Source organism: Thermothelomyces heterothallicus (assembly GCF_042370625.1).
Source record: "Thermothelomyces heterothallicus CBS 202.75 unplaced genomic scaffold P884_scaffold_51, whole genome shotgun sequence".
NCBI lineage: Eukaryota > Fungi > Ascomycota > Sordariomycetes > Sordariales > Chaetomiaceae > Thermothelomyces > Thermothelomyces heterothallicus.
Genome location: NW_027192612.1, coordinates 1 through 69,261, shown reverse-complemented (window position 1 = coordinate 69,261; position 69,261 = coordinate 1). Strand labels below are relative to the sequence as shown.

General features: G+C 46.4%; 13 protein-coding genes across 13 annotated transcripts; 7 read left to right on the top strand and 6 right to left on the bottom strand.

The window, feature by feature from the left end:
* Window positions 1–27,962: 27,962 nt before the first annotated feature.
* On the top strand, window positions 27,963–29,234 carry P884DRAFT_109447 (ubiquitin-related domain-containing protein). The gene is made up of 2 exons (XM_069437073.1): window positions 27,963–28,887; window positions 28,958–29,234. The coding sequence occupies exons 1-2, from the start codon at window positions 28,314–28,316 to the stop codon at window positions 29,107–29,109; spliced, it is 726 nt and encodes a 241-aa protein (XP_069293155.1). The 5' UTR covers window positions 27,963–28,313; the 3' UTR covers window positions 29,110–29,234.
* Window positions 29,235–29,723: 489 nt separating this feature from the next.
* P884DRAFT_281426 (proteasome maturation factor UMP1) lies at window positions 29,724–30,355 on the bottom strand (the record flags this gene model as incomplete). The annotated part of the gene is made up of 2 exons (XM_069443546.1): window positions 29,724–30,185; window positions 30,353–30,355. The coding sequence occupies 2 exons, from the start codon at window positions 30,353–30,355 to the stop codon at window positions 29,724–29,726; spliced, it is 465 nt and encodes a 154-aa protein (XP_069293154.1).
* Window positions 30,356–30,779: 424 nt separating this feature from the next.
* P884DRAFT_265581 (P-loop containing nucleoside triphosphate hydrolase protein) lies at window positions 30,780–33,332 on the top strand. The gene has a single exon (XM_069441954.1). It carries the CDS (start codon window positions 30,869–30,871, stop codon window positions 32,921–32,923), a length of 2,055 nt encoding a protein of 684 aa, XP_069293153.1. The 5' UTR covers window positions 30,780–30,868; the 3' UTR covers window positions 32,924–33,332.
* On the top strand, window positions 33,108–34,611 carry P884DRAFT_321083 (ketopantoate reductase PanE/ApbA C terminal-domain-containing protein). Its single transcript, XM_069445399.1, has 2 exons — window positions 33,108–33,728; window positions 33,810–34,611. Exons 1-2 carry the CDS (start codon window positions 33,293–33,295, stop codon window positions 34,508–34,510), a joined length of 1,137 nt encoding a protein of 378 aa, XP_069293152.1. The 5' UTR covers window positions 33,108–33,292; the 3' UTR covers window positions 34,511–34,611.
* Window positions 34,612–35,027: 416 nt separating this feature from the next.
* Window positions 35,028–38,557, bottom strand: P884DRAFT_233363 (P-loop containing nucleoside triphosphate hydrolase protein). Its single transcript, XM_069439881.1, has 3 exons — window positions 38,041–38,557; window positions 36,718–37,950; window positions 35,028–36,655 (listed from the first exon to the last, which is right to left on the bottom strand). Exons 1-3 carry the CDS (start codon window positions 38,377–38,379, stop codon window positions 35,405–35,407), a joined length of 2,823 nt encoding a protein of 940 aa, XP_069293151.1. The 5' UTR covers window positions 38,380–38,557; the 3' UTR covers window positions 35,028–35,404.
* Window positions 38,558–40,073: 1,516 nt separating this feature from the next.
* P884DRAFT_281422 (uncharacterized protein) lies at window positions 40,074–40,670 on the top strand (the record flags this gene model as incomplete). Its single annotated transcript, XM_069443545.1, has 3 exons — window positions 40,074–40,131; window positions 40,161–40,249; window positions 40,335–40,670. 3 exons carry the CDS (start codon window positions 40,074–40,076, stop codon window positions 40,668–40,670), a joined length of 483 nt encoding a protein of 160 aa, XP_069293150.1.
* Window positions 40,671–40,968: 298 nt separating this feature from the next.
* On the top strand, window positions 40,969–42,803 carry P884DRAFT_303904 (uncharacterized protein; the record flags this gene model as incomplete). Its single annotated transcript, XM_069445063.1, has 2 exons — window positions 40,969–41,740; window positions 41,794–42,803. 2 exons carry the CDS (start codon window positions 40,969–40,971, stop codon window positions 42,801–42,803), a joined length of 1,782 nt encoding a protein of 593 aa, XP_069293149.1.
* Window positions 42,804–44,001: 1,198 nt separating this feature from the next.
* On the bottom strand, window positions 44,002–46,606 carry P884DRAFT_281420 (amino acid permease-domain-containing protein; the record flags this gene model as incomplete). Its single annotated transcript, XM_069443544.1, has 7 exons — window positions 44,002–44,287; window positions 44,477–44,866; window positions 44,997–45,265; window positions 45,399–45,658; window positions 45,745–45,840; window positions 45,947–46,186; window positions 46,285–46,606. 7 exons carry the CDS (start codon window positions 46,604–46,606, stop codon window positions 44,002–44,004), a joined length of 1,863 nt encoding a protein of 620 aa, XP_069293148.1.
* A 1,740-nt stretch (window positions 46,607–48,346) lies between these two features.
* On the bottom strand, window positions 48,347–50,011 carry P884DRAFT_273654 (uncharacterized protein; the record flags this gene model as incomplete). The annotated part of the gene is made up of 4 exons (XM_069442610.1): window positions 48,347–48,536; window positions 48,683–48,988; window positions 49,146–49,632; window positions 49,735–50,011. The coding sequence occupies 4 exons, from the start codon at window positions 50,009–50,011 to the stop codon at window positions 48,347–48,349; spliced, it is 1,260 nt and encodes a 419-aa protein (XP_069293147.1).
* Window positions 50,012–50,703: 692 nt separating this feature from the next.
* On the bottom strand, window positions 50,704–51,682 carry P884DRAFT_321074 (uncharacterized protein; the record flags this gene model as incomplete). Its single annotated transcript, XM_069445398.1, has 1 exon — window positions 50,704–51,682. One exon carries the CDS (start codon window positions 51,680–51,682, stop codon window positions 50,849–50,851), a length of 834 nt encoding a protein of 277 aa, XP_069293146.1. The 3' UTR covers window positions 50,704–50,848.
* Window positions 51,683–52,554: 872 nt separating this feature from the next.
* On the top strand, window positions 52,555–55,109 carry P884DRAFT_333140 (uncharacterized protein; the record flags this gene model as incomplete). Its single annotated transcript, XM_069445835.1, has 4 exons — window positions 52,555–52,823; window positions 52,913–52,983; window positions 54,301–54,485; window positions 54,668–55,109. Exons 1-4 carry the CDS (start codon window positions 52,658–52,660, stop codon window positions 55,107–55,109), a joined length of 864 nt encoding a protein of 287 aa, XP_069293145.1. The 5' UTR covers window positions 52,555–52,657.
* Window positions 55,110–55,964: 855 nt separating this feature from the next.
* On the top strand, window positions 55,965–56,938 carry P884DRAFT_281416 (uncharacterized protein; the record flags this gene model as incomplete). Its single annotated transcript, XM_069443543.1, has 2 exons — window positions 55,965–56,095; window positions 56,188–56,938. 2 exons carry the CDS (start codon window positions 55,965–55,967, stop codon window positions 56,936–56,938), a joined length of 882 nt encoding a protein of 293 aa, XP_069293144.1.
* Window positions 56,939–57,226: 288 nt separating this feature from the next.
* Window positions 57,227–58,096, bottom strand: P884DRAFT_281415 (transmembrane protein 6/97; the record flags this gene model as incomplete). The annotated part of the gene is made up of 3 exons (XM_069443542.1): window positions 57,227–57,315; window positions 57,462–57,872; window positions 58,021–58,096. The coding sequence occupies 3 exons, from the start codon at window positions 58,094–58,096 to the stop codon at window positions 57,227–57,229; spliced, it is 576 nt and encodes a 191-aa protein (XP_069293143.1).
* Between the last annotated feature and the right edge of the window lie 11,165 nt (window positions 58,097–69,261).

Genomic DNA, 69,261 nt, shown 5'->3' with positions numbered 1-69,261 from the left:
TCTTCCTTAGCCTCTAGGGTATAAATGTTAGCCTTTAGCTAGTTCTATTATACTAGTCTTTTAGTAAGAGTATATTTATACTTAATAATAAAGTAACCCTTCTATCTATATTAGATATATACTCTAGCTACCTATTATACTATATATACCTCCTAACTAACCTATTTTACCCTTAAGGCGTCTCTTCTATATCCCTTTAGTTAGTCCTTACTAAGACCCTTCTTCTATAGGTTAGTTTATACTAAGTTAATATTAGTTATTAGTATATCCCTATCTATATTCTTCTCTCTCTATAGCTTAGATATTACCTATTATCTTTATATTTATTAATATCTATTATCTAGGTAGAAAGCCTTAAGGTTTATTACGATTTTATAATATCTCTCTACTACTATTATATAATTATCCTAGGGAATTCCCTATCTAATAATTATATACTTAAGTCTTAGAGAGAGGTATTATTATAGTTTAATTAGATATATCTTATTATTCTAAAGGAGATTACCTACCTTCAAGGGTTTTACCTTAAACTAGATAATAAAGGTAGAAAATAGCTTATTATCTCTCTATTATAAGAACTCGAGCTCTAATAAGGTTACTATCTTCTTATAAGGGTTAGAAAAGATACTTTTAAAGTATTAGAGAAACTAAGCTAGGTTATATCTAATCTTTAGGCCTATAGATTCGTAATATATTATAACCTAGGTCTAAACCTACTATATTAGGTTTCCCTAGATAAAAACCTACTAGTTATAATTAGAACCAATAAAATCTCTATCTACTATAAGGATATATTTTATTATAAGAGCCACACTATAGGAGGCAACCAACCAGCCAGACCTACTATAAAGGCTAGAGCGATAGGCAAGGCTACAAAGCTACCTACTAGTCAACCCTCCAAAGCTCCTAGCCTTTGAAGGAGGGCTTATAACCTACTAACAGAAGGCTAGGGCTCTGGCCGACAAGTTCTTTCCGAAGCCGGAAGCAGACCTGTCAGATATTAACGACCCAGATCTGAACGACCACTAGGAGCCGAAGTTCGAAATAAGCCAGGAGGTTACGGTAGGCGATATCAGGGCAGTACTAGCTAGAGCGGCCCCGTAGAAGGCCCTAGGGGAGGACCTCCTCCCTATAGGCCTACCAAAGGCCTATAGGTAGCCGCTCTACCGGATACTAGCTAAACTAGCCTTGGAGAGCTTACGGCTTGGCTGTTTCCTAGCCCGGTTTAAAAGGGCTAAGACAGTAGTCCTCCGTAAGCCTGGTAAACCCCTATAGACCTACTTTACCCCAGGTAGCTATAGGCCTATAGCGCTCTTACTAATAGTAGGCAAGGTGCTAGAGGCTATAGTCGCCTAGAAGGTAATGGCTATCGTAAAGGCCTATAGGCTTCTCCTAGCCGAGCAGATGGGTAACTAGGAACATAGGTCTACCGAACTAGCTATTCGGCTAGTTACGGCCTAGGTTTAAGAGGCTTAGAGGTATAAGGCAGCTGCCTCCCTCCTATAGCTCGATATCTTAGGGGCTTTCGACACTATTAACTATACCCGGCTACTAGCTACCCTACAGAGCCAGGGCTTCCCAAAGTGGCTAATAGTCTAGGTTAGGGAGTAGCTATAGGATAGGGTAGCTATCCTTTACTTCGATAGCTAGGAAATAGAGGATATAGTAGTAAGGGCTAGGGTCCCCTAGGGGTTACCCCTCTCCCCTATACTATTTATCCTCTATATAGCCTCCCTCTACTAGGCCATTTGCTAGGCTAGCCCTATAGTTAGCTTGGTAGGTTTTATTAACGATACTAACCTTCTAGCCTTTAGGAGGGCTAAGGAGGCCTGTAATGATTAGCTATAGAGGGTTTAGGAGGCCTACCTATAATAGGCAAGGACCTAGGGTATAGCCTTTGCCCTAAAAAAGTACGAACTTATCTACTTTAACAGGGGCCGGAAATAGTAGTTATAGCTACTAGAGCTCCTATAGCCTAGAGGGAGTACTACTACTATAGCCCCTTCGAAGTCGGCTAGATTCCTAGGGGTCTAGCTAGATTAGAGGCTATAGTAGGGCCCCTACTATATAAAGGTAGCTAAGAAGCTAGAAACCTAGGAGTTTACCCTGACTAGGCTTGCTACAAAGACCTAGGGCCCTAGCCTACTATAGGCCTATAAGGTCTATACTAAGTATATCTATAGCACCCTAACTTATAGGGCCTTAAACTATTATAAGCTTACTAAGCTAGGGGGTAAGCTAGAAGGCCCTGCTAGGGAACTATTAAAGGCCTAGTATAGGGCCCTTCGGGTAGTTACTAGGGCCTATAAGGCTATCCCTATCTGGTACCTTGAAATGGAGGCCTAGGTACTACCCCTTGACCTCTATCTTAACAAGAGGCTAGCTAACTTCGAAGCTAAACTTAACTAGCTACTCCTATAGACTAGGGCAGGCCTAGGGGCCCCCCAGGTCCCTATAAGGGCTCTTATCTAATAGGCCTATAATAGGCTTAGCTAGAGGTTCCGGAAGAGAAGGACCGGGGCAAGGGGCTAGGAGCCGAAGCCTATAGCCCTAGAGGTAGCAAGGTCAATAGTCTGGTAGTAGGTTTAGAAGGGCTATGGAGGGGGTTAACCCCCCCTACAGACCCTATAGAGGAGGCTATAGGCTATGGAGCTAGCTATAGTAGCTAGCTAGAGCAACCGCTAAAGGGCCAATTAAGCCGGTAGGAGGATATGGCGTATATCGGACAAAGACCCCCTATAGCTAGTTTTTATAGGGGAAGGCTTACAAAGGCACTAGGGCCTAACAAAGGCCTAGAGCTCCCTACTAATACAGGCCTATATAGGGGCTATTAGCCTCTGTGACTTCCTTTTTAGGGTTTAAGTCCTAGGGGTTAGTACCCCCTACTATACCTATAGCCAAGGGAGGGAGACTGTGGAGCACCTGGTTATCTAGTGCCCGAACCTACTAAGAAGCCGAACGTAGGAATCCTAGGAGATACGGTCGTAAAGGGACCTAGACCTCGTTTTATAGGGTATAAGGGCCTATAACTATCGTTTGGCAAGGAGGGTTCTATAGTAGCTAATAGACCTAGGGAGGCTCCTAGAATACCACCTTATAAGGAGGCTAGACCAGGAGGGAAGGCCTCTTTAGGGCTGTTCTAGCTACTCCTCCTTTTCTTTATAGTGTATTAGTATTCCGGATTAGGCGTTAAAGGAGGGATAAAGGTTTTTTATCTAGCCTATTAGGTATAGTTTCCTTTATAAACAACTAGAGAGGCTCTAATATACTTATTAGTATAGTAGTATAGGACTAATAATAATAATAATATTTTATTATACTCTTCTAAACTATAAAAAGTTCCTTCTTATTATTAAAAGGTTCTATTAAGGGCCTAGGCTCTACCTAGGCTAATCGATAACAGGCTATACCCGGTTTTAGACCAGACCTATATACGTTCGTAGGGCATTTATAGGGCACGTACTTAGGACCCGGTTAGGCCCTAACCTAGCACCTAACTAGGCCCTAACCAGAACATATATACACCCTCTATATAAGGGGTAGGACCTCTTTTCGGGCCCTATATTTACTTTCTCCTCTTTCTTTCCCTAAGGTAATTAAATAAAACATTATACGCTTATCTATAGATACTATAAGGCTAGTATATTATATTTTAACTACCTTCCTTTTAATAGTAACCCTCCTAAACGAACGACTAACGATTTAGTTATAGCAAAATCTAGAGTATATACGCCTTCGAGCTTAGCAGAGTTATAGGAACTCGTCTGCTCCCTCTAAGTAGCGGTAGTATAGCAGAACGCTATAATTAACTCCCTCTAGGTGTCTCGGACTTAACTTATACTAACCCCTAACTCGGTCAGGATATCCCTAGAGAGATAGCGGTCTCAAAGGAAACGACTCCTAACTAGAGAACCTTTCGATAGTAAGAAGGAACTTTTTATAGCCTAGAAGAGTACGATAGAATATATCCTTATAGTAGATAGAGACTTTATCGGTTCTAACTATGACTAATAGGTTTTTATCTAAAGAAACCTGATATAATAGGTTTAGACTTAGGTTATAGCCTATTACGAATCTATAGGCCTAAAGATTAGGTATAACCTAGCCTAGTTCCTCTAATACCTTGAGAGCGTCTTTTCTAACCCCTATAAGAAGATAGTTACCTTATCGGAGCTTAAGTTCTTATAATAGAGAGATAATAAGCTATTCTCTACCTTTATTATTCGGTTCGAGGTAAAACTCTCGAAGGTAGATAGTCTTCTTTGGAATAATAAGATATATCTAATTAAACTATAGTAATATCTCTCCTTAAGACTTAAGTATATAGCTATTAGATAAGGAATTCCCTAAGATAACTATATAGTAGTAATAGAAAGATATTATAAGATTACGATAGACCTTAAGGCCCTCTACCTAGGCAAGAGATATTAATAGATATAAAGATGATAGGTAATATTTAAGCTATAGAGAGAGAAGGATATAGATAGGGATATACTAATAATAGGTATTAACTTAGTATAGACTAACCTATAGAAGAAGGGTCTTAGTAAAGACTAACTAAGGGGATATAAAGGAGATACCCTAAGGGTAAAATAGGTTAGCTAGGAGGTATAAGTAATATAATAGGTAGCTAGAATATATATCTAGTATAGATAGAAGGGTTACTTTATTACTAAGTATAAATACGCCCCTACTAGAAGACTAGTATAGTAGAACTAGCCAAGGGCCGACATTTATACCTTAGAAGCTAAGGAAGAAAGAGAGGAAAGCGACTAGTCTAATAAGGAAGATAGGAAGTAGGGAAAAGAATAGCCCCTAAGCAAAGTCTTATAAGGGGGTTAGAAGACTATAACCACTAGGAAAGCGAGTTTATAGAGATTAGTAGGAGAATAGATAGACCCCCTTTTCTTATTCTAGTCTTCCTTAACTTTACTAGCTTTGTAAATGCCTAAGTAGATAGTAGATATTCTAGCTATAGTATTATTAGTAAAAGGATATATTAGAAGCTTAGACTTAAGTAAATTAGTTTATTAACCCCTTATACCCTTAATACTATAATAGGGGTATATCCTAACCAGAAGATTATTTAGATAGTCTATATTATAATAGATATTAATAGATAGGAGAGTTAGGCTATATTCTATATAGTTCCTAGACTAGTATAGGACATTATATTAGGCCTTCTATAGATAGAATATTAGGAGGTTAAACTAGATATAAGTACTAGTATCCTCGAGATTAGGGTATAGCCGAGACTATTTATCTAAGAAGTCTCCTTATAGACTAAAAAGATAGGAATCTCCTAAATTATAGGTATAGTTTTTATAGGCCTAGTCTAGAGAGTATAGAAAAGGAAGACCTCTAATACCTTCCTAGTTATAAGTATTTATAAAATGATAACTATCTTAGAATCAAGGCACGAACTCGACAGGGGTATAATAGAAAAGGGGAATAACCGCCCGGAACTAGAGGTAACCTTACTAGAGGAGCTTTATAACTTCGCTAACCTCTTTAATAAGGAGAAGGCCAGTAGATTGCCCCTATACTATAGCGTTACTAACCACTATATCAAGTTAAAAGAGGGTCCTAATAGGAAGATTCCTAAACTCCCCTAGGGACCCCTTTATAACATGCTATAAGATCATCTATTAGAGGTCCGAAAACAGGTTATTAATACGCTAGATAAGGGATAGATTTGAGCGAGTTCCTCTTCGGCCGTTACTCCTGTCCTCTTAATAAAGAAGGCAAATAGGGGATAGAGATTCTATATAGATTACCAAGCCCTAAATAAGATTATAAAGTAGGATCGATACCTACTCCTACTAATCAAGGAGACTCTCTACTCCTTAGCTAGGGCCTAGTAATTTATAAAGCTAGATATTAGGGCAGCCTTTTACTATATCTAGATTATAGAGGGGGATGAGTATTTAATAGTATTTTAAACCTAGTTTAGACTCTTTAAGTGGCTAGTTTACCCCTTTAGGTTAATAGGTATACCTGTAACTTTCTAGTAATATATTAATAACGCTCTTAGCCTAATACTCGGAGACTTTATAATAATATACTTTAATAATATCTTAGTATATATAGTAGGTAGTAGGAAGGACTATCTAAAATGAGTTAGGGAAGTTCTCTAGAGGCTATAGATAGTAGGATTAGCTCTTAACCTTAAGAAGTATACGTTTACTATAAAAGAAGTCAAATACCTTAGCTATATCATTAAGGCCGGTGCCTAAGTCTGTCCCGACCCCGAGAAGCTTACTACTATCCGCGATTAGGAGGTACTATAGAAAGTTCGAGGAGTATAGAGTTTCTTAGGGTTTGCTAACTTCTACCGCGACTTTATCCCTAACTTCTCTAAGATAACCATGCCCCTAATATAGTTAACTTATAAGAACACCCTGTTTCGGTAGGGAAAGGAGGAGTAAGAGGCCTTCGAAGCCCTTAAGACAGCCTTTATCTCGGAGCTAATCCTAGTATAATAGGACCCTAAGAGGGTGTCACGGATAAGCATATAGGCGGCCTAGCAGGCTATAGCTAGGACGTAGGACATTCTAACAGCTAATCATTTAACAGACCAATTAGAAGATTATCACCGCCAAGACTAAGGTCTTTACTAGTAATAATAACATATTACCGTTAACGATATATAATTACAAAGTGAAGGAGAAGTAGTACTAGTAATGACTATTAAAGAAGGATAGACAATTATATATATATAGCTAGCTAGTCACTCGCTATAATAGACTCTAGGAGTTCGCTAGTAATAGTAACTTATAATCATAGTACTTATACCAAGTATTACTAACTACTATATAAGATAACTCTAGTATTATTATAAATTCTTTAACTTTACCAAATCCCTTAGACAACCTATATACTTGTCCTACTTTACCTACCTTCGTCTAAACCCTTTTAGAAGAAGTCTAAGTTAGGTTTATCATACATTGCTATCACTCCCTTTGTTCTATTATAGTTCAGGACAAAGGTGACTTTGACCTTGACCTTAACATGACTACCGACGTCATAGCCGAATAGCTGCTTACCTAGCTTAGTCAACTCTAGCAGTAGATCTAGGAGTTAGACCAGAGAGATAGAGCTACTTAAGCCCGAATCAGGGAACTTAAGAATAGCAAAAAGCACTTATAGAAATTGGTTAACGAGGCCTATACCAAGATCAAGGCGCTCGAGAATACCAAAGTAAGCCGTATTAAGATCGAACTACCTAATAAATATAGAGGAACTAAGGAGGACCTTGTAGGGTTCCTAATGAACCTCCGATCCTATTTCCGGCTTAATGATAATAAGTTTCTGGATAATAAGGCTAAAGTTCTCTATATAGCTATAAGACTAGAGGGTAAGGCATTTAGATAGTTTAAACCTATATAGAATAACTACCTTATAGAGAAAGATAAGGATAACTAAGATATATTTATATAGGTAGTCTTTTAATCTTATGACCGTTTTGAAGAAGAACTTTGGAAGGTTTTTAGCGATAAGGACAAGAAGATCTATATATAAGAGAGACTTGCTAATCTCCGATAGACCAAGTTAGTAGCCTCCTATATTATATAGTTTAGATAGGATATACTTAAGTCTTAACTTAACGATAAGGCATTAATATAATTATTCTATAATAGCTTAAAGGAGAAAGTTAAAGACAAGCTCTATAAGTATAACCGATTAGAAACCCTAGATAAATACATTATATAGGCTATTAGAATCGATAATTAGCTCTATATATAAGAATAGCAGAAATAAGGTCGAATAAACAGGGCTATAGTTAAGGCTAATAATAAGAAAAGACAAACATACGTTAGTACCTTGTATAGGATATATCCTAGAGCTATAGATATAGATATAGTATAAAAGTAGGATAAGAAAAAGACGACTAAAGACAAGTCCTATATTACCTACTATAACTATAGAAAGAAAGGACATTATAAGCGAGAATATCAAAGCCTAAAGAAAGATTAGAAACTAGTTCTAGGAAAGGAAACTACGGTTATTAACGAAACTAAGGATATCATCGAAATAGCGGCTATAGGCTACGAAAACGAGGATAGCAATATAGATAGTTCCGAATATAACATTAACTACAAAGAGGAATAGGTACTATACTCCGAATTGGTCACTATAGATCTAGAGACTAGTACTATAGAATAGGACACTATAAGAGAGTACGTACCACCGCTTTCGATTCTCCTAGCCCTATGGCAGTAGGGTTTTATAGTTATATAGAGGCGAGATAGGTCGTAGATAACTAATACCTAAGGAGTTAAAAGACCTAGACCAAATATCTTGTTCCTCTAGGAACGGATCGAATGGTATTATAACGAAGTTTTTCGGCTTAATATGGAACTATACGAATAGGATAGACGCTTAATTCGACTTGCCTAATAGAGTAATAAAATAAGGGACAAGATAAGGGAACTCCGATATATTATAGAAGCTATCAAAGGAGAATAGCCTATAATATATAATAGACCTAATAGTTATATTAAGAATCTAGATAACTAATAGCTTAGCTATAATATATAGAACCTAGAGTACTAGTTTATATACACGAACTATAGAAAAGACAAATATACATAGGAAAACTATTAGAAGAAATATTCTTACCTTAGTATTAGGGTACCTATAGTCTATATATAGTAAGAAGGATTTAGGAAAGAGTTCTAATACCTTCTAGGCGACGCTAAGCGACTATACCCTTGATATAAGGTATATATATAAGTGCTATAGTTCTAGTATATAGTATATAAATGCCGATATTACTTCCATGATAAATTCGAAAATAACTACTAGCCGACCTGACAAGGAAATAAGGATAGAAGCTTATATCCTATAGAATAGGTTTACAATGTAGGAAATAGAGCAGCCAAATTACTCTAGAAGATCAAAGCCCGCGACCTAGAAGGTATTACGGTAGTTCTAAGACGAGCCTGGCCTAGGTACTATAGAACGGGACAAGACATATAGGATACGTACTAGAACAATGACTATCTCTATTATACAGACGAGAAAAAATCGCGAATCTAGGAGCTTTAGATAAAGCTATGGCACGTATAATGGAAAACAGAATAGACCTAACGGTAGGACATTATAAGCACTTAGTAGCTTATAGAAATAAGTATAATTAATAAAGCTACTATTAGCCGAACAATCGAAGAAGTTAGTACTAACCTAGGAAACAGGTTAGGGCCCTCTAAGGGGCCTGAAAACCATTAACGCCTATATAGTAGCAGGTAGTAGTATAGTATAGGAGGAACTAGTATAAGAGACTACTATATCGAGACCTCTCGGTAGAAATATAGGAAATTGCTATAATCTTTAGATAACGATAGTAAGACAAGCGACTATAGATTATAGTATAGTAGAAACGGTATAAAATACTCGTACTAGTAGATAGTAGAGTAGAAATGAATCTAATTTCGCCAATACTTATAAATTAGCTACAGATACCCTAGAGAATAAAGTAGAAGTATAGTATAGTCAAGGAGCTATTTCCGATATAATAGGTATATAGGGAGACCGAACCGATCGACATTACTATAGTAGGGAAGACTATAGTAGTTATATTTAGCATTATAGACATAGGTAACGACAAAAATATAATATTAGGGTTACTATAGTATAAAGATTATAACCTAGACATTAGCTAGAAGAATAGTAGCTACCTATAACCCTAAATAGAGTCGTATTCGACTAGCGAGATAGGGAGTATACAAGGATTGCGAAAGGATAATACTTAAGGGAAGGCATATCCTACAGATCCACCGCAAGAGACAGATAGTGGTAGGTAGACCACTACGGACTCTAGAAGAAGCGGTATAACGATACCGACGTTACGATAGGAGGAACGAGCCAAACCGCCGATAGCTGTTCTCTCTATTGACGAATGTAGAGTATTATAACTAGAGTAGTAGGTTAAGATAGGAGAAATCGCTAGTATCGCTATAGACGGAACTAAGTTCGTATACTATTAGAAAACCGAGAGACGAGACAAGACTAGGGGAGTACCAAGGGAGTACGAAGGATACCTAGCATTCGAACCAAAACATCTAGAAGGATTACTAGAATATAGCCTATAGGATCACGAGATTAAGCTCAAGGAAGGAGTATAACTAAAGTTCTTTAAGATTTATTATATAAGCTAGATGTAGAATAAAGAACTTAAGCGATATTTGGAGGAGAACCTTTAAAGAGGATATATCTACCTATTGATATCGCTAGTAGGCTACCTAATCCTATTTATACCTAAGAAAGATAGAAAGCTATAGTTATATATTAACTATTAGTAACTTAACAAACAGACTATAAAAAATTGATACCTATTACTACTAATCTTATAGCTCTAAGATTAGTTAGTAGGAGCCTAATATTTTACGTGTCTTAACTTACTATTAGCCTATAACTATATATAAATTAAAGAAGGCAACGAGTAGAAAACGGCTTTGAGGATACCCTATGGCTATTATAAGTACCTTGTCATGCTATTTAGACTTATAAACACACTAGTAACGTTCCAAGCCCTAATTGATCAAACTATCTGACCCTTTCTTGACAAATTTATAGTATATTATCTTAATAATATACTTATCTTCTCTAAGACGATAAATGTATATCGGAAGTATATAAAAGTAGTACTAGACGCGTTATACGTATACAAGCTATCGGTTAATAAGGAAAAGAGCGAATTCTACATTAAGAAGACGGTATTTCTAGGATATAAGATATCCCTAGGACAAATTCGGATAGAACCCTTAAAGGTTAAAGCTATTAAGGACTGGCTACGACCGACGTTAGTTATAGAAGTACGAAGTTTCATTAGGTTTACGAACTTCTACTAGATATTTATTAGGAATTTTAGCACGATTATATAACCTTTATACGAACTTACTAAGAAGAATGTTAAATTCCAATAGGAAGAGTAATATAAGCAAGCATTCATGTAGATTCGCGATACCATTACTAAAGATCTAGTACTAGTACTACCAGACCCTAAAAAGCCATTTAAGGTAGAAACGGACGCTTCAGACTATACTATCAGAGGACAGTTAGGATAACGAGACAAACAAGGGAAGCTATATCCTATAGCCTTCTTTTTAAAGAAGCTCGACAGACTATATCTTAACTATCTAATCTACAATAAGGAACTACTTACGATTATTAAAGCTTTTAAGGAATAGTAACTATACCTTAGTAGTATAATCGAACTAGTATAAGTATATATAGATTATAGGAATCTATAATACTTTACAATGATAAAAGAGCTTAACGGACGATAAATACAATAGGTAGAATTCCTTGTAAAATTTAACTTTAAGATCCGTTATAAGAAGGGTAAAGAGAACGTATAAGCAGACGCCTTAAGTTGACGAACGGATTACACGAGAGGACGAACGGAAATAACGCTACCGTTATTCAAGGAACAAGTAGATAGAATACTATAGTATGAAATACAGATACCTATAGAAGAAGATCTACTTGACTTGTTCCTAGAATGCTATATAATTTTCTAGGAAGAAAGGACTAACGAGGTATAGTATCAAGTAATACCTAGACCAATAGTACCTAATAGAGTGGAAGAAAAAGATAGGAAACTCTAGTACCAAGGCAAAGTATATATCTATAATAAGGATTAGTAGCTACAAATGATTTAAGAGCTTTATAAGTCGAAACTTGGAGGATATAAAGGAGTTATAAAGACTGTTATATAAGTTAAGAAACACTATGACTTTCTATAGCTAACGGTATAAGTCAAAGAAGTTGTATAGAACTACGATATCTACAATCAAAGTAAGATGGTACGATATAAGCCGTACGGGCTACTTTAGCTATTGCCGACAGCTGACAAGCTATAGAGTTTAGTCACGATAGACTTTATTACGAAATTACCAGAATCTAAAGACACGGCCATAGGAGTAACCTATAATAGTATTCTCACTATAGTAGATCGCCTAACTAAATAGGTATACTTCTTTCCCTATAAGGAGTCCTAGATAGCTAAACAGCTAATAGACGTAATTTATCGGTAAGTCGCATTAGTATACGCTTGGCTATAAGAATAGATTACTAACAAAGATACTAAGTTTGTATCGAAGTTCTAGTAAGCGTTAATGTAACAATTAGGCATTAATAGCAAGCTATTAATGGCATATTATCTATAAACCGACGAATAAACAGAGTAACTAAACCAAGTTATCAAGTAGTACCTCTATTCTTATATTAACTACTAGCAAGGTAACTAGGTTATACTATTACTAATAGTATAACTTGCCTATAATATAACGCTAATAGAAATGACTAAAGTTATACTATTCTTTATAAACTATAGATATAAAGCAGACCTTAGGCAAGGACTAGAGGTTATAGTACTAAGAGCAGTAGTTAAGGTAGAGCAAATATATATATTATATAAAAGGCTTAAAGAAGAACTCGAGTTTGTTAAGACTAGAATGAAGAATTATTATAATAAACATAGGCTTAAGGGACCTTACCTAGAGAGGGAAGACAAAGTCTACCTAATTATATAAAACTTATAAACTAAATGACCAAGTATAAAGTTAGACTTTAAGAAGGTTAGACCCTTTATTATTAAAGAACGAATCTTAATATCTAACTACTAACTATCGTTACCGCTATCTATATAACTATAGATAGATGTTTTTTATATTTTACTTCTCAAACTAGCACTGAAAAACGCCAAGATTGCTATAAATATCAAAGCAGAAGACAAGGAGGAAGAATAGGACATTAAAGAAATTCTAGATTCATGTATTATCAATAGAGAACTATAATATCTGGTCAAATAGCTCGATTTCGGACTAGAAGATAACTTATAGGAACTAGTCAAGAATTTGAACTACCCTAAGAAACTGGAACAGTTCTACCGGCAGAACCCAGATCGACCAAAGGAAAATCTAGGATAGAACCAAAGACGGCGCCCTAGTCAATAGCATTAACGGTATTATTAATCTATGACGAGGGTATAGCCGGTGTCTCTTGCCGCTTAACCTCCTCTAACTCGTCTAAGGTCGATAGACTATATGCCACTATATCGGCACCTTTCTCTACTAAAAACTCCTTCTACTAACAAAGACGCTAGAGCCACGTAAGCCTCTTAGATAACTTATACTAGGCTTCTTCTAGACGGCGTTAAGATTTATCTAGCTTAAGTTCGGTATAACGTTTAATATCCTTAATATAATATTACTCCTAGAGAATACGATCTACTAGAATAAACATTAGAAATTACACTTGAAAAAAAAAAGAGATATGCTTATAGGAAGAAAGTAGTATACTAAAGCCATTATAAGAACGACCTTGACAGATATAGGCTTCGTAACGCTTTATATACGCGATCATTTTATAGACAAGGCTTTATAATATATACCAAGAGCAAGGTATAACAATAAAACCGTTCTTAGTAATGTTCTAAGCAAGGGAAGCATAGTAACGTATAGAATACGACTTCTATTTCTCTATCGGCATTTTGTCAACATGGCGACCACAACGTAGAAACAGGAAGAATATAGTACTTACAAGCGAAGGGTTATTAGCGCTATTTGAAACAGCCTAAGAGGGCTTTCGGGTCGAAAGCCTTAAAGGAGGGGTATCGTGTCATAGATAAGTATATAGGCAGCCTGGTAGGCTGTAGCTAGGACACGGGACATTCCGATAGCTAATCATTTGACGGACTAATCAGAAGATTATTACCACCAAGACTAAGGTCTTTACTGGTAATAATAACATATTATCGTCGATAACACGGAATCACGAAGTAAAGGAGAAGTAGTACTAGTAATAACTATTAAAGAAGGATAGACAATTATATATATATAGCTAGCTAGTCACTTGCTATGGCGGACTCTAGGAGTTCGCTAGTAATAGTAACTTATAACCATAGTACTTATACTAAGCATTGCTAACTACTATGCGAGATAACTCTAGTGTTGTTATGAACCCTTTGGCTTTACCGAATCCCTTAGACGACCTGTACACTTGTCCCGCTTCACCTACCTTCGTCTGAACCCTTTTAGAAGAAGTCTGAGTTGGGTTCGTCATAGAGGGAGATAGTTCTTAAGGTAGACTATTCTAGGATGGCCCTTGGTAGATGCCTTTCTTAACGAGGAGAAGATAGGGTTCTATATCTTATAGCCTATTATTCTGCGAAGTTAACCCTAGTCGAAAGGAATTATATGATCTATAATAAGGAATTACTTATAATCATCTCCTACTTAAAGGCTTAGTTAGTAGAGCTTTGTAATGTTATAGCCCCTTTCTAAATCTTAACCGATTATAAGAACCTTAAATATTTTACCTAGTCCTATCTAATTAGCAAATAACAAGCCTAATAGGCTAAGATACTCTTACTCTTTAACTTTGAACTCTATTACTATCCTAGATTATAGGTATCTTATTCTAATGCCCTATCCTATCGTAAATAAGACTTCCCTAAAGATATATAGCGTACTATATAACTTCTCCTTACTATTTAACTAGATACCTTTACTACCTTAGAGTTATTAGAAGCGTTTCTCCTACCTAAGGGGAGTAGTATTTTTATAGATAGCTTGCTTACAGCCCTTTAGGATAAAGGAATCCTTAAGGACAAACACTATAAATACTAGCTCTAGGCTATCTAAGAAGGGGCCTAGAAGTTCCCTAAGGAGGCGAATATAGTATAAACCTAGATTATAGACTATTCCCTAAGTACGTAGGGCGCTCTATAGTTTTAGGGAAGACTTTAGCTCCCTATATAGGAACCACTTACTATTACTATCTTCTAATGTATTTATAATTCTCCTATATTAGGTTACCTAGGAAGGAATAGGTTATTTAAGATACTCTAATAGGACTATTATTAGGATCTTATATTCTCCGATACGAAGCGGTTTATAAGGAACTATTATATATGTCGAAGGGCCAAGGTATTATAATGACTATAATAGGGACTCCTCTAACCCCTACCTATTGCTAACCGTTTTTAGAAACAAATTTCTATCGACTTTATGGTTAATCTCCTAGTATAAGCTAAGAACTTACCCTATTACCTTATAGTAATTATCGATCGACTGTCGAAATACGTCTAGCTCGAGGCTATATCTTCGATAGGGACCGAAGCGTATACGCTTCGGTTCCGTGATATATAGTAGCGGTTCTATAGGTTTCTAATATAGGTTATTACCGACCGCGGCTCGGACTAGCTTAGCTAATTCTAAACTTCTTTCTATAAGATTATCAGGATCGAATAGTTACTATTAACAGCCTATTACCCCTAGACAGACAGAGATATAGAGTATATAAACTAGGAGGTATAGACTATCCTATAGACTATCGTTTCCTTTACCTAGTACGACTAGTCTAAATATCTTCCGGCTTACTAGCTTATAATTAATAACTATAACTTAATAGTAACCAGAACGAGCGTAAGTTACCTCCTTTATAGCTACGATATAAGTCCTATCTAGTTTGCCAACCTCCTAGATACTCCTGCTTCGACCCTATAGGGGAGGGCTATTAACTTCCTATACCACCTAAAAGAAGGTATAGAGTAGACCTAGGCTACCATCGTATATATATAGTAGCGCTAGCAAGAAAACGCTAATCGATCTTAACGTCTAGCCGAAAGGTTTAAGGTAGGGGACGAAGTATAGCTATCCCTATATAATATTAAAACTAACTACCTAAGTCGGAAACTTGACTAGGTTAATACCAAATATAAGGTAGTAGTAATACTGATATTACTAACTATTACTTTAGATATTCCCCAGGACCTATACCCTACCTTCTATATTAACCTAGTTAAGCGTACTACATCAGACCGCTCCCCTTATAATATATATCAGATACCTACCCTAGCCTAGTATTAGAACTTTTATAGGATAGATTACTATAAGAAGAATACAAAGTAGAAGCGATTCTTATAGCTAGGAATACGAGGGGGAAGGGAAACTACTATGACGTATTAATAAAATAGAAGGGATATAACACCCTAACTTAGGAACCATTAGAAAACTTAGAGAATACCAAAGCGCTTGACGCTTTCAAATAGGAATAGGGGGATATATATCTAAATGACAGACTAGGTATAAACAGGAGGTAATAGGAGATATAGAAGCAAACGATTTAATTATATCGCTTAGGTAGGCAAACCTAGGACAGGCAGGTAGTAAATACATTATGAACGCGCTAACAAACTAATTATATAAATAAAAAAAAACGACAAATATAACTAACACGTCCTATACTTACTCCTTATCCTCCTCCGAATACTTAACCTCCTCCTCCTCCTCTATTATATCTTTAGGAGCCGCGAGGGCAGGCTCCTTACGATCGCAGACCGGGCATGGCGCGTGCTCGGTCAGAGAGCTAGAGCATCGGGCGCGGGCGTGGTTAAAGTCGATAGGGATAGGTATAGGGCGTATAGCGGTAGTATAATAGGCCTAGGATATAGGCAAAGGTATACCTAAGATATAGGTAATAAGGGTAGCGTTAGTATCGACCAAAGTCAATATATTCTTATTTATATACTATATCTAGTATAGTATATTATCATTTTATATGATAGCATGGTATATAAGTTACCTAGTAGCTTATATGTGACGAACCCGACTCAGACTTCTTCTGAAAGGGTTCAGACGAAGGTGAACGGTGCGGGACAAGTGTACAAGTCGTCTGAGGGATTCGGTGAAGCCAAAGGGTTCACAACAACAGAGTTGTCTCTTCACAGTAGTGCGATGCTGTTAGGAGTACTGTGATGTAAGGAATACGTATTACGTTGCTATCACTAGTAAACTCCAGAGTCCACCAGAACGAGTGACTATCTACATGTATATATACCTTGGTGATCACTCCCGATCACGGTGATCGTAAGTGATCGTATAGTGGTGATCACCCTGATCACTAGTGAGCGTAGTGATCATAGCGCTTCTCATGTTGTGATTGGCCCTTCCGTTCCTTCGGCTTGATTAGTCTATCTGTGCCGGTGGCCCAGGCGGTATCTACATGCATATTTCCGTGACACGATACCCCTCCTTTAAGGCTTTCGACCCGAAAGCCCTCTTTTGGCCGTTTCAAATAGCGCCAACATCCCTCGTGGTCCTTGTACGTGTTTTTCTCCTTAGTTCCTTGTTATCCTTTGCGCTGTTAACCATGCCGTCTAACGTACGTAGGTCCTAAGCATCTATTCGTCGTGAGTGTCTAGCTTAGTTTATTTCCGATCACGGGTTTGTAGTGATGGCGTGTTCCCATTGCGTAGAGTATAACCGAGTGTGCAAAATGATTGAAAAATCTCGTCGCTGCGAGGCTTGCGTGCGTCGGGGTCGTGCTTACGATGGTTCTAGCGTTCCAGTTTCTTCTTGTAGGTTCTCGTTCCCTCACGGAGGTACGTCGCTAATCGTAGCGTAGTGGATCGTATTATACGTAAGTAACGTTGTTTAAAGGCTAAAGAAAAAGAGGCTGAAGCCTTGCTGCGAGAATACCAATGCAAAGCTTCTGAGGCGTTGGTTCGAGAAGTGAAATATAAAAAACGTTCGTCTGTAGTCGTATAGATGACGGTAACGATAGTTGGTAGTTAGATGTCGAAATTCGTTCTTTGATAACGAAGGGTCCGACCTTCTTGAAGTCCAGCTTTGTGCTTGGTTGTTTGGTTCGCAGGTTCCGTGCGATCAGATAGACTTTGTCTCCCCTCTCTAGGCGAGGTCCCTCGAGCCTGTGCTTGTCGTAGTGGTTCTTCATTCTGGTTCTGACAAACTCGAGTTCCTTTTTAAGTTTCTCGTACAGTGTATACATCTGCTCTGCTTTGACTGCCGCTCTTAGCACTATAACCTCTGGTCCTTGCCTAAGGTCTGCTTCGTATCTGTAGTTCGCAAAGAACGGTGTGACTTTAGTCATTTCCGTTGGCGTTGTGTTATAAGCGAGTTATGCTATTGGCAATAGTATGACCTAGTCGTCTTGTTGGTAGTTGACATAGGAACAGAGGTATTGCTCGACAACTTAGTTTAGTCGTTCCGTTTGTCCGTCTGTCTACGGGTGATATGCCGTTAACAGTTTACTATTAATGCCTAATCGTTGTATTAACGCTTGCCAAAACTTCGATACGAACTTGGTATCTCTGTCGGTAATCTATTCTTGCGGCTAAGCGTGTACTGATATAACTTGCCGGTAGATCACGTCTGCCAGCTGTTCAGCTATCTAGGACTCCTTGTAGGGAAAGAAGTATGCCTATTTAGTTAGGCGATCTACTATAGTAAGAATACTATTGTAGATTACTCCTATAGCTGTATCCTTAGATTCTGGCAGTTTCGTAATGAAGTCTATCGTGATTAAACTCTATAGTTTGTCAGCTGTTGGCAGTGGCTGAAGTAGCCCGTACGGCTTATGTCGTACCGTCTTACTTCGATTACAGATGTCGTAGCTCCGTACGACTTCCTTGACTCTTGCCGTTAATTGTGGAAAGTCGTAGTGTTTCTTGACTTGTGCGACAGTCTTCGTGACTCCTTTGTGTCCTCCGAGTTTCGACTTGTAGAGTTCTCGAATCATTCGTAGCTATTGGTCTTTGTCGTAGATGTACGCTTTGCCTCGGTACCAGAGTTTCCCATCTTTTTCTTCTACTTCGCTAGGTACCACTGGTCCAGGTACTGCTTAATATTGTGCCTCGTTAATCCTTTCTTCTCGAAAGATTACGTAACATTCTAGGAACGAGTCGAGTAGATCATCTTCTACAGGTGTCTGCGTTTCGTGATATAGCGTCCCGTCTATTCGTTCCTTGAACAACGGTGGTGTTGTTTCCGTTCGTCCTTCCGTGTGATCCGTTCGTCGGCTTAAAGCGTCCGCTCGTACGTTTTCTTTGCCTTTCTTATAGCGGATCTCAAAGTTAAATTCCGCGAGGAATTCTGCCTATTGTATTTGTCGTCTGTTAAGCTCCTTTGTCGTCATAAAGTACTATAGATTCTTGTAATCTATATACACTTATACTGGTTCGATCGTATCACTGAGATATAGTCGCCATTCCTTAAAAGCTTCGATAATCGCAAGTAGTTCCTTGTTGTGGATTAGATAGTTGAGACGCGGTCCGTCGAGCTTCTTTGAAAAGAAGGCTATAGGATGTAGCTTCCCTTGCTTGTCTCATTGTCCTAACTATCCTCTGATGGCGTAGTCTAAAGCGTCCGTTTCTACCTCGAATGGCTTCTTAGGGTCTGGTAGTACTAGTACTAGATCCTTGGTGATGGTGTCGCGAATCTACGTAAATGCTTGCTCATGTCGCTCTTCCCATTGGAACTTAGCGTTCTTCTTGGTAAGTTCATGTAATGGTCGTGCGATCGCTCCAAAGTTCCTGATAAACATCCGGTAGAAGTTTGTAAACCCGATGAAACTTCGTACTTCCGTGACTGTCGTCGGTCGTAGCCAGTTCTTGATAGCTTTAACCTTTAAAGGTTCTATCCGAATTTGTCCTAGGGATATCTCGTATCCTAAAAATACCGTCTTCCTAACGTGGAATTTGCTCTTTTCCTTATTAACTAATAGCTTATACGCGTGTAATGTGTCTAGCACTACTCTTACGTGCTTCCGGTGTTCGTCTATCGTCTTGGAGAAGATAAGTATATCGTCGAGATAATATACCGCAAATTTGTCGAGAAAGGGTCGGATAGCTTGATCAATCAGGGCTTAGAACGTTACTAGCGCGTTCGTAAGTCCAAATGGCATAACGAGGTACTCGTAGTAGCTATAGGGTGTCCTAAAGGCCGTTTTCCACTCGTCGCCTTCTTTGATCTGTATATGGTTATAGGCCGATGGCAAGTCAAGACGCGTGAAATATTGGGCTCCTGCTAACTGATCTCGGAGCCGTGAGATCAGCGGTAACGGGTATCGATTCTTTACGGTCTGTTCGTTAAGTTACTGATAGTCGACGTATAGCCGTAGCTTTCCGTCTTTCTTGGGCACAAACAGGATTAGGTAGCCTGCTAGCGATGTTGACGGGCAGATATGTCCTCTTCAAAGGTTCTCCTCTAGATATCGCTTGAGTTCTTCGTTCTACGTCTGGCTTATGTGGTAGATCTTAAAGAACTTTAGTTATACTCCTTCCTTGAGCTTGATCTCGTGATCCCATGGGCCGTGTTCCGGTAATCCTTCCAGATGCTTCGGTTCGAATGCTAGGTGTCCTTCGTACTCCCTCGGTACTTCCCTAGTCTTGTCTCGTTTCTCGGTTTTCTGATAGTATGCGAATTTGGTCCCGTCTATGGCGATGCTGGTGATTTCTCCTGTCTCAACCTATTACTCTAATTGCAGTGCTCCGCATTCGTCAACGGAGAGAATAGCTATCGGCGGTTCAGCTCGTTCCTCCTATCGTAACGTTAGTGTTATTATGCCGCTTCTTCTAGAGTCCGTAGTGGTCTGTCTACTACTGCCTATCTCTTGCGGTAGATCCGTAGGACATGCCTTCCCTTGAGCATCGTCTATTTGCGATCCTTGCGTGCTCCCTATCTCGCTGGTCAAATACGACTCCGTTCGGGGTCGCAGGTAGCTACCATTCTTCTAGCTAATGTCTAGGTCATAGTCTTTATGCTATAGTAGTCCTAGTATCATGTCCTTATTGTCGCCTATGTCTATAATGCTAAATACGACTGCTGTGGTCTTTCCTGCCATAGTGATGTCGATCGGTTCGGTCTCCCTACGTACCTATTGCGTTAGGAATGGCCCTTTGACTATGCCATGCTTCCGTTTTATCCTCTAGGGTATCCGTAGCTAATTTACAAGTGTCGGCGAAATCAGGTTTATCTCTGCTCTACTGTCTACTAGTACGAGCATTTTGTGCTGCTTCTATTGTACCATTATCTATAGTCGCTTGTCTTGCTATCGTCGTCTAAAGATTGTAGCGATTTCCTATATTTCTGCCGGGAGGTCTCGATATAGTGGTCTCTTGTGCTAGTTCCTCCTATACTGCGCTACTACTTGCCATTATATAGGCGTTAATGGTTTTCGGGCCCCTCGAAGGGCCCTGACCCGTTTTCTAGGTCAGTGCTAACCTCTCCGATTGTTCGGCTAATAGCAGCTTCGTCGATCGTGCTCATTTCCGTAAGCCATTGAGTACTTATAGCTTCCTACCATTGGGTCCGTTCTGCTTTCCGTCGTATAGTCTATAGCTTCATCTGAAGCTCCCGAATTCGCGACTTCTTTTCGTCCGCGTGATAGAGATAATCGTTACTCTAATATAAGTCCTATATGTCTCGTCCTGTTCCGCAATACCTAGGCCAGGCTTGTCTTAGAACTACCGTAATGCCTTCTAGACTCCGGGTTTCGATCTTCCAGAGTAATTCGGCCGCTCTGTTTCCCGCGTTATAGACCTATTCCATAGGGCGTAAACTTCCGTCCCCGTTTTCCTGTCGGGTCGGCCAGTGATTGTTTTCGAACTTGTCGCGGAAGTGGTATCGGCATTTATGTGCCACACACTAGAACCAAGGCACTTGTACGTGTACCTTATGTCGAGGGTATAGTTATATGGCGTCGCCTAGAAGATATTGGAATTCTTTTCCGAATCCTTCCTACTATATATAGACCGTAGGTACCCCGATACTAAGGTAGGAATGTTTCTTCTAGTAGCTTTCCTACGTACGTTCGTCTTTTCCACGGTTCGCGTATATAAACTGGTACTCCGGGTTCTATACGTCGTGGCTAAGTTGCTAATCGTCAAAGTGCGCGGTATAACTATCGGGTCTATCATACGTTACAGGCTGTTCCCCTTTGATGGTTTCCACGATACGTCGGAGTTCCCTTATTTCGTCCCTTATCTCGTTACTCTACTAGGCAAGTCGAGTCAGGCGTCCATCTCGTTCGCGCAACTCCGTATTAAGCCGGAAGACTTCGTTACGGTACCATTCGATCCGTTCCTGAAGGAACAAGATGTTCGGTCTAGGTCGGTCGACTCCTTAGGTGTCAGTTGTCTACGATCTATCCCGTCTCTACGTGACCGTAAAACCCTACTGCCTCAAGGCTAGGAGAATCGAAATCGGTGGCGCGTACTCCCCTGCCGTATCCCATTTGGCAATGCCTATCTTGGGGTCTATAGTGACCAGTTCGGAGTACGGCGTCTGTTCGTCTTTGCCGTTATTATCGTGTTCGAGACTGTCCGTATTACTGTCCCTTTCTTCGTAACTCGTGGCTGCTACTTCGACGACGTCCTTGGTTTTATCGATAACCGTAGTTTCCTTTCCTAGGACTGGTTTCTAATCTTTCTTCGGGCTTTGACATTCTCGCTTATAGTGTCCTTTCTTTCCGCAGTTATAGCAGGTAGCGTTAGACTTGTCTTTAGCCATCTTCTTCTTGTCCTGCTTCTATATTACGTCTATATCTATAGCTCCGGGGTACGTCCTATACGAGGTACTGACGTATACTCGCTTTTTCTTGTCGTTAGCCTTAACCGTAGTTCCGTTCATTCGACCTCGTTTTTGCTATTCCCGTATATAGAGCCGATCGTCGATTCTAATAGCCTATACGATGTATTCGTCTAGCATTTTAGGCTAGTCGTACTTATATAGCTTATCTTTGACCTTTTCCTTCAAGCCATTGTAGAATAGTTATATCAATGCCTTGTCGTTAAGCTAAGACTTGAGTATATCCTGTCTGAACTGTATGGCGTAGGAGGCTACTAACTTGGTCTGTCGGAGGTTGGCGAGCCTTTCTTGCGCGTGAATCTTCTTGTCTTTGTCGCTAAAGACCTTCCGAAGCTCTTCTTCGAAACGGTCGTAGGATCGAAAGACTACCTATATAAAGGCGTCTCGGTCGTCCTCGTCTTCCTCAGTAAGGTAGTCGTTCTATATAGGCTCGAACCATCTAAGCGCCTTGCCCTCTAGTCTCGTAGCTATATAGAGGACTTTAGCTTTATCATCCGGAAACTTGTCATCATTAAGCCGGAAGTAGGATCGGAGGTTTATTAAAAACCCTACGAGATCCTCCTTGGTTCCTCCGTATTTGCTAGGTGGTTTGATCTTAATACGGCTTGCTTTGGCAGTCTCGAGTGCCTTGATTTTAGCGTAGGCCTCGTTAACCAGTTTCTACGAGTGCTTTTCGCCGTTCTCGAGTTCCTTGATTCGAGCTTAAGCAGCCTTGTCTCTCTGGTCCAACTCCTAGATTCGCTACTAGAGTTAACCAAGCTAGACAAGCAGCTGTTCGGCCATAACGTTGGTAGCCATATCGATGTCGAGGTCGAAGTCACCTCCGTTCTGAACCATGACAGAACAAAGGGAGTGATAGCAACGTGTGACGAACCCGACTCAGACTTCTTCTAAAAGGGTTCAGACGAAGGTGAACGGTGCGGGACAAGTGTGCAAGTCGTCTGAGGGATTCGGTGAAGCCAAAGGGTTCATAACAACAGAGTTGTCTCTTCACAGTAGTACGATACTATTAGGAATACTGTGATGTAAGGAATGCGTGTTGCGTTGCTATCACTGGTGAACTCTAGAGTCCACCAGAACGAGTGACTATCTACATGTATATATACCTTGGTGATTACTCCCGATCACGGTGATCGTGAGTGATCGTATAGTGGTGATCACCCTAATCACTGGTAAGCGCAGTGATCACAGCGCTTCTCATGTTGTGATTGGCCCTTCCGTTCCTTCGGCTTGATTGGTCTATCTGTGCCGGTGGCCTAGGCGGCATCTGCATGTATATTTCCGTGACATTATGGGGCAGGGGCAGGGTTAGAGGCGGTAGGGAGGGCGTTACTACGGTAAGAGGGGGTATAGGGGAGTATAACTATAATATAGTTATTATTATAGCGATGGGAGTTAGTAGCCTAGGCAGGGGAGAAGGCAAGCTAGGTAGGGGAATAGTTAGCCTATATAGCCTCTATAATTATAGTAAAGGAACGTACTAGGGTGGTAAATATAGGTATAAGGACTACCTTATATATACTATAGTTTATAGTCTTTGGCTAAGGGGGAGTCTCTAGGGCTATACCCTTATTATAATAGTATATAATCTTATAGATACCTATATATAAATATAGATTATTTGCCTATAATTATAGGTCTTAAATATAAGGATTATAAGTAAAATAGTATATTATATAGGATATACTATAACTAGGGATATATATGATATTATTATTACTTAGAATATAGCAAATATAATTAAGATAATACTATATCTTCTTAGGTAGGAGTTTAAACTCCTTATTAGAGGAGTTACCCTTAATAGTAAACCTACTAAGGGAAATGTTCTAGTTCTTATACTAAAATTTAAGCGGTTAGTAAGGACTTAGGACATATATATTATAATCGTAATTAGGGAAATAGAGGGAAAACTTATATTATAATCTTTATTCTTATTACTACTAGGATAGTAGCGACTACTATTACTACTAAGTAAGCTAACTATAGTAGATATTCTAAATGAAAAAAAAAAATCTTAAGGGTATAGTATAGGTATAGGCAGTAGGATAATATATAGGTAGGTAGAGGTAAGGGTAGAATTGGTAAGTTATAAAAAGAGAAGAAGTCAGAGTTAGAGGGAGTAGGAATAGGAATTTATATACATTATAGAGTAGGGCTAGGGGGGTATATACTAGCCCTAAACAAAGACCAGGCCCCACTTTAAACTCGAACAAAGGCCAGGACCTATAGAGTACCAAAACAAAGACCAGGCCCTATATAGGACCTAAACAAAGACAGACCGCACGTATAGACCACTAACGCGTATAGGACCTATTACCTATGGTGACGCCGGGCGGACCTACCTAAACATCCAACCAGAAAAAGAAGGGGGGTATGTCAAGGGCCTAGGCTCTACCCGGGCTAATCGATAACGGGCTATACCTGGTTTCGGACCGGACCTATATACGTTTATAGGGCGTTCGTAGGGCATGTACTTAGGACCTGGTTAGGCCCTAACCTGGTACCTAACCGGGCCCTAACTGGAATATATATATACCCCCTATATAAGGGGTAGGACTCCTTTTTAGGCCTTGTATTTACTTTCTCTTTTTTCTTTCCCTAAGGTAGTTAAATAAAACATTATATACTTATCTATAGATGCTATAAGGCTAGTATATTATAGGTTCCTTAGTTAGGAGGTATTTCCTTTAAGGCTATTACCTTTCTAGGGATATCCTAATTAAGTTAGGGATTAGTATAGGTTAAGTCTAAGATACCTAGAGGGAGTTAATTATAGCATTCTATTATATTATTACTACTTAGAGGGAGTAGATAAATTCCTATAACTCTACTAAGCTTAAAGATATATATATCTTAGATTCTACTATAACTAAGTTACTAATTATTTACTTAAAAGAGTTATTATTAAAAGAAGGTAGTTAAAATATAATATACTAGCCTTATAATAACTATAGATAAGTATATAATATTATATTTAACTACCTTAGGGGAAGAAAGAAGAGAAAGTAAATATAAAGTCTAAAAAGAGGTCTTACTCCTTATATAAGGGGTATATATATGTTCCGGTTAGGGCCTAGTTAGGTGCTAGGTTAGGGCCTAACCAGGTCCTAAACATGTGCCCTACGAACGCCCTATGAACGCGTATAGGTCTAGTCCGAAACCGGGTATAGCCTGTTATTGATTAGCCTAGGTAGAGCCCGGGCCTATGATATGGTTACCCTAAAGACTTGACCATGTAGAAATAGATTACACTCTTGAGCTTTGATAGGTTAAAATTTAATGAATCACTAGAGATGCTTTTTAGTGGTAAGCATTAGTTGTACTGCTATTTATCCCTAATAGAGGGCATTTTTACCTAGATTAACTCCTGTTACATTGACAAATGAACCTCGTGGAGTTCAATCGAAAACACTAAATCTATACTCCCTTGGTACCACTGGCTACATTTACAATCATTACTATCCGATCTTTTTTGCCAATGCTGAACTGAAAAAATGCCCTCCCACGCTGCCTGTAAGAAGCGCTAGAGCTTCTAAAGCACTAGCCACACGCTAGTTAGAGCGCGTGGTATGCTCACGAACGCTTTGGCCATTTCCTTTGTCCAAAAGTATCACTTGTTTCCTCATTTGAAGATAGTTTAACAAGGCACCTTTTGGACCTTTAAGCCACCCGCTACAAGCCTCTCTCGAATGCTCACTCGAGCTTGCCACTGCGTTCGACACTGTCGATAGTTTACCCGCAGGTAGATACATTCTCCTCAGAACAATCAAGGTTTACTATGTATAATAAAGCTCCGGAGGGTTAGATAATTAGTTCCCGAGAGGAGACAGTCTCATGTTGTTTTGTTAAGCTCGCTCTTGTTTGTCATCCTCGTGTGTTATACCGGCGCGGCTTCAACCATGTGAACCCAAGCCTCACGGACGTTTATTCATCTTCTTGTCGTCGACACCAATAAGCTTCCAAGGAGCACATCGATCAAGAACTTGGGCGTTATCGCCACCTTTCGACGTTACTTGCCAATGCCGCAGGAGCTGCGACGGGCACTGCACGCAGACCTCTACGCAGGAGCTCGCAAATCTGGAGCACTTTGACTATCACTTGTCTACTAGGATTAGGCAACTAAGGAGGCTGGCCGCCTTAAGTTCTCGCCGCTTGCGACGACTTTGTCTCAAACTGTATTGCCTGGGATGACGTCCTCAACACAACGTCATAGCTAAGGCGAGTTTCGGCTGCTATTGGGCACTGCTAGTCGGTGGAAGTCGCACCCTGGGAATTGGGCCACAGTTCTCTCCTTTTTCCTTTCCTTCTTTCTTTTTTTCTTTTTGCCTTTTTTTTGTAAAGATATGTGTTTGGGGGGGATGCCTAGTCTGTTGTTATCATTATTATTGCAGCCAACAGAACGGGATCTCCTTTTACTCATAATCTTTACAGTTGCCATTCTACTGCTTTGCTGCAATTACAATGACGAACGTGTATTTTCCCACGGGCAACTATTGCTGATGGCTTTCGTGCGGTGTTTGTTGGCAGGCTACGCTATACATGAGTGAACGCATCCCCGATATCTCGATACGATGTGGGACGTCTGAAGTTCGATCCCAAGTCTAGACGCAGGACGGAGCAAGAGCAATACAGTGGCATCATGAGCAACTATTGTTGCCGAGAGCGGGCCGGGGACTCGGAGAGCCAGCGGGGCCGTAGTGGTGGTGCAGAGCGTCACTTCTACGCAGTGCATTCTTCAGAAGTCTCCAATTTCATGGTCTAGACACCGTCTCAGTTGCCTCATGACACGCGTTGAATATCGAGTTCCTCCGTAAGTGTATCCCTGCCTGTGGAGCCTCCGAAGAAAAATAGTCGTCCTGTCTTTAGGTTCAGTGAGTAAAAGTAAGTATAGGAACTTGGATACCTCGGCGGAAAGGTAGGCGAGGAAGGTATGTAGCTTGGCCCGTGCATATGTGAGTGCTTTGGTTCCCTGATGCGACACTGGGTGGAGCTTTCCCCAGCTCCCTGTGGGGACATCAGGCCGTCACTGCACGCTTTCCCCTTGGTCTGGCCTGGCGGTCTCTGAAAGATTGCCCGGGGGTCCGCTGGGGGAAGTGTCCTGCCAAGATTGTCTCCTCTCCAATTGACTTCACTTGGACAAGTGACGACTTCAACCTTTTCAGGCACGGTGCCGCAAACCTAGCCCTTTCATCATTTCGACGTCCAGTTTAGGTTGAGACTCCGGTCGCTGTTGCTTCACTTCTGGCAGCTGACCGTGTGCCCCTGTCTCACTGCGCTCGGTGGTTCCCGCAGTCGCCTATCCGCTTGTTGCATACCTCGCCAGCACTAGAGGGATTGTTGACCGACCAACCAGCAAGCCATCTCGTCTTCGGCCGTCCCGAAATTCGATTTTCGGTATTCATATTACCTAGATTCTGCGTTTTGTTTTCGAAAAAATCTCTTGATCTGAACTTTTATCATCGTGTTAGAGAGCCAATCCCTCTCGACATCAGCTGTGCAGCGATCTCCAGCGAACACATGACGACAGGCTGCATCTCCGGTAGATCCGACGTGCACGCTCTTTGCAGCGAGCACCCACACCTCGCCACCGCCTGAACTGAACAAGAGAAGAGAAGGAGACAAACAGGGGGAATCGGGAAACACGACGCACTAGCTCGGTAACGCGCAACCGATTTCAGTCACTGACGAAGCACTGGGTTCCGGGCGTTCGGAGCTGGTTACCCACTCGTATCCGACGGCGTTACGGGAACCCCGTTTCTGAACTGTAATCGCAAACACATCGAACACCACGCGCACCGGGTACCCGATTTTGTCTCGGAGACCTCCTATCTTCAATTGCTCGTGTCGCTGAGATCATCACATTCGCTTCCGATCGTCTTGCCCATCCCTTTCCGTGCCCTCTCCCCTCTGACCATGGCGGAACCCGCACCTAAGAATGGCGACACCGAACCTGTCAGCCAAGTCAACCACGATCCTGTACCACAACCAGCTGGGCCGTTACCAGTAAATGAAGCGGACGAGGGAAAGGATCGGACAGATCCCAAGGAGACAGTTACTAAGGCCGCAGCGGAATCAAGCGCCGCAGTAGCCGACGCAGAAATATCGTCAAAAGGGAACGAGCCGTCGCTGCCACCGGCCGAGGAACCAAAAGAAGGCGATTCGCTGTCAACAGGGCCATCTTACCCACCGCAACCTGCTGTTATGCCCAGCCACCCAGATGCACCCGTCTGCGCCATCACCCTCTTGCTCCCGACGGGTGCCAGACACCCTTACAAGATCGATGAGAAGTACCTCTCGAAACGTAACGTCGACGTGCCGGACCTGACGGAATCGGGCGCACGGGATCCCTTCAGTATTTCGGTCTATAAGCTAAAGGAGCTGATCTTGCGAGAGTGGAGGGAGGAATGGGAAGGCAAGCCGGCTAGCCCGAGCAGCATTCGGCTGATCCATTTTGGAAAACTGTTGGATGATAAGGAGCAGTTAAAGAGTCGGTGCCTTCCTTCCTTTGCCTCATGCCGTTTGGGCGTTTGAGAGAGATAAAACTGACCCGCTCCCAGAGTACCATTTTAGCCAGGACAGCCCCAACGTCGTCCACATGTCAGTGCGTCCGCCTGAGATGATGGAGGAAGAAGAGGCGGCCAATAGTAAGGCCAGCGGCCGCGAGGGGAGGACCCGCAATGGGGGCAGCGGCTGCTGTGTCATTCTGTGAATTCATGAGAGACTCGACCGAGTCGCCGTATCCAGATCCATGGCACGTCTGACGTGGATCGTATCTTCCGGTTAGATGCCGGGTTCTGCTTCATGACACAGGCATATTGGGCTCTCTTTCCGTCTCTCGGCCATTCAACTGCATTTCTGGTGGCAAGGAGCACGCAAGCGATGTTTGTCTTTTCCACGAGGGGCTCTTCGATTTAATGTGCACGGGTTGCAGGAGTTGGGTCTGGCGTACTGTGTTTTTTTATTCGTCTTTTTCTCGAGCACAAACACATGACGAAGGACGGCCAGGGGACCTCCCAGCGATGCCTTTATACATGATGTTGTGGGAATATTCTAGGTTTGGTGCGAGCACTTGACGTTGTGCCGCGCCGAGGCGCAACAGCTGCTGTTGCGCGGATGCTCTGCGACTCCCTTCCTTTTCCATGGTGACAACCGCCTGCTCATCACAACTCTACCCCGCCAATTCTATTGCTTGCAGCTCGGCATTCGAACCACGATGGGTAACGGCGGCAGCGCGGTCTGTTCACAGGGACCAGCGACGCCATAACCGTTCTCAGTCGTGCCGCCCAACCCCGCTGAGACGCATTCATAGAACGGAACCTCTTTTTACATCATCTTCAGCTTCCTCTCCATCTCCTCGTGCATGCCGACCAACGGCCGCGAGTCCTCTCCGGTGAAGACGTCCTCCCAGGTGATGGTCTCATCGCGGCCGGTCAGTATGTCCTCGTGCACGCTCGCGCCGGGGAGGCCGCCGCCGAGGGCCATGGGCTTCCACTCCCCCTCGCGCGTGATCTTGAGCTCCATCTGCCGGCGGACGGGCTCGGCGATGCCGTAGGCCCGCCGCAGCGTCTCCATGCGCAGCGCCTCGCGGGTCGACTCCCAGGCCTTGAGGCGGGCCTCGAGCGGGTGCGACGAGATCGGCCGGTTCGCGGCCACGTCGAAGGCGGACGGGCCGACGCCCGCGCGCAGCGTGTCGTGCAGGCCCGGGGCCGACGGCGCGACCGTCTCGCGCGAGGCGAGGTGGGTGAAGGTCTTGTGGTGGTTGTCGGCGGGGACGATGCGGAGGGACTTGGCAGGGCGGGCGGGGTTGGAGCACGCCGGGTTAGCAGGTCGCATGATGACGGCTACTGGTAGGAGGAGGAGGAGGAGGAGGGAGGGAAGAGACGAATGAAGGAGGTTGAAGGAAAGGTGGGCAAGGGAATGAATGCTGCTGAGAGCGGAAGAGGGGCATTTACCATCTTGGGCGGTTTTGAGGATATGTTGAGTGTGCGATTAGTTTTGTACCGTTATCCTTGACTGAGAATATAATGGGCCCCTTCGGTTGAGGGCTATTCTGAGTTGATCGGTCGTCCGAGAGGGTTGTGGCGGGTTGAGATTTCTGCTGGGAAGTCGTTGCAGGCCGAATGGATGGTTTCTTGGGTCGGCCGGCTTTTGGAGCCGTAGTAGGGTGATGCGCAGGCTCCAAGCTGCCTCGCGTTCATCAGCAGGGATCAGGCCGCTAGAACTGCCAACTGGTCGGCGGTAGGGAGTTACGTAATCCGAAGCTGCCCTGCCGGGCCTCGACCTTTGACCCAATCAACATCCGGAAACCCCAGTCGCGGGCACTGTAAGTTGCAAAACGGCATTACAGCGATTATCTCCGAACCCAAACCCGGCAATGACTACGGATAGTTACTTGTGTTGACTCATGATTCACCTTCTTGCAACATCATGACTTGCCGACACCACATTGTCGGCAGCCAATTGACAAGATGCGATTGCCATCCGGCCCGCCGCCCATCATTCGCATCGCCAATGGCACCTTCTATCGACAACAACCGGGCTCTGTCTCGGCACTAACGTCGCAAGCACACGTTCACGCCCATCCAAACCCACCGTACTTCAAGAATCTGAGCTTCGAGCTGCCCGCGCGGAGCAAGACGGCACACAATTGGTGCATCGTCGGGCCGTCCCTTTCCGGAAAGACCACCTTTCTGCAGGTCCTCCGCGGCCAACACTTGGCTTTCCCCCCCACGTCACGGGCTTTTCCGTACCTCAGCACTGAAGAGGTCCCGTCGCATCTGCGGACCCCGGCGCGTGCGATCCAGTACGTCGGTTTTGACTCACAGGGCAGCGGCAGCGGCCTCGGCCCAGCTGCTCCGACCTACTTGGCCGCGCGGTACGAGTCGCGGCGGGAGATCACCGACTTCTCCCTGCGGGACTTCCTCCTGGGCAACACGCAGCTGAACCCGTCTAAGCTCCCCGACGACAAAGGCGTCGACGAGAAGCTGTTCCAGCGCGTGGTGGCCGACCTCCGGCTGGAGAGCCTCCTGGATCTGCCCGTGACCTTCCTCTCTAACGGCCAAGGGCGGCGAGCGCGCATTGCCCGGGCGCTGCTGACGAGCCCGGAGGTCCTGTTGCTCGACGAACCCTTTATGGGCTTGGACCCGCCGACCGTTTCCGGTCTGAGCCCGCTCCTCCAGTCGCTTGCCGAGAAGGCGAACCCGCGGCTGGTGCTGAGCGCCCGGCCACAGGATCCCCTGCCGGACTGGATCACGCACCTGGTCTACCTCAGGACGGATGCCCAGGTCGCGGCCATGGGCACCAAGGAGACGGTCCTGGAAGGGCTGAGGAAGTATGTGCGGGGCGTCCGAAACGGAAAATTGGCCGAGGATGAGTCGCTGCCGGTGCATGCTCTTAGTGAGATGGGCAGGACGCTCACAAAGGATGGAGTCACGGGGGAGGGAATGGCTGAGGACTTCTCAATCGGCGTTCCCGCTCGAGGGGATGCCACGGATGCAGAGACTAAGAGTCTCGGTGAGCCCCTCGTCGAGATGGCCGGCTGCAGAGTCCAATACGGCGGGAAGGTTGTCCTGGGGAATTGGACCGAGGAGAGAGACGGCGAGACCGTCAGCGGTCTTCACTGGACGGTTCGGAGAGGCGAACGGTGGGGCATCTTTGGCCCGAATGGGTCTGGCAAGACCACCATCGTTTCCCTTCTCTGCTCTGACCATCCCCAGACCTACTGCCTCCCCATCAGGTTGTTTGGCCGCAGCCGGCTGCCCGAGCCGGGTTCCGGCGAGCGGCCTCTCACCTTCTGGGACATCCAGTCCCGCGTAGGCCATTCGAGTCCCGAGATCCATCAGCACATGCCGCGCAATCTGACCATTCGACAAGTGCTCGAGAGCGCGTGGGCCGATACGTTCCGCAGCAAGCCGAAGCTTGACGCGGCTGCCACGGAACAAGTCGAGGCCACGCTCCGATGGTTCGAACAGGAGCTCAATCCTGCCGTCTTCCACAAACAGGCACGGCCGACCTCGTCTAACGGTAGTGCAGACGGGTCGGTTGGGTGGGCCAGCGATTACATGTTTGGCGAACTGTCCTTCAGTGCCCAGCGCGTCCTGCTCTTTCTCCGTGCCATCATTAAGCACCCTGACGTTGTGGTGCTCGATGAGGCGTTTGGCGGCATGGACGATGCCGTCCGAGACAAGTGCATGCTTTTCCTGACTTATGGAGAGGAGAAGATGTACTCACTTGGCCGCAAGCAGGGCAATGGATCGCTGACGGGCGCCACCATAGTGGATAGCCCGGCCTCCAGGTCGGGCAGCGTGAAGGTAACGGGTCTCTCGGATCAGCAGGCGCTCATATGTATCAGCCACGTCAAGGAGGAGGTGCCCGACTGCGTGAGGGAGTGGCTATGTCTGCCCGAAGCCAACACCGGCCTGCCGGCGAGGTTCGGGCGGCTGGATGGCCCCTTAAGGAACAGCTCGAAGCGTTGGGCCGAGATCTGGGGCGTCGGACGGGGAGCTTCACCACCGCCGGCATAGCCATAGCTTCTCACCTGCTACAGTGGACGTACTGTACTCTAGGTGCTATACACAAACATATAACCCGACCATGCGGCCTTTTCTCGATAAACCAGTGGCCAGGAGAGACGTGTATCTCTTCGAGTAGTGTATAACGGAACCCTAACCCTGTTTCGTTCTGCTGGGGCACTGCTAAGCCTGAGAAGCAAATTGATAATTAAGCAGAGTGTCCCGGTTTCGGCAATGGGTGGATCTTGTGTCTTTCACAGCATGTATTTATTAATTAAATAATTAAATCGCCCGCTTGTGTCCACGGGTGTATCGGCACCCCTTCAAGGTATTAACGTTGATTAGAGACCCGGGGGCATTAGTTAGGGCTGTCCGACCGAGATGGATAGGGGAATTCACGTTCTCGGATTGGGAAACCTGGGTAAATACGTTGCCTACGCGCTGAGGCAGGGCCACCAGACCGACGTGCCTTCTCGTCTTCCGCTCGTGACGCTATTCTTCCACAAGCCTTACCTCCTCCGGCACTGGGAGAGCGAAAATCGGTCCATATCTTACATTCCCGAGATCGACACTCTACCGCCAGAATCCAGAAAACTTGGGCGTGCGACGGGATTCCGCGTCGAGCTCGTCGGCGATGCCGCTGCCGGGATCCAACCAAGCGAGATTGAAAATCATCCAGGCGTGGTCGTCGGCAGCGATGCTCCAATCAGGCATCTGATTGTTGCGACAAAGACCATGGCGACAGCTTCGGCCATCGCCCCGATAAAGCACCGGCTGAACAAAGACTCGCACATCCTGTTTCTGCAGAATGGCATGGGTATGTAATTATCAATCCAGAGGCCCTTTTCGATGCAGACAATCACCTCGTTATCGTCTGACTGACGCACATCCAAATTAGGTGTTGCCGACGAAGTGTCGGAGAAGCTCTTCCCCGATCCAGAGAGCCGTCCGACCTACTGGGCCGGTATATGCAGCGCGGGCATCTACTACAAGTCACCCTTCACTTTCGTTCACGCCGGAACTGGGGCCCTATCGGTGGGCGTTGTAGGCGGCGCCTGCCCTGCTTCCGACCTCCCGCCGCCTGCTAATATGGACAGAAACCCGATGGTGACCCAGCTCCTGGATGCCCCCCTGCTTGGGGCGCGCCTGCTCTCTCCCGAACGAACCCTGCGAGCCCAGCTGCTGAAGCTCGTTGTCAACTCCATCATCAACCCTCTGACGGCCATTTTTGGATGCAAGAATGGGCATTTGATCGAGTCCGCCGAGGCGAGAGACATGTCTCTTCACCTTCTGCAAGAGGCTGGTCTCATCGTCAGGGCACTACTCCCAAGGTCTTCGGGCGAGCTCGTCGAGCAGGAATTTACAGACGCAGCCTTAGGGGACTTTGTCTGGGACGTAGCCCGGAAAACCGCCAACAATACCAGCTCGATGCTGCAGGATGTCCGGAATGGAAAGCCCACTGAGATCGACTACATCAACGGCTACCTGGTCTCGCAGGGGCAGAGACTAGGCTTACCCACCTCGCATCACGCGAAGATCTGTACGATGATCAAGCAGCTGGAGTCCGAGCATGCAAGCCAGCGCTCCCGGGAGACTTGAACCGGGCAGACCATGTTCAGCGGATTAGACTTTGCCGACCCGTCGTCAACGGAGGAGCGAGCCTCGGCAGGTAATTATATATCGAGCAGATGTCCGCCTCCCAGCTGACTGGCGAACACTGTCGACGCAAGCTGCGTGGTTTGCAGGTCCTCCTTGATGAGCGAGCACACCCTCCGCACTGACAACGTCTGCGCATCGCCCACGCCATCCAGGATTCGACACAGCGAGTTTGCCATATCGTCCCGTGGTGCCGTCCTTTCCATTATTTCTCCACGAGATTTTGCCGGAGCACAAGCCCCGAGCAACGTTTTTTTTTTTTTTTTTTTTTTTTTTTTTTTTTTTTTTTTTTTTTGCACGATGGTCTGCCATGAATGTGCGCCAGCACAGTAATCATTGAGTAAAGATGGCGCGCCACTCGTAGTGAGGGAACACCTTACGAGCACCTATGACCCCTTCAAACTCGTCATCTAGGAATCAGGAAAGCGAAGCTTCTGAAATTCGACCATTCTCGAGCCACCATGATGCCATAGACCAACACCAACGAGGCCAACACACACGTAGGCGATGATAATATCATGGGGTACTTTAGTATGCTACTTGAGCCCCGCCAAACGACGAGGGGAAAAAGTTCATTAAAACAATCGTAATAGGTTCCGTGATATATCTCAACAAGTATTAGGACGGAGCATACTCCAGACTCCAACGCCGACCAGCATTCCGAACGGCTGGCTCGCTGCCGGGCGGTATCTCTCTTTCTCAGACCCGACCAAACCAGACCATAAATAAAAAAATTCAGACCCATCGAACAAATTCCCAGAACCTAGCCTGTGAGCTCCGCCAAAGTAGTACAAAAAATGAAGAGGGGCAGACCGACAGATAGACAGAAAGACAAACTCAGAACAGGTCATCATCGTCGCCGATCGCATTCCACCTCTTGCCCGGCAACTTACGCACTTTCCGGGAGTTCCCGCCTCTTGCAGAGCTTCGCGCCGAGGCCTGGGCGTCACCAACCCGCAGTCTCTCGAGCCTGTCCAGCAGGCTACCCTCCTCGTCATAGCTGCCACCGCCGCCGCCGCCGCCGCCGACAGCCCTGGAGTTGCGCGCCTGCCGCGGGCTGCCCGTTTCGGGCTTCCCGCCCCTTGCCACCGCGCCGGCGTCGCTCACGCGCTCCCTCAGCGGGAGTCTCTTGGTGGGGCTCATGGAGGCGATTTCGCGTCTCAGAGCCTCGTTCTCCCTCCTCAGCCGCTCGTTCTCCTGATGGACATCCTCCACGAGGATGTTCTCCTTGTCTTCGTCGCCCTCCTCCCCGTCGGTGCCGCCGTAGTAGTCATCGCCGTCGTTATGGTTGCCATCATTCCGGAGGAGATCACCGCCGCCGCCGCCTCCGCCGCCTCCGAAGCTTCTCTCAAAGAGCTCGATCTTGCGCCCCCAATGCTCCTCCCCGCGCTCCATCTCGACCTGCATCATGGCGCGCCACCGCGCCATCTCGATCTCGAGTCGGCGCTCGAACTCGTTGGTGCAGTCCTCGCGCACGGCCTGCTCCAGGTCCACCATCCGGTCCTCCATCGACAGCAGCCGCGCTTCGGCCTCCTGGCGGGCCGTTCGCTCCGCCTCGAGCGCCTGCTGCAGGTACTCGACTTCCTCCGTCAGGCGGGAGATCTCCAGCGCCGCGGCTTCCACGGTGCTGCGGTGCATGCTGTTGTCGTTGCTGCCGGCCGTGCTGGCGGGGCTGTGAGCTGGCGAGGAGTCGCCGCGGACAATGTCGGGTGACGAGAGGAGGGGCGGGTAATGGACGGACCCGGAGCCGGAGCCGCGCCCGCGGCCCCGGGGGGAGGAGGGCCGGGTCTGAGTTGGGGCTTCGACCGGGCTCGAGAGGGACTGCGAGGGTTGTTGTTGTTGCGCTGCGGCCGCGAGGATTGTCTGGGTGATGCTTGGGATTCGCGGCACCGTGATTTCCCGCGCGAGTGCGCTGTACCGGAGAATCTGGGACGTCGCGTTGTAGTCGCCGTGGGGGTCGGCCGTGACGATCATGACGGCCTTCTGCGGGTTCCGGTACCTCCCCGAGGAGATAGCCGACGTGGAGGGGTAACAGTTCGAAAAGAGCAGCTCGGTCAGTTTGCACTGCCGGAATGGGACAAGGTTGGGCTGGGCGCTCGTTAGGTCTGTTTGCCCCCCTTGTTTGCACTGCTCAGAGCTTGGTTACTCACCTTGTCTTTGGTGGCGGCGTCGCTTTGCATTTGCAGACACTGTCCCAAGTACATCAAGCTCTCGTTGATCTTGCCAGCTTCGGCGAGCGTTGTGCCGGCTGTTTTGGCGTCTCTTGCCCTTTCGCTGCCGGCAAGGTCGACTATCGTGAGAGCGCTCCCACCCCAAGAAGGCTCCGCGCCGTGCTTCCGGTTGCCGCGGGTCCGCTTCTTGACTTCCACGCAAAAGAAGCCATGACTACGCGAGCTCACGCTATTGCTCCCCGTCCCGGCAACTCTCCGCTCGTGGAGGCCCGCCTCGAGCACCATCAATGCCTGATGTAGGTTGCCGCAAATCACTTTCCGCAGTCCAGCTACAACCTTGCGGTCCGGAGATGCCTCGGTGGGCTTGAACAACAACGGCCGTCGGCGGTATTCTTTGGTCGCTGTTGACTTGGTCGGCGGGGTCAGCAGGTCGAAGATCCGATCATTGTACACCTCGTACATGGAGATGAGGACCGCGTATTCAGCCGATGGGTCACACGACACAGAGAGGCCGTTAACATCGGGTTGCTGGGGAAAGGTCGAGGGCCGGTGGAGCCGGCGCGATGGTGTATGTCCCGGACCGATGGATTCGCCCTGAGAGTGTGCAGCCTGGTTAGTACCCGACTTCAATCGAACACAACTGGTAGAGGCCGTGGATCGTCCGGAGCGTTGCATTCTTCCTCTCGCCCCTTTTGCTCTTTGCACTTGCTGGCGTCGGGGACCGGAGAATGCATGACCAGTCTGACGGTTGTGAGGAACGAAGGCAGCGCCGAGTCCACGTCTATTATCGGATATAGACTGGCTCTTGTCCGTCGTGGTCGTCGTTGCAAGCGGCAATAGTGGTGCTACCGAGTCCCCACCCATCACAACGCGGACGGTCTCGCAACCCAAGGCTGGAATTCGCCCACTAGGGCCATGCTGAACTTCTTGTTGATGGCGCGGCTGGGGAGAAGATGGCGGATATCCTACATTCATAGGGGTCTGTGCTCTTGAGCCGGGTCGGTGAGAGGCCGAGAGGTCAACAAATACGGAATCGAGGAAGGTTGGGGCTGAGAAGATGGCGGCCTCGGACGGATCGGATGCCACAATTGACTGCTCGAGGGTTGGGCACGTGTCGCAGTCGACGATGTTCTCGCCGAGAGACTGGAAGATCACGTCGAGGGCGAGTTGGGTCAAGCCGCGTTGGGACCGAGACCCGAGGATGGTGTGTGACTACGGTAACAAGTTAGTCAGTCAAGGCCTACACACACACACACACACACACACACTCTCTCTCTCTCTCTCTCTCGGGGCCCGACTAACCTTCCCCGACCCCGTGACGCCTAGCGTAGCCACCAGAGCATCGGTCCCATCTCCGCCACAGGGTGCCAGAACTCCATTGATCAGATTGGCTACGCCGACGCAGTTGAAGACGTCGAGCTGGGTCGCATCCTCTTCGAAGACCTGAGTGAAAGCGAACTTCTCGATGGCACGGCGTCGGTCGTTAGGCGGCTTGAGCGTGATGTGTTTGGGTGTCTTGCTGTCGTCGTCCGGTTCCTCGACCGTCAAGAACCGCTCTCCCGTAGCAGCCCCACATTGCGGCGGCCGCAGTCGCAGGTAGACCTGGAAGAGGTTCGTGGCTTTTTGCGTCGATGCAGCCATGGCCCCGACTGGTTTGGGAGCGCCGGAAGGCCCAGAAAATGCCTGTGAGGCGAATGCAACACTCACAAGCCTGGGTGGGGTATTTGAGGTTGAATATGCTGCTTGCAAAGAGGAAGGGTAGCAGGCAAAAAAAAAAGGAAAGAGACAAACTCGGTCAGTGGCTTGCCTGCGTCGGAGGGTCCGACCGCCATCCGGCCATTACCGTACCGTTAAGTTAGTGGGGGCCGGGACCCCGAAATTGTTGATGCCAAGCCAGGGAACTGTAGCCTGTTGACCCAGCAACAGGCAAGAACAGGGCACTGCCGATAAGATAAGTCTTTCTCCGAGGTCGACCTGGCGCCAAGCACGGAGGACGGAGGACCCTTTCGGAGAGCAAATGCCCCTCGTGAGATTTACTGCCTACGTGTTAATCGGTACTCCGAAATCCGGATTTCCGAGGTCGAAACTTGAGTGGCTGCCTACTTGCACTAGAGTACTATCAAGTTCGCAATTGCTCGGATGTAACTAATTAAAACCCTTCCAAGGAACCTAACAACAACACGGAACAGACCTTTACCACGATTGTCTCAGGAGAAAGATGCTGGACGCTGGTGTAGAACTCGTTGATGCCGATGAAGTTCTGCGAGACTGGGCCCTTCCGTGCAATCCGTACCCCGTAGAGTAGAGATCCTCGTTTGACGGCTTCGGTGTGGACCCATTCGGGGTTCTCGAACCTCAGAGGTGGCCACGGAGCCCAGGTTGAATGCAAAACCTGAAGAATTTTGCTGGAGCTTTTCACCGGCAACGAGCGTTCCCGCATTTGCAAATTTGTCGTCTCAGCATCCTTTCCTGCTCATCGCCCTTTCACCCACGCATGTCTGACTTGGCGCCGACCCCGTCCACTCCTCGCTGGCCAGGGTCAAACGCTCCCACTACCAGTACGATGCCATGACCCGCTCGTTTAATGTTTGTTTGCTACCTGACGACTGGCAACTCAAGAAAGTAAGTGGGTAGTCTGTCACCAGCGAAAACCTTTCTCATCCGTAATAGGTTTAACAATTGAGGAGGATTCGGAACCTTCTGTGCGGGGCTCAAGTCGACCATCGTCTTCCATCGTGTCCACCTTCTTGATCCAGCAGCCAGCGTCGGCCTCGGCGGCAAGACTGATATTGCTCGGTGGAGACTGGAGACAAGAAGGACGCTTTGTCGTCCCAGTCATGATCAACACGTAACTTCGTCATATGCGCTTGCACCTTCACCTGCGCCAAAGTCTACCAGCGCAAGCGAGCGAGCTCCCAGGGTGCGGGGCATTGGACGAGCCGCCCCGCTCTGCAACGCTGCAACTCTGCAACTCTGCAGCCCGGACGCTTGGTGTCAGTAGCACGAGCGGGGGACTTCGCAAATTGTTTCTAGTGCGGTCACTTCAAAATTTTGAAGGGGTGGGTGACGGATGGAGGGGTTTGATCTTGAGTCCAGAGAGAGCCACAGCAGTCATGGCCATTGCGATTCCCAACTGGTGTCCACCAACAGCTCGGCATCCCCAAGACTGTGCTTTCTTTAACTATCTGTGAGCCACGATTGCAGCCACGACACCAAAGCCGCGCGGGAAAAGAGCGGTGACGAAAGCAGGGTCCTGCCGGGGGGTTGCGCTCCGGTAATTATCCCAGCCTGACGCAGCACCCTGAAGCTTGAAGTGACCTTCGATGCGCGGGTGGATGCAGGGTTGCCAGCTGCCAGCGGCAGAGGGGTGCCTCAGATGCCTCGGGTGCGCCCGTGGATACACTACATGGATAACTACATAGTACATCGGACCTCGACTCCACAGATCTGGCTCCAATTGCGGGTCGAGCCAAGCCCACCCTGGTCCCCACCAACTTCGAAAAAAAGTCTGGTCAAAAGAATCGGCCGGCCCGCACTCCCCCTCCTCTGAGCTTCCCTTTCCCTCAATACAAACCAAACCGGACCAACCACCCAAGACAACGAAGTCGCCCTACAGAAGCCAGAGATTCAGTACCATACCAATCCAAACTTCGTCGAGATTTTCAAGATGCCGTCGGCCGTCGTTGAGCTCTAAGCGCCCACTGCGGGCGTGCCAATTGACCCCGGCACGCCTGCAGTCCAGCAGCCTCAACGAGATTCCCAATCCTGCCCGCCCTTCGACGAAGTTTCTCGCAGACTTTCACCGTCTCGAGCCCCTATCCGCCTCCAGACACGAGGCTTATGCTCGCACAGACAAACGAGAGTCTGCCCTCGAGCTGAGATCCACAGGTTCTATCGTATGCCCGCGTCTCTTGCACCCCGAAGCGACTTGAACGACTACTCCCACCAGCCATCTCTCTCTCTCCGCGTCCTTTCTGTCCTCCGGCTTTTCTTTCGACAGCCCTCCCGCCCACGAACTCTCCTACCTCTGATACGTTACATACGACCACTTCTCTATAACCGAGCACTACACAACTTGTGCTGAATTGCTTCCGCGCCGTTTCGGCCTCTTCCCCTCCCCCATCTCTACAAGGTTCGCCTTTGCGAAGGTGCACCATAGCTTAGTCTAAGAGGACCGTGCGCCATCCGTTCTCACCCTGCACTAGAGGTAACCCCTGCATGCCTGCCGCCATGTCTCGTAACGTCCGACAAAAGTACCCGCCCAAGCCGGTCCGAGCCCCGAAGCGGCGGGACTACGACTCGTCATCTCTCGACCTCTCTGACGACAGCGGCTACTCTGGCGTCGAGGATGTGACCGATTCCGAAGATGACGACGAGGAGCATGTCGTTGCGGCCGAGGAGGCGCACATAATATCCGATGCATTGCGCAAGCGATCATCGGGTCCTTCTCGGCCGCTGGTGGACGACGACGAAGACGACGACGCCGACGAGGAAAGTGAGGCGGATGAAGAGGACGACCCCGAGGTCGGGGCCGGTCCCGAAGACGCAGATCAGCACGACGACAGCGCGAGCTGGGAGGGATTCTCGTCAGACCACGACGACGACCTGATCCCTGCGGAGCCCGTGTCGCTCGATTTGCTCGACCAGGTTTCCATCAACACAGGGCGCCATGTCCGTTTTGTCGGAGTTCCCGACAGCGATACGGACTCGACTACGACCGATACGAGTGAGGTAACCGACATGAACGACTTCTTTCCTGATATATTTGTGGAGCAGAGCGCCCTTGATCCCATGTTCCGCCGCGAGATCGAGAGAGATGACGAGACATCCTCGAATAGCTCCTTCTGGGATTTCTACGCCGGCTCGCAAGATTTTGCCGCCGGCGACCTGGAGGACCAGGACGAGACTCCGACGGCCACGCCGAGGCCGAGTCTCCCGCCCAGCGAAGTGTCAACCCCTGTACCTGTTCCTGAAGAAACGCAGGACCTTGACGGTTACGAGAGTGAGTTTACTTGCCGGCAATGGGAGCGTCTGGTGCTAATGCTACTCCGTCAGCCGACGGTGACACTACGGAGGAAGATATTCCAGAGCCCATTGTCCGCAAGAAGCAGATGCGCCGCGCGCACGCGACTGGAGCATCCTCGGACTCGGACACGGAGAAGCCGGTCCAGTGCAAACCCGGAAGGCCCCGCGTGGGTCGCTTCAAACTCGACAGATCAGACAACAAGCCTATCGGCGTCGTCGATCCTGCTACTGGCAAGATGATCATCTTCACGCCTCGCAGGACCAACCAGTTGGACCTCTCTCCCGAGTCGCTCCACGTGGACTTTTCCAGGCAAGACTTGGCCAGCTCTCCGCTTGTGAGAAACCCGGGCTACATCATGATGGGTGCCATGGTCCCGTCCAACAACCTGAACGATTTTGTCAACATGCAGCCCTTTGGCCCGGCCGAGGCATTCTTCCCCTGCACTTCTGACGTCTTTGGCGGTGAGGAGGAGAGCGACGATTCGTACTTTGCCGGTATGGAAGAGGACGAAGAGGAGAGCATGCTCAGGATCGAAGATTTTGTCACCTTCAATAGCGACTCATCCGACGACGAGGAAGGGGCCGATTGGAACGGGGATCTCATCTCTAGCCCCACCCGGCCCAAGACCGCTACCAGCTCCGCCAGCGGGGGAACCGAGGCTGCGGCAGCCGCCCACCCGCTGCTTACCCACTTTGACGGCAAGTCGGATGTCGTGGGCGCCTTCCGGCGTAACCAGATCAATCAGCAGCTCATCTACAGCGACAAAGCGAGCCAGGAGTCGCTCGCATTCTCGGGACCGTACTACCACGGCACGCTCCGCGGAATCAAGTCGGGAAGCCTGGAAGCCGTCACGACACCCATCACCCCTCTCCGCCGCCAGAAGCGGAGCAACACGGTAGGAAGTGGATTCGCCGACCTCCAGCAGAGCAGCCCACTCAACGTCCTGTCGCAGAAGAGAAAGGCATCCGGCACCCACGCCGAAGCCAACCCGCACAAGCGTCATCGAAGCATTTCGGACATGGAAGTTTTGCGCATCTGACTCGCCCGTGACGCGAGTTCAGCCGCCTACGGGACATGGTAAAAAACTACGTCGGAGGACGGCATGGTTCGGAAGCCTGGTGTCGCGGTTGTCGAAAGTCGACTCGGCACCGTCCAACCATCCCTGGCCTCATCATCTGTTACGACAGTGTCTGATCAAATGAACATTTTCTCTTTTTTTTTTTGCCATTTTTCTTCCTTTTTTTGTCAATCAAAAAATAGCACAGCATCCTTTCTTAGTTTACCGCAGAACAAAAAGCGTGTTTTGTTTTTCCCCCTCGAACTTCTTTTGGTGTGTCACTTGTCGCGGGCGTTTTCAATGTCTTCAGAGGTGGCAATGCAGGCAGTGATATCAACGATGGGATATCGGGATGTTTGATGTCCCCGGGGCCGTCTGTACTTCTCTGCTATTCCGAAGAAGAGGCATTTGATGACAATAGACAAGACGGGCGGGCAAAACGTGGCACGGCACTAGAGGTAGTTAGACAAAAGAGGACTGGGCATTGTAATGAGGCATGGCCTATGTCTTTCAAGAAAATTTTAACGACTGTTCAGGCGCCAGAAGAAGGGGGAACGAACAGGCCTTAGAGTTGGTATCGTATTTCTGTGTTACAGTATCTAACTGTCAGTGGGTCAGATCTGACTGGCCCACCAACAGGGATGATGAGCCAGGGGTCAACATGTATTTAGACAGCATCCCCAAGTGCATCTGGCACTTGGAAGAGAGAACGCATCGTATCACCACTTCTGCAGACCCGTACCTGTAGGTCCAGGAGTGCCGCCCACGGCGCGAATACCGCTGTGGTGTTGTATCTTGCAGCCTGTCCGAGCTGTAGTCATTTGCAGCCATCGAGATGTAGCATTCTGTTTGATAACGCACATCATTTGTTGCCATTTGCTTTTCAAAATGGTCGCTCCTTTATTATTATGTAATTACCATGTTAATTAATGACTGACGAAATGATGGGTGTCCATCTTTGTCGTTTTCAGAGAGCAGAGTACAGAGAGGAGAGAACATTCGGGTTTCAGACCAAGCATCACGAGAACAAATCAGATTCCAAGCAAACTGTATGCTCCAGAGCATACCTTAGCTGATATTCGCTGCTCATACCTTTATTACCCTCGATGGGTATGGATATTTATTCACCATTCAATTCGTTCCCTGATCTCCTCGCTCTCATGCTGAGACTCTCGTACCTTCATTGTTTCTCGGGGTCACCAATCCGCACCACCTTACCCACCTCCTCTTGGTCGTCATGCTTTTGATCCGATCCCGAGCCGGACTTTCCGTTGTTGACATTGAGTGGCCTGCCCACGGCGTCGTGGGTGGCATCCCACTCGGCTATCTCGGCCACGGGCACCTTGACCAGCCTGTGCGACTGGGCGCCGTCCTCAAAGACCAGGACCTCCTGGCGTATGCGGTAGCCCTTGATGTGGGGGATGAGGTGGACCCAGAGGTAATAGTAAATGCCACAGCCGATGAGACTGTTTAATTATTTGGTTGCCGTTGTTAGCTCAGGCGAGTTCCCACTACTTTAATACTCACTTTTGCTTATAATTACACTACCACCACCAGAGGAAGCAAGTATAAAAAAAGAAAGAAAGAAAGAAAGAAAGAAAGAAAAAGAAAGACAATAGGGAAAGAAAGAAGAGAGCTGCGCGAGAGATACTTACATGCCAATGCCGGTGACGATGTAGGTGCCGTACCAGAAGCTGACGTCGCCGGCGTTGGCGCCGCCGGCGGGGGGGTACCAGGGCATGACGAGCAGGTAGATGTAGACGAGGATGTTGAAGGCGATGACGGGGTCCCAGGCGCGGAACTCGGAGCGGGGCAGGCCGAGACGGCGGCGGCGGCGGCGGACGAGGAGCAGGCCGACGCCGAGCAGGACCTGGAAGACGGAGCTCGGGTAGACGTACAGGTCGTTGATGAAGTTGAACGCGTCGCCCGCCGGCGGCGCCAGGATCATCAGCACCGTCAGCGCGTACTTGAGCGCGTACGGCCCCAGCGGCGTGCCGAACGGCCGCGTCGACGCCCAGAAGCGCGGGAAGGGGAGCACGCCCTGGCTGTGTGTGTGTGCATAGCGATTTATTAGTAACCAATTTTTCTTTGATAATATCCAACGGCAAAAAAAAAAAAAAAAAAAAAGTGAGGATGAAAGGGGGGGCTGTGTGGGGTATTAGATAATTAACCTACCGACCGCACTCGCGAATCAGGCGCGACGAGCCGAGGGCGACGGCCACGATGTTGCCAAACGAGCTGAGGGCGATGAGGAAGTTGAGCCCGTTGACGGCCTTGTCGGGCCCAAAGACGCGGCTGAAGAAGAGGGCGGCGGCGATCTCCTTGGCCTCGGCCAGCTCGGCCTTGGGAATGGCGGAGAACCAGGCGATGTTGGCAAAGATGTACAGGACCGTCACGATGACCAGGGCGGCGAAACCGTTGCGCCGGAGCTGCTTGACGGGATTCTGTGGCCGACAGTCTCAGCTACTATTTATCCTGGATAATTCTTCTTTTCTTCTTCTTTTTTTTTTTTTTTTGTTTTCTCTATCCTAGAGGAACACCAAAAAAAGGGGGGGGGGGAACAGGGGAATTACATACCTTCACCTCGTTGACGACGTTAAAGGCGTTTTCGTAGCCGGCGTAGGAAAAGATGATGCGGTAGAGCGCATTGGTCAGGCCGTAGGGGGTGGCGTGGCCCTCGAAGGCGTTGACAAAGTTGGCCTTGGGTTCGGGAACGCGCGAGACGTGGTCGCCGAGGACGACGAAGCCGGTGATGGAGATGAAGATGAGGGTGAGGACCTTGATGATGCCGATTCCGTTGGACACCCAGTACGAGAAGCGCGTGTGGAAAACGACGACTGTTGCATAAAGCATGAGCCATCTTGAAGTGTGTAGGAAAAGAGAGAAAAAAAAAATTGGGGGGGGGGGGGATAATTAGCCATACTCAGAAAAGCACAAGTATAGCAAGCGATGGCAGTTCCCTTGAGCTGCCAGTCGGTCGGAGTACTTGTTCCACATCGCCACAGGTACTGGGCCATCACTAATAGGGGGGAATTCTCGTTAGCCTAATCACGGTGTTCCAATTTGCGGGTTCTGTTTTTTCTTCTTATTTCTTTTACGAGGTAATTAATTAGCTATAAACGTACCGATGGCATTGCTGCTGCTAAAGGATAGCGCAACCGACTGGAAGGCAAAAGTGGTCGAGATGAGCCACTTGGGCCGGGGATAGGCCTGCTCCAGATAGACGACCTCAGAGCCGGACCGGTTCGGGAAGTAGGACGCGTACTCCAGGTACACGCACAGGCTGGCCAGGGAAGTGAAGAAGCCGAGAGTCCAGTAGATCATGGCCAGGCCTACCGAGCCGGTACCCTTGTAAATGGCCGAGGCTGCGAAGCGCAAGGGGACTTGGTCAGTCGAGCTCCCCTAAAATCAGCAGAAAAAAAAGAAAAAAAGGAAAAAGAAGAAAAAAAGAAAAGAAACTCACGCGTCGAGTAGACGCCGGTGCCAATCATCTTGCTGACATTGAGGAAGATGATGGTGATGCTGCCGACGTCGTAGCCCAGGGGCGAGCGGCGCTCGACGGGGGCGCCCGAGGCCTCCTGGTACGAGACGGGCGAGTCGTTCTCGCCCTTCTCGAGCGTGTACTTGAGACTGCCGTCCGTCACCTCGCCGGAGCTGTCGAAGCGGTCGACCGAGGAGGAGCTCCCCCCGCCGTTCCGCTGCTGTTGCTGCTCCGTCTCCACGCCGCCTCCGCCGCCGCCGCCGCCGCCGCCGCTGCGGAAGGGCCGCCTCCAGTTGAAGGGCATGGTTGAGGGCGGGCCTGACTTGATGATGATAAATGGTTGTGACTAGAAGAAGGGGGAAGGGACGAGCAAGGGCGGAAAGAGGGAAGATTGACGGAGAATGAATGGGGAGCTATGCCGCTGGATAGGTAGGTAGGTGGTCACACCGTTGCAGTAATAATTACAGATCATTTGGGGGAAGAACGGTTTCGCCTCAGCACAGCACGGGGAGAGGTCCGGCTGAGGAAGGCAGATCGTCGGCGGCCGACATCTGGGGTGCAGCACGGCCTTTTTATTTTTGTCTCACGCACAACACAACTGTTGGTTAGGGATCCAGCCGCAACCTGTCGTGATACTTGCCATGCGCCCCCACGAAATGGGTACGGGGAGATAAGGAGGCTACCATCGGGGTATTCTGTACTTCGTGGTGTAATTATGTATGTACATGATGGTATACAGGGCCCCGGTCTTGTTGCCTATCTAGGTACATATATACATACATACGGTCTACCTCTGCTCCGGGTGCAATGAACCCAACAATAGTCCCTAAGCTGAGGGGACTGAGCGGGGTGGTTTGGTTCACTTATCGCTTAACAGGCCCAAACCATTAGACGTTTGCTTGCCCAGGTTGTTCTGGAGAAGGAGGTGCTTTCTTGCTATCTGTGAGACACGGGCTTCAGGGGTGTACGCACACCTAATTATACGTTTGCACGAAGCAGAAGGGCTGGTTATCTTCGGGTGATATTCGGCCACAATTGTATGGTGCAGCAGGCCTTGGATTCGCAGCCCAACTGCCGACTTTGGTAGGTTGTAGCGCCGGAAAGTGCTTGCTCATCGCTGAAAAAGATAACGCCATCGGGGGTACCGGCCTGCAACTGGCAGGTGTGGCAAAGCTGAGCTAGAAATCCCGGCTCGTTGGCAGTTAATTATCCTTCAAAAAGACTGGGTTGAAGAAAAAAAATGCATGCCGTGTGTGCTCACTAATAACTACCTAGCATGCCTCAGCGCACTGCTATTTGTGGGAACCTTTTAACGCCGATATCCCTCTGCTTCGCCTCGCCTGGTCGCTAAGTGAGTTCGTCATAACGTTTGTGAGCGGCGTCATCGACAACCCGGCTGAGAGGCTGCGTTACGCGGAAGTTTTTCCACTGCACGCATTCCACAATCACGCGCGCACGCGCGGTATGTCATCCGATTAGGCGAGGGACTCTGCAAGGCATCGGGGGCTGGTTCTTCTACAGCTGGTCACCAAGATCCAGAGTAATTGGATGGTATCCCGTCGACCTGCATGGGCATCACGCAACTTGCTGGCCTGGCCTGGACTTTTGAACAAGGTAGGTACTTTTTTGTGTGTATGTACTCAAGTACCCCCTGAACGATCCGGGTTTCGCAATATGGTTGCATCAAGATGTCATTAGGCACCCCGAAAGGCCCCCCTGGTCCTCCGCCCTGTTCTCCGACCCCTGGTGAATCGAACAGGGGAGAGAGAAAAATTCAAAAGAGGAAACAAGCCAAATATAAGAGAGAGAGAGAGAGAGAGAGAGAGAGAGGATGGTATATTTTTGTGGCTTGATTTCGCACCATCTTCCCCTCCTCTGCAGTGAGCAGTTTAGCGAGCACGAGAGTAGCCCGCAGCATCATTGACGATCCACCTGGAGACTGGTGATATTGAACTGGTCGGTTCGAATTCAGCTTCGCTTCTCTTCCCGGCCACCGGTAATAACTAATAACTCCCCCGAGGTAGACGCCGTAATCTCTATTTAATTAAGCCTTGACAGGCGGTGGCGCACTGGCGCTGGTGCTACTGCTGGCAGTCCGGAGGTACGGCTCGAGCGGGAACACGCTGTTCTCGGGCGTGACGCCCTGATAGATGCGGTCCCAGCGCGGCTGCAGCGCCTCGGGCGTCTTCCACGCGTACTCCGGATCGCGGAGCCAGAGGCGGACGAGGTGGCGCCTGTAGAGACATGGAGGCATCAGTCTCTCTCTCTCTCTCTCTCTCTCTCTCTCTCTCTCTCTCTCTCTCTCTCTATAGATATATATATATATATCTAGGTAGACCATGGGTTGGAGGGGAAGGGTAATTAAATCAAGCACACGTACTGCTTCTCGGCCGAGTCGCGGAACTCGGCCCGGGCGTGCAGGATGGTCAGGTTGTTGGCGTACTGGATGTCCCCCTGGTGGAAGTCGAGCGAGACGGCGTACTTCTCGGCCGTGAAGTGCAGCGCGTCGAGCGCCTCCGCCTGGGCCTCGGTGATGGGCGGGATGTCGGCCGACCGCGGGAGGCCCCAGTAGCCCGTGAAGGTCCGGCGCGCGTATTGGATCACCACACGGACCGGGTCCTTCTCGGTGGCCGGCTGCAAGTGGATCACGGGCGCCAAGTTGTACGGCTTGGCCTGCTTTCCGAACCTATTTTTTTTTTTTTTTGTTTTTTTTTTTGTTTTTTTGGTGTGGAGAGTCAGCCTAATTACTGTGTACGCCCTTGTTTGGAAGCATTTGTTTTTATTTCTTTTTCCTGATTCTTCAACGGAAGGGAATGACAGGGAGGAAGGGCAGCAGCACGCACGTGTCAGCAGCCCAGGGCTCCGAAAGGGTCCAGATCAGGTCCGGCCGGGTGGCGGCGATCTCGTTGTAGACTTTCCCGAAGCTCGACAGGTAGCTCTGGCCGCCCTCGGCGGCCTCGCCGAGCGCGAACAGGCCGATGACGTCGCCCGAGTCGGTGTGGAAGACCTGCTTCTCGTTGGTGTGCGAGGGCGCCCCGATGACGCTGGCGTCGACCTGGGAGCTCACGTCCTTGATGTGGGCCAGCACCACGTCGGCCGCCCGTCCCTGGTACTGGCTGTCCTGCCGGGCGCGGACGGGGGCGACGTGCGCCGAGATGCCGGCGAAGATGATGATGTTCTCCTCGCGGCTGTACTTGCTGACCGGCACCCCGCGGACCACCTTGAAGCCGTGGCCGTGGTGGAGCTCACGCGAGACCTCGCGCAGCGTCCGGTGCAGCTGCGGCAGCGGGAAGGTCTCCTGGTCGATTAGGCCAAGCGGCTTGTTCAGGCCTGAGTGCGCCGTCAGCGCTCACCTCTTTCAACCCATCTTTGCCCTTGCCTGGTGAAATAGCGACGGAGAAGGCCCATATAATCTGTTCATTAACTACTTACTCTTGAAATGCTGCAGGGCAGAGTCGATCTCGGCCAAGTCGTCCCGGGTCAGATGGTAGTTCCAGTCGTACGTCTCGGCGAGCGTGTTGCCATCCCAGACCAGATCCGACTCCAGCTGCTGGGGGAAGCCGTGGGGCAGCGTCTTGGCCAGGTTCTCGGTTTCCTGCCGCCGCTTGGCTCTCGCGAGGTACTTGTCATGGTCCGGAAGGTACCCGATATCCGGCTGGCCCGGGGGCCCTGCGGGCGCCACCGGCTGCTGGGCTGCGACAGTCGCCATGGTCGTCGAGTGAGAGACACGAAGTTTGGCTGCAGGAGTTCCGAACAGCGAGATGACTATTATTAGGTACTCACGACCAAGCTTTTATGTTGTAATTATTAATTATCAGAGCTTGAAGGAAGCTGGGGAGGGGTTCTTTGGGAGATGTTCACTGTTTAAAACATCCAAATATCCATGCCCAATGCGGATGATCCGTCCATGGGCCATCTCGAAGAGACTTGGCTGCGTGTCGGATAGATGCTACCCGAGATGTTCCAACTGATACCATCGCGTGTTGCAGGGGATTGATGCCGCAATACCACCCTCCTCCCCTCTCCTCTCATCATAGGATGGAAGGCGTGGAAGGCATAATTATGCCGAATAATCTGACATGACACCAAATCATCTCACCAAATCATCTGCATGTCGTTGGCTTTTGCTCTTCTTTTTCCTCTTTTCCCCCAATGTACTGGTGCTCGTGCTCATCTTCGGTGATTCTGAGTGCTGATTGCGTGACAGGTTGCCGTCGTCGCTGGGCTTTCTGCTCAAATTCTTCACAAGTCCAATTGCTAATTAATAGTTGACTGATACCGACGGTCTACTTAGTCAACAAACATCCGTCGAGGCACACCTACTCTAGGTAGTCAAATGTTTGAGGTTCTTGACGTGGCGCTTCTTAGTGTTCACTTAATAATTAACTAATTATTATTTATGCTGTGTAAAGGAACAATAATTAATAAGCCTCGAGGGGGCTAGGAGCAACGGAATGTTCACTACCTGGTACCTAATTAATATTTAATCTACCTTACTTCCCAGCACCACGACACAAAGCGCACGCGACAGAATTACGGCCAAGACCTACCTCGCCGGCGTCAGGGCAGGCTGGCCCCTGGGCAGAAACGGAAACCTGGTCTGGGCGGTCGTGAGATTCCGGGCACACTCCATCGAGTTGCCCTGGCAGGTAACGCAGTGCCAGCGGCGGGCCCGATCACCCCCGGGCAGCGCAGAATAATAGCTGCAGCAACTGGGCACGTACGCACCGCAATCCGGCCAGCCACACGCTCTCTGCTCGGACGGCATGCTCGTCACCCACTTCAGGGCGAGCCAGAGCTCCCGCGCCCTGTCGGGGCCCAGACAGGGCAGGAACCGGTGCAATCCCATGTCCCTGCCGCAGCACGCCAGACCGGCCAGGCACAGGACGCTCGCCCGGAGCCGGCTGTGGCGCAGGCAGAGCATCCGCTTCCGTGCCGGAGTCATGGCCCCCCCGGGCCCGGGTCTCCGGGCGAAGCAGAGGTCGATGGCCCGCATCTTGGTGCGCGCCTCCCTTATCTTCCTGTGGTTCGCTTCGATGTGCAGCTTGACGCTGAGCACCTTCACCAGCAGGCACTCCCGGCAGATCAGGTCGCCGCAGGGGAGGTCGTGGAGCTGGTTGAGCGTGGCGCGGGCGTGGCAGTTGGTGCAGGCCCTCTGCCATGCCACCGCCTCGTGATTGTCCGAATTGCTGTTGCTGTTGCTGTTGCTGTTGCTGGTGCTGTTGCTGGTGTCGTGGCGGTGGTCACCACACTCTCGCTCGCCGTACAGGTAGAAAGGGGGGATGGTCGCGGCGACATGGTCCGGCGGCGGGAGCGGCAGGTCGTCGTCCATCTCCGCTCCAAGTCGACCATCGACGACCGGATTCTGGTTGTCGGCCATTCCTGCCGGACAGGAATCTGAGCTTGCCGTGGCAGCAACTAAGGAGAGGGAGAGAAAATTGGGCAACTGTAATCCGTACATACGCTAATTAATTACATAATATATATCATTTCCTGAGACTCGAGCCCAAACCAGATGGGGACCGTCCTGCTCTCATATACAGACAGGAGCCCTGGACAACAACATTGTCCCTAATTAGCACAAAGGATATCGAGGCCCTGGTGTGCTACACCGTTCCATTCTTTGTTCGAATCCTGACCCAAGGTGCGTAAAACGGCGAAGCTGCGGACCGCGAAGCTTATAGCAAACTCAGAACAATGCTTTTTTTATCCCACAGAATTCTAGGACGGAAAGAGAAAAGCGGCCTTTTTGTTCACAGCCCAAAAGCTTAATTAATATCGAACAGTTAGATAGCAATGCCGAGATAGTCATTTGCCCTGATCACTAGCACTATCGAAAACCCTTTTCTTCCTTTTTGTTCTTTTCATTATCTCGCTTGGTCTGGTCTTTCTTGCTATTCCGAGTCTTGAGTTTAGCTGACATTAACCTTGTTTGAAACTATCTCTTCTTGACTAAGGTAGCAAACGTGTTTTTTACTCGCTTTGAACGTTGATGATTCCTGCTCAGTCACTAATACCACCTGACCTAACCAGCCATATTGTGCCCATCCAATCAATCCTAGGCGTTCACTGGCAAGCTACACTAAAGCGCATCCACTCTTAGGTATGCATGCGGGCCAAGCGCTGAGGTATGCGTCATGATTTCATGACGTCACCGACGAGCAGCAGCACAAAAGGAAAGATGAGAAGCTGCCCGTGCAATTGAATGATCGTTTGTCTCGGGAAAAATTCACTTCTCTACTAATTACCTCACTGAAAACTACCTCTAGCTGAGTTGCGTTCTGGCATCCATCTACATTTATTCTAGGCACAAACGAACGACGCATACAAAGATAATTAGCAACGTGCAAACACCATGGCCTTCAACACTCTCTTCTCGAGCATCCTCCTGCAGCTTTGCTTGGCCTCGATCGGCCTCGCAGCTCCTGTCTCGACCGAAGCCACGGACAATAGCTGGCAGTATGGCACGGGTGGCGGTCTGATCGGCCTTATTGTTCTCATCCTCGATATTATCGTCTTCGGTGTGTGTTCTCCGCGCTGGCTTCGCTCAGTCTCGTCCGAAGTTGTCAGTGAAACAAAGACTTGGACCAAATGCTGACCGTGTCAACAGTCGAGATCCTCAAGTCAAGACGCACGCCCGTTCAGAAGCTCATCTGGTGTCTCGTCGTCTTCCTCTTCCCCGTTCTCGGCATGATCATCTACTATCTCTTCTCAAACCGCCCTGCATACCAGCGCGACTCTGGTTACGAGTCCTTGGCATAAGCGCTGGTAGGAAGAAATGACGTATTGGAGTTTGCAAAGTGGCGGCACATATAGATATGGATGTAATACTAATTATTTTCTTTGCAAGATTGTCTAATTAGGTCTCAACTTTGTCTTAAATCAGTGAATTAACTATTTAGTCATTAATTATCCTAAATATCCCTTGCTCCTTTGGTTACCATGCAATGAACGATTGCGATTTGACGCGTCCACTCGTCGTAAGACGAGAGTCACCTATTTTGGAGCTTCTCTGCCTCACCATCTCAAATCCGTTGTCATCGTCACATTCGTTGAGTTGTTTCCGTGTCGCTGAACTACGGCAGAGAACACTAGCAGCCCACCCATAATTACACACCGATTTGGTTTGCTTTTCCTCCGCTCACTGCTCTACGAGAGAGAAAGAAGCCAACCTCCATGATTCAAGCTTGACAGAACGTTCTACGATGCTCGGAATTAGGGAGCAATACACGCAAGGTGCTCTTGCATGACCTGGTGTGAACCCATCTCATGCACCTCGCGCAGGATCGATACAGGTTATAACCAGCGTCATGTACAACAGATAGTTTTGTACGTTTTTATCCAACATCTTCTCACGAAGCAGATAACTCCTTGGAGCAGTAAGTAATGGAGACCGCTCCTGGCTCCTGAATGGCTCCTGCGCTCTGACGAAGGCGAGATGCGGGGCGCTTCAAAGATCGGCAAAACACCTACCGCAGACGGCTTCTTGATGAAGGGTGAATGGGATAAATTGGCAGCCCCTTGTCAACGGTCCGACGCGACCGGCCGTTGATTGGGGTCTCCATCGAGCATCCGGCCCGCCGAACTTCCAGATTAAGCAGCGCGGAGCGTAGACGAAGACTCGTTTTTTTTGTTTTGGGGGGGGGGGGGTGCCGTGGACATGTAATCCGTAGATCTCGTTGCGATTCCGGGGCCGAAGAAGCTTTGCATCGGCGGGAACGGAGCGAGATTCCTGGGCCCTCTGGGCTTGTAATAGGAGATCGGGGATAAATATCTTGGGGGGCTGCTTCGTAGCCACATTCCCCATACACTCGATCGTTTCGCGGGGTTTCGTTTGCTCGCCCGAGTCATCAACCTCCAAACTCCCCTTGTTCTTTACGCCTATCACCCAACGGGAAACGCCACCTGCCCACTATGTTCCGCAAGACCGCTCTTCTGCTCCTCGCCGCCCTCCCCTTCTCCTTCGCGCAGATCTCGGAGGACTTTGAGGGCGGTTAGGACGAGTCGGCGTGGCCCATCTACGCCAACGACTGCAACCAGGGCGGCAAGGTGTCGCTGGACACCACCACTGCCCACAGCGGCTCCAACTCGGTACGGGTTGACGGCGCCGGTGGTTACTGCGGGCACATTTTCTTTGGCACGACGTCCGTCCCTAGCGGTGATCTCTATGTCAGGACATGGCTGTACGTTTGTGATTTCCTCCTCCTTCTCCTCACCCTCATCCTCATCATCATCCTCATCATCACCATAATCTTGTTTTTTCTCTTCTAATTATGCTCTCCCTTTCTCTCGATTATTATTTGCTTCGTCCAAAGGCACGAAAAAGAAGACATCCGCTCTGACATTCGCTGCCTCCCCTTGACAGGAAAGCGCAAAACGCCCTCACCGACGCTCACGTTAGCTTCATCACCATGCCGGACTCGGCCCAGGGGGCGAACAAGCACCTCCGGATCGGCGGGCAGAGCAAGATCCTCATGTACAACCGCGAGTCGGACGACGCGACGCTCCCGGACCTGTCGCCGCAGGGCATCGCCGCGTCGAAGGCCCTGCCCACGGGCGACTGGCAGTGCTTCGAGTACCACGTAGGCGCCGACGGCACCATCGAGACGTGGCTCAACGGCGAGGCCATCGAGGGGCTGACTGTCAAGTCCGGCGTCGACAACCCCAACGCCGGCCAGTGGCTGAGGAGCAACGTCGTCCCCAAACCCACCGCCGTCTACTTTGGCTGGGAGTCGTACGGCGGCGACACCAACACCTTCTGGTACGACGACATCGTCATCAGCGACACCCGCGTCGGGTGCGAGTAATTAGACTTGGCCGGGAAGAAGCCGGCAGAGGGGGAAAGCGGGTGAACTTGGCATCGTTCTCCCCCCCCTTTTTTTTATAGCTGGTCATTTATGTTGTACATACCTTTCAAATAGTAGATAGGTATCACGACGTATCTAAGGGCCCGATACCGATAGCTATGCTGCTGTTTGCATTTGCTAGACCGCTGTAGTTCGACCTTCCAGCGAAACCCCCTAAGCTCATCAGCGCAGAATGGAGCAAAGGCCAGCACATCCCATGCACCCCACACATCCATAAGGTGGAAGTAATTAGTCTTCCGATGCTTGCCAGAGGCACCAGATCATGGGTGCTGCGGCGTTCGGATTGTTTCCTAGAAGAACAGTCAACCTGGCTATCTAAGAGGGATGAGGAAGTGTGAAGCGCAAAAGCGACGCCGCAATTGCTGCTTCTAGTAATTGCACCTATACGTGTGCATTTTGACAGGAAGCAGAGTTAAATCGATCACTACGGAGTAATTGGTGTCTTGATTTCTTAGAGATCGATGCTAAACAAAAAATAAGAGACGAGTCGGAAAGAATTGACCCTGTAAGCGGGTGAGTGCGGGGAGTCAACTCTTTCCCGTTTGGGTTCCATACTAGAGGGTTAGGGTTACGAAGCAAGATCCCAACTAAAAATGGCCTTGTGAAGTTGCCACTTGCTCTTTTCGCGGGTGCATTCCAAGTTCCACATACCTCCAACGACGAGGTAGCACAACACGCCTCCACCCGGACGAGAGCGCAACATGCGCTGGCGCGTGCCACATCTCTTCGCCATAACCTCATAGGGATACAATTCGCAAGACGGCGGAGATGATGTTCCTCAGGTTGCCGGTGCAGATGCAGCTGTTGGTGCTCATTGCCGCCGCTCTGGTTGCGAGGGCGCTCGCGGCCACCAACGGCCACGAGCTTGCTCTGCCCTCGTACCACTACGGCGCTCCCATCCGCGTCGAGTGTATGAACCGGAGCTCGTAAGTGCGGTGCCGGGCATTTTGCTTCCCCGGATAACCCCCAGCCCGCTGGGACATCCCCCCTCGGCTAACCAATCGATGCGCGCGAGCAGGGAAACGGGCGAGCACATCCAGAACGAAAAGCACGAGATCGAATGGGTCCCCTTCCCGGTCTGCAACGAGACGGACCAGCCGCTCGAATTCCACTACGGCATCGAGGGCGAGGTGAACTGCACCATCCCCATGGTCAGCGACCCCTTCTTCCACCTGCTCGAGTTCTACATCCACAACGACGCGCCCCTCGCCTGCCGCCTGCCGGCCCGGCCGCCCCCGCACATCGAGGTGATGGGCGAGACGCCGCCGCCGCAGGAGTACATCCCGCTGGTCTTCGCGCTGGCGGGCACCCTGCAGCTGAGCCACATGCACATCAGCACCCACCTCAACGTGCTGCTGCACAGCACGCCCAAGCAGCACATCCACCCGCACGACAGCGGCGTGCTCGACAGCGCCACCGCCTACAGCACCAGCCCGCTCACCCACCTCGAGGGCAGCGCCACCCGCCGCCTGGTCATCGGCGACCCGCTGCCCCTCAGCTTCAGCGTCCGCTGGTTCCCCACCCCGGCCCTGCCCAAGACCTCCGGCAAGGTCGAGTGGTCCGGCATGGGCGGCCACATCTACGCCAGCACCATCTTCTACAGCCTGCTCTCGTTCTTCGCCGGCGCCGCCGTCTCGACCGCCTACTTCTTCGGGTCGGTCCTGCCGAGGCGGCTCAGGGGAAGGGGCCTCGGCGGCGCCACCCCTCTCGGATACGGGTTGAACGGCGTGGGCAACGGCTGGGGATATCAGAAACGGGCGGTCGATTAATTGGCGGCGGTGGCCGAGGAGGGGAGAGAGTCAATGGAGCGCATATTAGTCACGGGCTTGCCTATGTGGAATGTAGTACTACACACAAAGATACCATGGCGTTTTTGAGCGTTGGGGTTCGACAATGACTTTTATTGCTGGCTACCCTACCGAACGAAGCTTGTTTATGGAAATGCGTAGTCCTGCCGTCGTCATGTCATGTCTCTAAAGATCACAGGCAAAGAAAGAAGGGCTCGGCAGAGCTCGGCCTTTGCCCGTCTCTCCGTGAGAATTAATTAGATTTGCCTGCTACTGCGACTTCTTGGCAGCCAAGACAGCATCCGCCGCCTTGATGCGGCCAAGGATTCGGCTCGCCATATCGATAGCCCCGAGAGCCGCTTGTCCACGTTAGCCACACACACACACACTCTCTCTCTCTCTCTCTCACGCGCGCGCACAGACACCCCCCCATGGGAGTTGGGGAAGACATCGTGCGGAAGCCTCGGGGATGGTGCGTGGGAGAAAGGGGCGGGGCAGGACTTACGCACGACGAACCACGGGCCGTAAAGCTGGAACTGCATCTCGCGCTTGACGGCGGGCGGATAGGCGGCGTCGTCGAGGAACGAGACGTCGTAGATGCAGATGAGGGTGGTGAAGGCGACCTCGAGGGCGTAGACGAGCAGGAGGAGCTCGTCGGCGCCCGAGGTGCCGCGCCGGCGCGAGAGGGCCAGGCGGTAGAGGCCGTACAGCACGGTGGGCAGCAGGAAGAAGGCCTCGAGGTGCATGAAGAGGCCCATCCAGCTGTCGTGGCCCGACGCCGTCTCGGCCGACCACTGCACGATCGGGTCGTTGTACTTTTGGACGTACCACTCCTTCAGCTCGTACGCCGCGTGCAGCGGCGAGCCGGCCGGTTGGTACAGCGAGGCGGGCCAGATGTAGTCGAGCAGGTCGACAACTGGGGGAAGGGGGACCTTGTCAGCTCTTGCGATATAATAGTAATTAGGCAACCTTGAGGTTTCGCCCTCGCCGCTGCGCTAGCGGGTACCCTCTATAACCCCGCTGGGACGGAGACAATCAATGGCGCGAATCACGGAAGGACTCACAGAGAATGATGGGGAGTTGCATCAGGAACCACCCGATCCACACCTTGTTCCTCCACGTCTTGGTGTAGGGCGCCATTTTTTTTTTTTGCCGTAATTATACGGTTTAGCCGGAGAATCAATCTCGCGCAGTTGAAATGGCAGTGGTGTATCCGGATGTACTCGCGCAGGCGACGTGAACCTTGGATGTCAAGGGGAAGTTTTTCTCAGCGTCGTGTCGCGTCGCGCTCGTCGCTCGAGGTTGGACGCTGAGCAGGGGCCCCGCAGGATGTGTACTGTACGGATTACTTGGTATCAGGGGTAAGTTTCTTCCCCTGTTTAGGTACTGACAGGCATCCTAACCAGGCCAATATACACTTCCATAGCCAGAATCAGAATACCAAAATTGCATTAAACTACTATACAAATACTAGTATTTAATATACATACCATTAGCATTAATTATAGCCTGACAACAAAGAGGCATCAAAGCCAGGAGGTCTATCAAAAAGTCATCTAGCAATTTATTCCAGGCCTCTATAATATACCCCTGTAGCATATCATACATAGGATTATCATCTAATGTCACGGAAATATACATGCAGATGCCACCTAGGCCACCGGCACAGACAGGCCAATCAAGCCGAGGGGACAGAAGAACCAATCACAGCATGGGAAGCATTATAATCACTACACTCACCAGTGATCAGGGTGATCACCACCACACACTTACTTACAATCACCGTGATCAGGAGTAATCACTAGGGTTATATATATATATAGATAGTTACTCGTTATAGTAGACTCTAAGAGTTTACTAATAATAGTAATTATAATTATAATACTCCTAATAATATTATACTACTATAAGAGATAACTCTATTATTATAAACCCTTTAGCTTTACTAAATCCCTTAGATAACTTATATACTTATCCTACTCTGCCTACCTTTGTCTAAACCCTTTTAGAAGAAGTCTAAGTTAGGTTTGTTATATGTTATTATTACTCCTTTTATTCTATTATAGTTTAGGACGAAGGTAACTTTGACCTTAATATTGATATAGCTATTAATATTATAGCTAAATAGCTATTTACCTAGCTTAGTTAACTCTAATAGCAAATCTAGGAGTTAGACTAGAGAGATAAGGCTACTTAAACCTAAATTAAGGAACTTAAGAATAGTAAAAAGCACTTATAGAAACTATTAATAAGGCTTATACTAAGATTAAGGTACTTAAGACTATTAAAGCGAGCTATATTAAGATCGAACTACCTAGTAAATATAGAGGAACTAAGGAGGATCTTATAGGGTTTCTAATAAACCTCCGATCCTACTTCCGGCTTAATGACGATAAGTTTCTAGACAATAAAGCCAAAATCCTCTATATAGCTATAAGACTAGAAGGCAAGGTACTTAGATAGTTTAAGCCTATATAGAACGACTACCTTACTAAGGAGGATAAGGATAACCGAGATATATTTATATAGGTAGTCTTTCGATCCTATAACCGTTTTAAAGAAGAGCTCTAGAAGGTTTTTAGCGATAAAGATAAGAAGATTTATATATAGGAAAGACTTGCTAATCTCTGATAGACTAAGTTAGTAGCCTCCTATGCTATATAGTTTAGATAGGATATATTTAAGTCTTAACTTAATGATAAGGTATTAATATAACTATTCTATAATAGCTTAAAGGAGAAGGTTAAAGATAAGCTATATAAGTATAACTAACCTAAAACTTTAGATAAGTATATTATATAGGCTATTAGAATCGATAATCGGCTTTATATATAGGAGTAGTAGAAACGAGGTTAAATAAGCGAAATCCTAGTCAAGGCTAATAATAAGAAGAAGTAAGTATATATAAGTACCTTATATAGGATATATTCTAGGGCTATAGATATAGATATAGTATAGAAATAAGATAAGAAGAGAACGACTAAAGATAAGTTAAGTGTTACCTGCTATAACTATAGAAAGAAAGGATATTATAAGTAGGAATATTAGAGCCTAAAGAAAAACTAGAAACTAGTTCTAGGGAAGGAAGTCGCCTTTACTAACGAAATCATATAGGATACCACCAAAGTCGCTGCCACTAGCTATAACTAGGACAATTTAGAAGATACGATAGACCTAGCCTCGAGAGATAAGCGAGCCTATAAGGCAGAAAGTAACTAACTTAGAGACGCTAGTAAACAAAGTGTATCTACAATAGAGATTAGTAGGAATGATAATATAGACCTCCTATACTTGGAATTAGTTACGGTAGATCCCGAGACAGGTATTACTATATAGGATGCTATAGGAGAATATATATTACCTTACCTTGTTACTATATAACTATAATAATAGGAGATTATAATTATATAAAAACAAAATAGTATATAGATTATAAATACCTAAGGAATTGACCGACCTAGACCAAATATCTTGTTTCTATAAGAATAGATTAAATAGTATTAGAACTAAGTAAAAGAGCTTAAGGACGAACTTAAAGAATATAATAAGCGCCTAGCTAAATTCGCTAAATATACCCTAGATATAGAGTAATGAAGTATAGAACTTTATAAATAGTCTAAACGACTTTAATAGATAGTAAAAGGTATTAAAGAAACCTAGTATATAGAATATAATAGACTAGATAGCTATAATAAGTACCTAGACGACAGATAACTTAGCTATAACATATATAACCCTAAGTATAAATTCCTATATATATAAAAGGGGAAAGATAAACAAATATAGATAGAATATTAGGTAAAACGTCTATACTATAGTATAGGTAAAATTAACGTATCCGTATAATAGGAAGGATATAGAGAACCATTCTAATATCTCCTAGGAGACGTTATATAACTATACCTATAAAACAAAGTATATATATAAGTTCCCTAATTCTAATATATAATATATATATATCGATATCACTTCCAAGACAAGTATAAGAATAACCACTAGCCTATAAGACTAAAGGACAAAGACGGAAACCTATACCCTATTAGTTAGGTATATAATATAGGGAACAAAGCTACTAATCTCCTCTAGAAGATCGAGATATAAGACTCTAGAAATATTACAATCGTCCTAAGACAAGTATAGCCTAAGGAATATAGCACTAGTAGAAACTTATAGGGATAGTACCTAAGCTATAAATGCCTATACTATATAGAAGAAAAAGCTAAGTATACCTAAGATTATATAAGAAAAGTATAACTTATATAATCTTGGCAATAGAAAAATGCTAGTAAGTAATAGCTTGATGATATAGGTACAATTAATAAAGCTACCACTAGACGAACGCTCGAAGAAATCGGCGCTGACCTAGGAAACAGGTCAGGGCCCTTCGAGGGGCCCGAAAACTATTAACGCTCACGTAATGGCAAGTGGTAGCGTAGTATAGGAGGAACTGGTATAAGAGATTACTATATCGAGACCTCCTAGTAGAAATATAGGAAATCGCTACAATTCTGGGACCATGGCGGTAAGATAAGTAGCTATAGATAATAGCGCAATGGAAGTAGTATAAGACGCTTGTACTAGTAGATAATAGAGTAGAAATAAACCTAATCTTACTAACACTAGTAAATTGACTATAGATACCCTAGAGGATAAAACAGAAACATAGTATAATTAGAGGGCCGTTCCTAATATAATAGGTATATAGGGAAATAGAACTAATTAACATTATTATAATAGGAAAGATTATAGTAGTTATATTTAATATTATAGATATAGGTAATAATAAAGATATAATACTAAGGTTACTATAGTATAAAGACTATAACCTAGACATTAGCTAGAAGAATGGTAGCTACCTATAACCCTAAACGGAGTTATATTTGACTAGCGTAATAAGGAGTATATAAGGATCACGAGCAGACAATACTTAGAGTAAGGTATATCCTATAGATCTACTATAAGAGACGGGTAGTAATAGATAGACTACTATAGACTCTAGAAGAAGCGGTATAATAATATTAACATTATAATAGGAGGAACGAGCTAAACCGTTGATAGCTATTCTCTCTATTGACGAATGTAGAGCATTATAACTAGAGTAGTAGGTTGAGATAGGAGAAATCGCTAGTATCGCTATAGATAGAACTAAGTTCGTATACTATTAGAAGACCAAGAAACGCGACGAAGTCAAAGAAATACCTAAAGAGTATAAAGGATACCTAATATTCGAACCGAAGTATCTAGAAGGATTACTAGAATATAGCCTATAGGATCACGAGATCAAGCTTAAGGAAGGAGTATAACTAAAGTTCTTTAAGATTTACTATATAAGCTAGATATAGAATGAAAAACTTAAGTGATATTTAGAGGAGAACCTTTAGAGGGGATATATCTACCTATTAATATTACTAGTAGGCTACCTAATCCTATTTATACCTAAGAAAGACGGAAAGTTATAGTTATATATTAACTATTAGTAACTTAACGAAGAGACTATAAAAAACCGATATCTATTACTACTAATCTTATAACTCTAAGATTAGTTAGCAGGAGCCTAATATTTTATATATCTTGACTTACTATTAGCCTATAACTATATATAGATTAAAGAAGGTAACAAGTGGAAAACAGCCTTTAGGACACCCTATAGCTATTATAAGTACCTTGTCATGCCATTCGGACTTATAAATATACTAGTAACATTCTAAACCCTGATTGATTAAGCTATCTAACTCTTTCTCGACAAATTTACGGTATATTATCTTAACGATATACTTATCTTCTCTAAGACGATAGACGAACATTAGAAATATATAAAAGTAGTATTAGATATATTATATATATATAAGCTATTAGTTAACAAGGGAAAGAGCGAATTCTATGTCAAGAAGACGGTGTTTCTAGGATATAAGATATCCCTAGGATAAATCTAGATAGAACCCTTAAAGGTTAAGGCTATTAAGGAGTAGCTATGACCGACGTTAGTTATAGAAGTACAAAGTTTCATCGGATTTATAAACTTCTATCAGATGTTTATTAGGAACTTTAGAGCGATTATATAACCTTTATATAAACTTATTAAGAAGAATATAGAATTCTAATAAGAAGAGCGATATAAGTAGGTATTTATATAGATCTATAACGCTATTACTAAAGACCTAATACTAGTATTACTAGACCCTAAGAAGCTATTCGAGGTAGAAATAGACGCTTTAGACTATATCATTAGAGGATAGTTAGGATAGTAAGACAAGTAAGGGAAGCTATATCCTATAGCCTTCTTCTTAAAAAAGCTTAATAGTCCTTGTCTTAACTATCTAATCTATAATAAGGAACTACTTATAATTATTAAAGCTTTTAAGGAATAGCGACTATACCTTAGTGGTATAATTAAACTAGTATAAGTATATATAGATTATAAGAGTTTATAGTACTTTATAACGATAAAGGAGCTTAACAGACGATAAATACGATAGGTAGAATTCCTTGTAGAATTTAACTTTAAGATCTACTATAAGAAGGGTAAAGAGAACGTATAAGCAGACACCCTAAGCCGACGAACAGATCATATAGAAGGACAAACGGAAATAACGCTACTATTATTCAAGGAACGAATAGATAGAACACTATATTATAAAACGTAGATACCTATAGAAGATGATCTACTTGACTCGTTCTTAGAATGTTATATAATCTTTCGAGAAGAAAGGATTAACGAGGTATAGTATCAAGTAGCGCCCGGACTAGTAGTACCTGACGGAGTAGAAGAAAAAGATAGGAAACTCTGGTACCAAGGCAAAGCATATATCTATAATAAAGACTAATAGCTATAAATAATTCGAGAACTCTATAAGTCAAAACTCAGAGGATATAAAGGAGTTATAAAGACTATTATATAGGTTAAAAAACACTACGACTTTCTATAATTAACGGTACAAGTTAAGGAAGTTATATAAAACTATAATATCTATAATCGAAGTAAAACAGCATAATATAAGCCGTATAGGCTACTTTAGCCACTACTAATAGCTAACAAACTATAGAGTTTAGTTATAATAGACTTTATTATTATAACAAACCCAACTCAGACTTCTTCTAAAAGGGTTCAGACGAAGGTAAGTGACATAGGGCAAGTGTACAGGTCGTCTAAGGGATTCGGTAAAGCCAAAGGGTTCACAACAACAGAGTTGTCTCGTCACAGTAGTGCGATGCTATTAGGAGTACTGTAATTGTAAGTTACTATCACTAGTAAACTCTAGAGTCCACCAGAACGAGTGACTAGCTATCTAATATACTTATCTAGTTCCCTTATTCCTAGGTATTCCCCCCCTTAGATTCCGATCGTGTGATCGCTGCTACAATCCTTTGATTATTGTTCGGGTGCTCGCCTTAATCAAAGTACGATCACTGTGATCACTTTCTGATTGGTCCTTAGGTCTTGTGGTTCCTGATTGGTTCTATGTGCCTTGTCGGGTTACCTTATACGGCTATATCGTGATACGATGCCCCTCCCCTAGGTCTTTTGTCCTCGAAAGACTTAGGTCCGTTTTAAATAGTGCTAATACCCCCCCCTTCTTATATATAGTCGTGTTTCCTTAATCCCCCTCCTTTCTTTTTTTTTTTTTTTTTATAATATCGTCAAGATGACTAATTGTATAAAGAAGTCAAAGTCTAAGCCTATTATATCGACTCTTCGTACTAACTATCTTCTAGCCGTGATTCTTTCCTTAAATAATCTTTTAATGATACGTCCTTATATGCCGTATAAGTCTAAAGGCCTTAGTTTGTATAAGGTTTCGAAAAGTGATTCTTCTCGATACGTAGAGTACGTTCGTAACAAGCGTTCGAATTACGACGTTCTTGGCGTTTCTCCTGCTTAGCTTCGGTCTATTACGGCTTAGCATTAAAAACTTAAAGATAAGCTTATAGCTACTAAGGAGCGGGTCCTTCGTCTTCGGAAACAGAAACGAATGTGGTTTAAGAAGATGATAAGAGCTATCGCTTAGGGTATCGACAGTGTGGAGGAGTTAGAGCGAGTAGAATGTAAGGAGGTTAAAGTGGTGGTGGCAGCAGAGGCTTCTAGGGTTACTACGTCTTCTTTGACCCTATCTCGCTTATCCGCCGATTTCGGATAGCTTTAGGATTCTATATATCCTAAAGTTCCTTTAGATCCGTCCTTGCTAGCCGATTTTAGGTTAGTTTCGGGTCCGTTGCTTTCGGTCGGTCAGGGTTCCTCTAATAGAACTGCTAAAGTTTCTTAGGGCAATTTAGGTTCTTAACTAGTTCCTATAAGTTATCTTCTGATCTAAAATCAAGCTATTTAACTAGATACTATAGTTCCCTGTTAATAATATATAAATCTAGGATTTCCTCGACGTCCTATTCTTCCTCTTTATCCTCTACTTCGATATTTATAGCGATCTTGGCGTTTTTTGGTACTAGTTCAAGAAGTGAAATATGAAAAATATCTGTCTGTAGTCGTATAGATGACGGTAACGATAGTTAGTAGTTAGATGTCGAAATTCGTTCTTTGATAACGAAGGGTCTAACCTTCTTAAAGTCTAGCTTCGTGCTTAGTCGTTTAGTTCGTAGGTTTCGTACGATTAGATAGACTTTATCTCCCTTCTCTAGGCGAGGTCCCTCGAGCCTATGTTTGTCGTAGTGGTTCTTTATTCTGGTTCTAACAAACTCGAGTTCCTTTTTAAGTTTCTTATATAGTATATACATCTGCTCTACTTTGACTGCTACTCTTAGTACTATAACCTCTAGTCCTTACCTAAGGTCTACTTTGTATCTGTAGTTCGCGAAGAACGGTATAACTTTAGTCGTTTCTATTAGTGTTATATTATAGGCGAGTTATACTATTGGTAGTAGTATAACCTAGTTATCCTGCTAATAGTTAACGTAGGAATGGAGGTATTACTCGATAACTTGGTTTAGTCGTTCTATTTGTCTGTTAGTCTATAGGTGATATGCTATTAACAGTTTACTATTAACACCTAATCATTACATTAATGCTTACTAGAACTTTGATACGAACTTAGTGTCTCTATTAGTAATCTATTCTTACGGCTAAGCGTATACTAATATAACTTACTAATAGATTACGTCTACTAGCTATTTAGCTATCTAAGACTCCTTATAGGGAAAGAAGTATACCTATTTAATCAGGCAATCTACTATAATAAGAATACTATCATAGATTACTCCTATAGCTGTATCCTTAGATTCTAGCAGTTTCGTAATAAAGTCTATCGTAATTAAACTCTATAGTTTGTCAGCTATTAGCAATGGCTAAAGTAGCCTATACGGCTTATATCGTGCCATCTTGCTTCGATTACAGATGTCGTAGCTCTATACGACTTCCTTGACTTGTACCGTTAACTATAGAAAGTCATAGTATTTCTTAACTTATACGACAGTCTTCGTAACCCCTTTATATCCTCCGAGTTTCGACTTATAAAGCTCTTAAATCATTCGTAGCTACTAATCCTTATTATAAATATATACTTTGCCTCGGTACTAGAGTTTTCCATCTTTTTCTTCTACTCCACTAGGTACCACTAGTCCAGGTACTACTTAATACTATACCTCGTTAATCCTTTTTTCTCGAAAGATTACGTAACATTCTAGGAACAAGTCAAGTAGATCATCTTCTATAGGTATCTACATTTCGTAATATAGCGTTCCGTCTATTCGTTCCTTAAATAACGGTAGCGTTATTTCCGTTCGTCCTTCCGTATGATCCGTTTATCGGCTTAAAGCGTCCGTTTATACGTTTTCTTTACCTTTCTTATAGCGGATCTTGAAGTTAAATTCTACGAGGAATTCTACCTACCGTATTTATCGTCCGTTAAGCTCCTTTGTCGTTATAAAGTACCGTAAATTCTTATAATCTATATATACTTGTACTAGTTTGATCATACCACTAAGATATGGTCGCCACTCCTTAAAAGCTTCGACAATCGCAAGTAGTTCTTTATTATAGATTAGGTAGTTAAGACGTAGTCTGTCAAGCTTCTTTAAGAAGAAGGCTACGGGATATAGCTTCCCTTATTCGTCTTATTATCCTAACTATCCTCTGATAGCATAGTCCAAAGCGTCCGTTTCTACCTCGAATAGCTTCTTAGGGTCTAGTAATACCAGTACTAGATCCTCGGTGATAGCGTCGCGAATCTGCGTAAATGCTTGCTTATATCGCTCTTCCCATTAGAACTTAGCACCCTTCTTAGTAAGTTCGTACAATGGTCGCGCGATCGCTCCAAAGTTCCTAATAAACATCTAGTAGAAGTTTGTAAACCTAATGAAACTTCGTACTTCTATAACTAACGTCGGTCGTAGCCAATTCTTAATAGCTTTAACCTTTAAGGGTTCTATCCGAATTTGCCCTAGGGATATCTCGTATCCCAAAAACACCATCTTCCTAACGTGAAATTTACTCTTTTCCTTATTAACTAATAGCTTATATATATATAATGTATCTAGCACTACTCTTATATACTTCTAGTGTTCGTCTATTGTCTTAGAGAAGATAAGTATATCATCGAGATAATATACTATAAATTTATTAAGAAAGGGGCGGATAGCTTAATCAATTAGGGCTTAGAACGTTACTGGTACGTTTATAAGTCTAAATAGCATAACGAGGTACTTGTAGTAGCTATAGGGTATCCTAAAGGCCGTTTTCCACTTATCGCCTTCTTTGATCTATATATAGTTATAGGCTAATAGTAAGTCAAGATATATAAAATATTAGGCTCCTACTAACTAATCTTAGAGCCGTAAGATTAGCGGTAACGGATATCGATTTTTCATAGTCTATTCGTTAAGTTACTAATAGTCGACGTATAACTATAACTTTCTATCTTTCTTAGGCACAAATAGGATTAGGTAGCCTACTAGCGATATCGACAGGCGGATATATCCTCTTCAAAGGTTCTCCTCTAGATATCGCTTAAGTTCTTCGTTCTATATCTAGCTTATATAATAGATCTTAAAGAACTTTAGTTATACTCCTTCCTTAAGCTTGATCTCGTGATCCTATAGGCCGTGTTCTAGTAGTCCTTCTAGGTGTTTCGGTTCAAATGCTAGGTGTCCTTCGTATTCCTTTAGTACTTCCCTAGTCTTATCTCGTTTCTCGGTTTTCTAATAGTATACGAATTTGGTTCTGTCTATAGCGATACTAGCGATTTCTCCTATCTCAACCTACTACTCCAATTGTAGTACTCTACATTCGTCAACGGAGAGAATAGCTATCGGCGGTTCGGCTCGTTCCTCCTATTGTAACGTCGGTATCGTTATATCGCTTCTTCTAGAGTTTGTAGTGGTCTGCCTGCCACTGCCCGTCTCTTGCGGTGGATCTGTAGAACGTGCCTCTCCTTAGGCACCCGTCCGTCGTGATCCTTATATACTTCCTATTATACTAGTCGAATATAACTCCGTTTAGGGTTATAGGTAGCTACCATTCTTCTAACTAATGTCCGAGTTATAGTCTTTATATTATAGTAGTCCTAGTATTATGTCTTTATCGTTACCTATATCTATAATGCTAAATATGACTATTATAGTCTTTCCTACTATAGTAATATCGATCGATTTAGTCTCCTTATATACCTATTATATCGGGAATAGCCCTTTAATTATACTATACTTCTGTTTTATTCTCTAAGGTATCCGTAGCTAATTTATAAGTATTGGCGAAATCAGGTTTATCTCTACTCTATTATCTATTAGTATAAGCATTTTATACTACTTCTATTATACTGTTATCTATAGTTACTTATCTTGCTATCGTCGTCTAAAGATTATAACAATTTCCTATATTTCTACTAGGAGGTCTTGATATAGTAGTCTCTTATACTAGTTCCTCCTATACTATACTACTACTCGCTACTATATAGGTATTAATGGTTTTTCGGCCCCTTGAAGGGCCCTAACCTATTTCCTAGGTTAGTATTAACCTCTTCGATTATTTGGCTAATAGCAGCTTTATCAATCGTACTTATTTCTACAAGCCATTAAATGCTTATAGCTGCCTACCATTAGGTCCATTCTACTTTCCATCGTACGCGCCATAGCTTCATCTAAAGCTCCCAAATTCGCGATTTCTTTTTGTCCTTATAATAAAGACAATCGTTGCTCTAGCATAAGTCCTATATATCTCGTCCTATTCTATAGTGCCTAGGCCAGGCTCGTCTTAGAACTACTATAATATGTGACGAACCCAACTCAGACTTCTTCTGAAAGGGTTCAGACGAAGGTGAGTGGTGTGGGACAAAGGTGCAAGTCGTCTGAGGGATTCGGTG

Excerpts from the sequence above, each read along its gene's own strand:
- P884DRAFT_109447 (XM_069437073.1), top strand. The coding sequence starts at position 28,314 with ATGGCGGAACCCGCACCTAAGAATGGCGACACCGAACCTGTCAGCCAA. Across the intron at positions 28,888-28,957 it reads TGATAAGGAGCAGTTAAAGA|AGTACCATTTTAGCCAGGAC; the intron begins GTCGGTGCCTTC and ends ACCCGCTCCCAG.
- P884DRAFT_233363 (XM_069439881.1), bottom strand. The coding sequence starts at position 38,379 with ATGGCTGCATCGACGCAAAAAGCCACGAACCTCTTCCAGGTCTACCTG. Across the intron at positions 37,951-38,040 it reads GCGTCACGGGGTCGGGGAAG|TCACACACCATCCTCGGGTC; the intron begins GTTAGTCGGGCC and ends TTGTTACCGTAG. Across the intron at positions 36,656-36,717 it reads ACGCCGCCACCAAAGACAAG|CCCAACCTTGTCCCATTCCG; the intron begins GTGAGTAACCAA and ends ACGAGCGCCCAG.
- P884DRAFT_321083 (XM_069445399.1), top strand. The coding sequence starts at position 33,293 with ATGGATAGGGGAATTCACGTTCTCGGATTGGGAAACCTGGGTAAATAC. Across the intron at positions 33,729-33,809 it reads GTTTCTGCAGAATGGCATGG|GTGTTGCCGACGAAGTGTCG; the intron begins GTATGTAATTAT and ends CATCCAAATTAG.
- P884DRAFT_265581 (XM_069441954.1), top strand. The coding sequence starts at position 30,869 with ATGCGATTGCCATCCGGCCCGCCGCCCATCATTCGCATCGCCAATGGC.